The sequence below is a fragment of the Amblyomma americanum genome, chromosome 4, assembly GCF_052857255.1.
Source record: "Amblyomma americanum isolate KBUSLIRL-KWMA chromosome 4, ASM5285725v1, whole genome shotgun sequence".
Lineage (NCBI taxonomy): Eukaryota > Metazoa > Arthropoda > Arachnida > Ixodida > Ixodidae > Amblyomma > Amblyomma americanum.
In genome coordinates, this window is record NC_135500.1 from 81,150,983 (window position 1) to 81,211,930 (window position 60,948).

Below are 60,948 nucleotides of genomic sequence, written 5' to 3' on the forward strand. Positions count from 1 at the left end.
GCTCCCTCAAGTGCACATTAACCGCACCTGCATACTTAACCTTAGACGTGGCCAAATCCCCCACACAGAACGGCCTCACCAGAGATGAGCACGCAGACACCACCAGGAAGCCACAGGCACCACAGGAAACAGTTGTTGTTGTTGTTGTTGTTGTTGTTGTTGTTGTTGTTGTTGTTGTTGTTGTTGTTGTTGTTGTTGTTGTTGTTGTTGTTGTTGTTGTTGTTGTTGTTGTTGTTGTTGTTGTTGTTGTGGCAATTCGCTTCTTCTTCACCCCAGGTATATGGCACATACCCACGCGGGGGGATTGGCCAAGGTGTAGTTGAATAAACAAAGAAGTTTCCATGAAAGATGACGACAAAATTGTAGCACCAATCGTGAATTTTGAAAAATCAATGAATAAAAACAACAGAACAATATTGACAGTTAAATAACAGACAGCATTTTGGTGAAAAAAGAAGAGCTCGTAGAACTTTAAAAGAATTAGCACATCAACCTACCAGCTGCAATTATGTAATCGTGGAGAAACCCACAAATAGAACCCAGTGCAAATCCCTTGGTGTTCACACCAAATGATAATAATACTGACAAAGATAAAGGGAGCCCTAACCTGGAGAGAGGGACCTCCAGGTAAATCTTTCTCTGAAGTGCAAACTTCGGGCAGTAGAGGAGAAAATGGTCTAAAGATTCAACTTTCCCATATGCGTCAAATAGGTTCGTCGGTGTCAACCCACAGCTGCATAGATATAAATTCAAACTAGGAATCCTGCACCGCAACCGCGTCATTGTTACCTCACGCAGTCTGGATTTACACGAACGGACGTTCCAATTATATGCTAAGTGCTGACAGTCAGTGGTATTTAGTAAGGGATCTCGTAACCTGGCTGATATATGTAGGAACCGCTGAAACCTGGATATCGCCAGCAGGCTGAAATTCGGGACGGGATGTGTCACTGACCTGTCAAGAGCCGACCTTGCTAAATAATCAGCCACCTCATTTGAATGAATACCTGCATGGCCAGGGACCCAGACAAAACGGACCATCTTCAAAGTGCATGGGACAAGAAATCGCAGGATACGGCTCAAAAAATCTTGTGAAGTGTCAAGGGAGACTAACACTGACAAACAATCAGCGAGACTAATAACATGAGACACATGGCATGGAATTGTATGAAGGGCCATTCCAAGAGTCAAAAATTCCGCTTCTTCGCGGTGTCTTCTTCTTCTTCTGCAGTTCATAGGCGCGCAACTGCCTTCTTTTTTTTTTTGCGGAAGTTGTCCTGTTTCAGTTTGCGATTCAAAGTTTGTTAGCATGAGTTCGTCATCATTTTTTTGCTTTTCCTGTCCTGTGGTATGGCATGAGTTAGGTTGGCGAGCTGCTCTGCAGAGAATAGGCAGCACCGTACAATTCTGTTCAGGCGTTTTTCAGAGGCTTCACATGCTTTGCAGAGGGGCGAGAGGTTTCGCTCGGGCGGACTTCGACGGTGAGCCGATGTTAAAGATGCGCATTTCAACCTATGTGGCACTGTGGCCTAGTTGTTTTCGCAAGTGTAATTTTAAAAAGGTGGGCACGCGTTACAAATAATATAAAATATTAACAACCGAATATACAACAACGAAGCCACTTACTAATACATATAAATGAATACAACTCGTTTCGGTCGCGGCTTAATGATCAGTATTCCGTCGCGTGTCTCGTGTAAGATTCGTATGTTTGCTCATGATTGTGTTCTTTATCACAGCGTTAGTAACACGTGTGATCAATTGTCTCTCGAAAACATGAACGAAATTCAGAATTAGTAGCTGTCCAGATAGAAGTCACAAATAATCCCTTCGAGCTCTCTTGCCAGAATACCGGTTTTTCTTCTTGCATATAGATCGGATAGTGCATGTACTGTCGGGTGCAAAAGCGGTATGCAACAGTCGAGGTTGCATGGCTCGCTGCAGGCTTTTTGTGGCGGATTTCGGCATTTAGGCCACGCATCGAAACGAGCGAAATGGCATGCCTCGGGATCAAAACGGTCACCTTCGGTCACAGTACACCGCATACGTAATTATTAATGCACCCTTAAATGCCATAACTGAGCGTTACTAAGATGCTCTAATAATTTTAGCTTATTTCACTCGCAGGAGTCTCGGTGGATAAATTTTTATTTACCTACTCGAATTTCAGCTTTTTATTCTAATTTCTTTAAAGTTCACCATCCGACCTCAACCTCACCATATCAGATTGAATGAGGCCACGAAATATTTTACGTTGAAGTGAGTTCGAGGTATCTGAGGTGGAATACCAACCTGTGCCTTTGAGGAGTAGTGCCACTCGTTAGGGATTATGTCCTGTTGGTTTGTTGTTTTCTTTCCTTTGTTCTTTTTTTGCTGCTGTTTCCGCCCCCCTGTGCAGTCGCGTCCATTGTCCCGCTCCCATTTCCGCACCTCACTCTGCCAAATAAACCTTCAGTTGCAAATCAGCCCTCGCCCTTACGCCTGTCTCTGACTGGGACCCGTGATCTCACCGCTTTCCTTTCGAGATGCATTTTTCGCGTGTGTAATCACGTCCTCATCGTCCTTGTGCATCAGGGCGCGCACCCACTTCGTGCACCGCTACTCAACTCTTTATTCAACTCTGTTTCAAACTACTGGCTCGTTACACACATCGTTGCGTTCGCAAGTAGGTTTGGTTTGGTTTATGGGAGTTTAACGTCCCAAAGCGACTCAGGCTATGACAGACGCCGTAGTGAAGGGCTCCGGGAATTTCGACCACCTGGGGTTCTTTAACGTGCACTGACATCGCACAGTACACGGGCCTCTAGAATTTCGCCTCTATCGAAAATTCGACCGCCGCGGCCGGGATCGAACGCGCGTCTTTCGGGCCAGCAGCCGAGCGCCATAACCACTGAGCCAACGCGGCGGCCTTTTCGCAAGTAGGACCATCCGATGATTAGTAGAAGGCGAGAATCTGGAAAACTCTTGTTCTCCATGCAGCGGCAGGGATCGCAACTGTCGGAACACGCGCACCCCAAGAGGCGGCCGCACCAATAACGTGGAGAGAGCCCGCGAACACCTGTTTTCTTCGTGTCAGCGTCTGCAAGCTTGTCGGCCACACAGGATGTTGAAGCGGATTAACGGCTGGAGCTTTGCAAGAAACCCACCCTTTTCGGCCGATGGGGCTTCAACCCAAAGAAAGGCCCACATCCCGTCTGTGTCCCACCCATTCACAGCGAGGAGGAAACAATGCTTTCCACAGCTCTCTTCCACGTCCGTCGTGAGTCAAGGATGACGACCAGGAACCTTGCGTGGCACGCCTCACGAAACTGGGCGCCTTGCTTTCGCAGGTCTAAGCGCGTGCGGCGACGTCTTTGGCCCGACACTTTCCGTTCTTGGCCAGCGCGACCGAAGAATAGAGAGTTATAGCATAGCGGCATCCGCAACCGTGGTCCGCTTCGGCGAGGCACCACTGCGCATGCGCAGATCGCCCTAGAGAAGCCAGATGGCGCGATGTGCCCGTCAGCTGGCTTTAGTCAGCTGCGTTCGCGCAAGCCGCGTCGGGACCAATCAGCGTGTACCCAAGCGGTGCCCCGCCGTAGCGGATCACGGTAGCGGATCGCCCTATGCTATAACTCTCTAATGACACTGCAGGCGACGTAAGACGATCCCTGTTTCTGTAAGCGGTTGCTTCTTTGAGTGCGTGATAAGATGCAGGGCCGCTTTAGTCTTCTCATGCAGTCATGCGCAGCGATACAGCACTGCTGGCCAACAGCGAAAAGTAATAACCGTCGCCTGTCACTCCACTTTCTCGTCAGACGGAGCGTCAGCGCAACAGCTGCGTCACACCAAGCTTCAAGCCGAGTGTAGCGGTCTCGCGAGCGCAATTAAACGCATTGGGCTGAAATTTAGACATACATATCTGAAAACACAGGCGCGTTACTAAAATTCCACTGAATAGAATGCTCATCAAATGCCACTATCTCTAAGCTTTCAATATATATATATAAACATGCATTCCAACCGCAGTAAATAAAAAGTAAATTATTGCGCTTAGTTAATTACTGATATTACGATGAGAATTTTCTTCAGAGTTATCGTTCACCTGGGTCCGTATCCCATGCACAAAAACAAGTTTTGTGTGCTGCTTTTTGTATTTTTTAAATCCTGAAAGTAAGTTTGAACACTGTGTATATATTGCCTCGAATCTTCGCAGCGTTTCCTTGTTCATTCTTCAAAGCTGCCGGCACGCCACTTTATCGCTTTGTTTGCGATGCAAGACGCGACGAGATTTATCTCGATTGATCGCATCCAAGCAGAGCTGACTCTACGTTGTTCAAGTATGTTCTAGTAACTTTGCACACTTTATCTCGAATTTTCGCTATCAGCTTTAAATTGAGCACATCCGACAGCGGCGGCCATTCTGTTAGACGACCGCCGAAGCACGCTTGTTGCTACGCAGCCGCCGAGTGATTTAGTCCATTGTGGGCGCAAGTCACCCCCAATAGAGTTTTGTTTAGGGACCATTTTCGCAGCCTTTCTGCTCTCCGGACTGCAGTCACCACTTTGTGACAATATTACGGTTTCAACCAACACTTTCCGCAATTTTTAAAAATAGGCTCTTAGAATTTAATATAATAATTGGTTTTTTTTGGGGAAAGGAAATGGCGCAGTATCTGTCTCACACATCGTTGGACACCTGAACCGCGCCGTAAGGGAAGGGATAAGGGAGGGACTGAAAGAAGAAAGGAAGAGAGAGGTGCCGTAGTGGAGGGCTCCGGAATAATTTCGACCACCTGGGGATCTTTAACGTGCACTGACATCGCACAGCACACGGGCGCCTTAGCGTTTTTCCTCCATAAAAACGCAGCCGCCGCGGTCGGGTTCGAACCCGGGAACTTAGAATTTAGAAGAGCGCTTTTTTTTTCGAAATAGCAATGTCAGTGACGCAATACATCAGAAGACCGCTAAGACGTGCTATCTAGCAGGCTGGTTAACTAATATTGAATATTTACCTTTTAACTATAGCTATTTTTAACTATTAACGGCTTCAATTACTTCATGGACGTTTTTACACAACACATTGGCAGTGCAGATTTGCCTCGATAACGTTCTCGTATTTCGCGTGTTGTAGGGTTATGATCGTGCAAAATGCCAAAATCGGTAGATAAAATGTATCCTGCGCTGAAGAGAGAGAGAGAGAGAAATAACTTTAATTTGCATCCGTCAAAAATGAGGGGGGAGAAGGCTTTAGCCTAAACCCCATTCGTTCCGCTAACCGTCGGCCGGAATCCTTTGGGATTCGACGGCGGTCATGACGAGACCGAAGACATTGCGTTGTTCTTCTGCTTCGTGCTTGAGCAATAAGGTCTCTAAGGATTTTTTAGACGAAACACGAACTTCTTCAAATAAAATCCGTTTCGCAGAATGTGTTACTAAATACAGGGGAACCGTTCATGTCACTATCCCCACAAAGACGGTAAATTAGTGCAGAACTGATTCCACTCCGAAAAAGTGGTTTAGGCCGCCTAAGCATTGCCTAAATTGGATATATCTTTACTTTCGATACATAGGGTTATCGTGTATTTTCTCAGCTCTTTTTCGTCCCGTCCTTAAAGTCAGTAAGCTGACTATGCCGAAGGCCCTGAACGCAAATATCATTCAGCTTTCCTTTGAGCACGCCTACGAAGCCACTGGCTATTTCTATGCCCTCATTTCCAATCGAGATCAAGGTGTGTAGCGTAACGTCACCGTTGTACGCACTTTTGCCGTGCCCTGTGGCTTTAGACATGATATATTTTGATATCCCCTGTGTGTGCACTCATAAAACTAATATTTGTCCTTAAAGTAGCTGGGAGTCCTTTCAATGGCAAAAGTTGGCTCGGCATACAGATGGACACGTTGTGTTTATGCATGCGCTCCTTTGGTTTCGACGGAGTCAGCCATGCATGTGCCAGCTCGCCAGACATTTCGTCGAAAATAATGGCGAATCTCCGCGTGCAGTTTTTTCGAGCTGGAAACTCATAAAAAAATTGGGGGCGGTTTAGCTCTGGTTAAACCAGGAGTGACGCGATAGCTACAGCTGGCTGAGTGGAACTTGATCACGTGACCAACGATGTGCCGAACCACGTGATCAGCCACGGCGTCGCTAAAGTACACTTTAGCGTCGCGCCGCCGGCAGCTGCTCCGCACCACGTGACCAACCACGGGACAGCGTGGCGGCGCAGCCACAGGGTAGCGGCGCCGCCACGCTGAAGGCTCGAAATGGTACCGTAATGCAGCTATCGCTACAAAACGACGACTAAACTTTTTGTTGTTTTTGCTAATGGCACACTTTGACCGCATTTAGAAACCCAAATGTTTGGTACTAGACAAAGCGAAAATCCAAAACTACATTTTCTGCCTATAGCTAAGCCTTCCATCATGCACAAAATAATGCTCGAATAGATATGTACTTGTGGCCAGCAATTCGGTGCCCTTCCTTAAAAGTTACTTTATTAGCAGTAAAGAAGACTCAGCTATATAACCACCCCATTGGACACCAATGTTGCCGTTAGGTTTTTGTGCTCACAATTTTTTGTGTGTGTGTGTGCGTGTGTGGCGCAAGTTGCATCATTTCGGCAACACTTGCCCGTACCGAAAGCGAATGTGGCACTAGCTTGCAGACATAAGCCAAGAATCTTTGTTTCTTGGATGAAGAGGCTTTCCTGCCTCATTTTGAACTACAAGAAGCACTACACAATTTTTCGCACCTTTCGTTGAAGTATAATTAAATGAACTATCGTTGGTTTAAACTTAGTGAAAATTTGAGCTAAACATTTTAAAAATGTTATTCCAAGCAAAATTGACTTGAAATACTCTTGAAGTACGGCAACATTCTGAATCCCATTAGCCAGACTTATAAAGCCACGTGAAGAAGAAACCTTATTCTTGTTTTGACTCATTAATAAACGATTACAAGCAAACACATGCTTCCAATGTGTTTTCTGCGGTCTTGCCATAGTGGTAACTAAAACGCAACCACATACGCTTATTGCCAAGACGAATTCATAAGCGCTGCTCATTTTAGCAGACAATATCCAGTAACGGTAAACAAACTAAATATGGTCTCTGTTAGGCCTTTAATTTTATAATTGAAAACAATGTAAAGCAAAAATATACTTCTTTTTATCTAGAATTACCAGGTAATAAACGCCTTTCAGGGAAGTTTTAAACAAAATGGGATATGGTGTTTTTTTTTTTATTCTCCGTCAAAGCTCACCTTTTTTTTTGCGAATTTCTCGAATTCTAGATTATTTCAACGGTCAATTAAAAATCATCTACTCGTTCTAAAAGCACAACTTTTGTCTGGCAACAGTCAAATGGACGGATTAATACTGAGAAAAAATTTGAGCCTCAGATTCTTGTCCTGCCCTTGTCCTAAACACTGCCATTTTTGGAATGCGTTATTTTTCAACAATGTTGGCGACTTTTTCACTCCGAAATTATAGAAGCTAAAAATATTTTTGCATTGCTTCCAACAGAAATGTTTGCATACAATTCCTGAAAAAATAATCAGGTTCCGAAAATTTTTATTTTACTTTCTACGGGGATCCAAACTAGCAATTATGCGAAATCGCAAAAGCAACGTCTTCCGCCTTCTGTGATAAGCAATTTTTTTTCACACAGAAAAGAACGCAGTGTTTCTTGCAAAACTAAGCACTATTCCCTTGTGTCGACACAATTTCTCACCATATATAAAATTTTCATTCAAAATAAAAAAAAATGTTCATGGCACTACGATTACCGTTCTTATCTGAACACACCCAAATGGGGTTTACATGTTCGTTGTATTAGCTTTATGCATTTCCCATGCTACGAACAACAAAATCCGCCAGAAAGAACGCTTTCCAGAACCTTCAACTGCCACCTTACATTCCGGGCTGGCACAAACAATGAAACAAATAATAGTACCTAAAAAGGGTTTGGTGAAAGCAAAGACGCAATAACTGACTCACTTCTCGGCTGGCACCCGAAACATGCCGTGAAGGAAGGAATAAAGGAGGCAGTGGAAAAAAGAAGAGATAAAGAGGCGCCGTAGTGGAGGGCTCCGGAATAATTTCTACCACCTAGGAATCTTTGACGTGCACTGACACCGCGCAGCACACATGTGCCTTTTGCATTCCGCCTCTTTCGAAATGCGGATTCCGCGGACTGGACTGAATACTCGGCCCTCAGGTTCAGCATTAGAGTATAGACATTAAACTTTTGTGGCATGTTTTATTCTCTACAATGATGCGAAAGGCCCTACTACGCATGAATTACTATGTGGTTTTCGCCTACGACCACTAAATAATTTATTATCGATTTTTTTCTGTCATACTGTTTCTGTGTCGGTTTCAACAGACGAACGATGGCTGTGACGTCAGAGTGCTTTTTTGTCGCGTGAGGCATGGAAAACGGTTCATATAATCGCTGCCTCATCGTTTTAATTTCTTGCAAGGCTGAAGCCAGCCTTCCTCAAGAGCCGGAATGACAATGAACGTGGAAATAGCAATTATATTGCAGTTTTTTCATGTCTCGCGTGACATGTAAGTACACGTTGACAGCACAGTCCTCATTCGGCTGTTAAAACCAAAACCGAAACAGCACGATAAAGGAATGCGATCATATATTATTTAGCGGCCATAGAAGAATACCAGGTGGTATTCCATGTAAAATATTGCCTTATACACATCGCTACAAACAAGGAAACACGCACCCAAAAGCTAGGTGTCTATACACGTTTAATAATTGATCCACAGACGGTATTGCAAACATAATATGAGAGGAAATATCAAAAATATAATGAGAGGATAGGCAGCAAAGTTCTCAGGGTAGGCGTTCATCACTCTAAATTATGCATCGGGCAAGACACCGTAAACAAAAGCGACCACACGACGCAAGCGCTCACACAGAGCGCCGGCGCGGAGACAACAGCGATCCAGGCAGTCTGGACGAGGCAAAGCGCTACCATGCACCGCCGACGGCGCCGATCACTGCAGGCGTTCGCCCGGCAAGTCGTTTTCCACGCGGCGAACGGCACCGTTTTGAACAGCGCAGAACACGGCGACCTACATTACGAAGCCAGACGTTGCGAAATCAGCCGCCTCGCTGCAGCAGGACTTTTCGTCGGCGTCGGTGGTTCAGTGGTAGAATACTCGCCTGCCACGCGGGTGGCCCGGGTTCGATTCCCGGCCGACGCACGTTTTCTTTTTTTCCTCTCGCTTATCTTGCGCTCAGTAAGAGCAGCTCGCACATTTTTTTTTTCTATCGCTTATCTTGCGCTCAGTAAGAGCAGCTCGCACCTTTTTTTTCTCCTCATTCTACGTGTAAGATCGCTAACATCACAGTTAAATAAGAATTGGTTTTTGGGGAAAGGAAATGGCCTAGTATCGGTCTCACATATCGGCGGACACTAGCTGAACCGCGCCGTAAGGGAAGGGATAAACGAGGGACTGAGAGAAAAATATACGTTGAAGTAACGGGCGTTAGCTGCTTTACAATTAGGCTACTTTTCCATGCCTCACGGCGAGCGGGCGCCTACAGCCTTGAGGTCGGATATGTTTGACCAATGTAAAAAAAAATTGAAACTTGGTTGTTATGAGGAAAGGAAATAGCGCAGTATCCGTCTCGCATGTCGGCGGACGCCTGAACCGCGCCGTAAGGGAACGGGGTAAAGAAGGGACTGAGAGAAGGAAGAAAGAGGGGCCGTAGGGGATGTCTCCAGTATAATTTCGACCAGCTGGGGATCTTTAACGTGCACTGACATCGCACAGCACACGGGCGCCTTTGCGTTTCGCCCCCATCGAAACGCGGCCGCCGCGGTCGGGTTCGAACCCGGAATTTAGGCTGAAAAAGTTTTTCGGCTCTTTGGAGGGTTATTTTTCCTTACCTCAAGGCGGTAGGTGCCAGGTGCCATGAGGTATTAAATTGTGAGCTGCCGAGTGCTACCTTCACGGCCGCCATGTTACGCCTAACCATAACTAAATATTAACCTAATTATGCGATATTGATGTCTAAATGTTCTACTCATCGAGCCAGTTACGAACATGCCATTAGTTAAATAATGACGTCGTAGGTTAATTAATTAGAAGCAATTAAATTTAAACCTAGCCATAACTAAATATTAACTCAATTGGTTAATATTTGTGTCTAACGTGTTCTACTCATCTAGAGGATTCCAAATATATATTTTGTTTTATGATGATCTCATTAATTACTCGGTTATAAGCGATTAAATATAGTCCCGTGACCAGTTAATTATGTCGTCACAAAATCAGTGACCTCACCAATTCGATATTCTAATGACATCACCAATCAATCACCAAATGGTTTGCTATATCGATTTAATATGGGGGCCGCCATCTTGAATTCCTCGGAGAGAAAATTTCACGCCGAAGGGAGGTGGTAGGACCCAAAAAAATCGAGAAATGTGATGAATAAGATCTAACGCTCTTTTAAAAAGGAAGAAAGAGGTGCCATAGGGGAGGTTTCAAGAATAATTTCGACCACCTAGGGATATTTAACGTGCGCTGACATCGCACAGAACACGGGGCGCCTTTGCGTTTCGCCTCGCGAATCAGAACCTAACCCGGCTATCACTTACAAAGAAATTATTCAATTATATCAAACACAGCATAGCCGCTTTCATCCCCCTGCGAAAGGGCTAACCAGAAGCGAGGAGCGTTGGCTCTTTCGGTTACATACTAACAGGGTATTCAGGCCAGCAGCGCTGCAATATTTTAATCCGGCTTTTAACGGGGAGTGCCTGCCTTGGGGGTGCGCGTTCTCGGACTTGTACCCCATGGTGCGGTCATGCCCTTCTAAGCCTGCTTACCCCTTTCCCCTCATCTGCCCGAGAGAGCTGGGAGGCTGCCCTGCTGGCTGCTCTACGTTAGAGAGCCAAAGAGCCCTCGTCGCTAGGGCCCGAGCTGCCGCGGAAGCTACAGGGGTTCCGGACTAGGGACCCATCCTAGAATTTCTAAGGGGCTGCGCCTTAAGGCCAGACCCCACTTTCTCCTGTAAATAGCCTCCAATAAATGTTATCCACCACCACCACCACCATCGAAACGCGGCCGGCGTGGTCGGGTTCGAACCCGGGTACTCCGGATCAGTAGCCGAGCGCCTTAACCAGTGAGCCACTGCGGCTGGAACATGCCGTTGTAAAGCTTTCGCTTTAATAAAACTGAAGGAAAGCTAAACCGCGCCAAACCATGCTTAACAAGGCTTTCGCTCTGTATCATACATGGCAGTGATTAAATTACTGTTATGAAATTACAATAATTAAGTTACTTTTCTCGGTAATTTGTAATGTAATTCATTACTTTTCTGGATTGGTAATTTAGTAATGCAATGAATTACTTTGGAGCAGTAATTTCACGGGAAAATAATTAACTACTAGCGAAATTAGTTTTGCTGAATGATGAATCCGTGCTCCTCCTTGTATCGGTCATGCTTTGGCCTCGCGTTCGAGGGGTTGAGCGTCTGCAAAGCAAGGAAAACGCGCGGCTAGCAACAGCCAGCACTCCAGCGAAGCGGTGCACGCGGACATCAGCACCGCCTTGGTGAAAAACAGCGCCTCTTCCAGCACTGCTCACGGTCGCACACATAGACGCGTCGCAAGGCCATCACGAGAGTTCCATGAGCATGACATGCCGCATTGCATCTATACGCGCATGCGCACTGCGAGTGCTTGAGCGAGTACTTCCCTCTAGACTGCTTCATATATATTGTCACGATGCCACACTCAACTTTTTTAGATAAGGTCGGCCGCACTGACAAGAAGTCTCAACTGACATGTAACAAAGTTGGCTGAGAGTTTTCGGGAAAATTTCTGCGGCCAGATTTGAAGCCTTATACTTGGCTCAAGGGCAACATAGGCGACATGCAATCTATGTCCACCACCGTGCCTCCAGAAAACAGCACAACTGGCAGATTTGGGAGGGTGAGCGTGAACAAGAAGCGGATGAGAGAGTCACATATATTAAGGAGCCTGAATTAAATTTTAAAGGAAAGGTGTAAGAGTGGTTGGTGAGTCAGTAGAACGATATTTATTACAGATGAATCATACAGATTTTCACTGAATCGTTTCCAGTACCTTGATGTTATTTTTTGTGTAAGGCTACCAGACGGCGCATGCGTACTCAAGTTTCGGTCGGATAATGGACGTGTAGGCTAAAAGCTTTGCACTAGAAGGGGCACCTTTTAATCTATGCCTAAGGAAGTAAAGTTTCCAAATGGATGACGTACATATGTTATCTGCTTATATGCTTGGTTATATGCTTATTCCAGCTAAGATTATTGGTTATAGTAACACCTATGTATTTGTATTCGTTAACTTCCTCAAGCAGATGCTTTGAAGGGCATACGGAAATGACAGGCTGCTTTGCTTATTGGTCACCACCAAATTGGTCGCCACCAAATTGCAGCCAGCAGCGTGGCGCCCAAATCAACAGCCGCCAACATTCCGAACCGCGTAAAGAATTTTCAAACAACACATCGCAGCGAAGTGTTGCCATGAATCATCCTCGATGCAACCTCGCGGCAGCTAAGCGAAACGCACGTGTGTTCTTTTACTGAACACGACTGAGGTGTGCGCGCGCCGACTTGCATGCTAAGCGGTGTTTGCAAAAATGTGCATCATGCACTGCATGCACGTTTTTGCTTTTTAGTTAACATAACCGGCTTCGAGTACTAATACAACTTTATTAGTAGAAAGGAAAGTTACGGGTCCGTCGAGAGCACGATGGTCGAGAGATGCAAGGTGCCGGCGAGGGCCGCCGTCCCCACCTCCGTCGCCGCCTTCTCGGGTGGCCACTCACGTTCCATGACAGTCGGCGGGCCCGTGTGAGGCACTGTTATCATCGACGAGTGGATTAATTTGAGTATATCAGCAGTTTATAGCAAAGCGCAAGCCGTCGTCTGCTTCCATGGCGGCTGCAGCTGCACCATTTCGGCACCGACCACTGAGGAGGTGCACAGTTTTCCCGCACTTTCCTGAACTAGGCCTGCACAACGTCTGCACTTTTTTGAAACGAATGGCGAAGTGCAGCACCGCGAGAACCAGTTCACGAAGTGCAGGCGAATCGAACGGACCTATAGTAATGCCGCAGCAATGCGACAGGTAGAGATGCCTTCAAAGCCCGGCCGGCGGTCGTTCATTTCGCCTGCTGCAAAACTGCACCGTTGGACCTCCAGCAGTCACGGCGTGCACGTTAACAGAACGTGCCCCATTTTCAATCGGAGCAGTGTAAAAAAAATAAAAAAATTCCAACTACGAATACAATTTCTCACCAATCAATGCGTTTTGTTGCCGGCTACACAATGCCCTGAAATCCCTAACCACAGGTTGTTGCTAACAAAAATTCTATCAAGCTGTCAGCATCTCGTCAATGTGAAGTGCATTCTGCTGCCTCAAGGATCCCGAAACAAGCTGGAAGTACCGACAGCTCATCCCTTCTCCTGCTCCATGCGCTTGAATTGATTGATGTAACGCACTGACGGCGGCGCATTTACCCGGTGCCAGAACAGTGTGGTACATGCAATAAGTGCGGGAGGAGGCCATCTCCAGATTGCCGCAACTTTTCATTCCATGGCTTTAGCACCATAGTCAAGACAGGCGAGCTAGCTAGCTGGTGGCTTAGTACCACCGCCATCGCTTTCGATTGAAGGGTTACACACGGACTGCTACTAACAGTACAAAGCGCACTCCTACAGTCCTTAAACGTGCCATATATCCTTGCTAGTCTGAATACGAGCTGCTCGAATAAAAATTCTCTTCTAACTGTACAGTGGTCTACAAGCTACATAGCGTTACATGACAGCAGTAGGCACAGTGCCACATGGCCTTGAAGCCCAGCAATGCCAGATACTTGGTCTATATTTGAAAAGCAGCGAAGCACTGCCCAGAATTACAGGCCTCCACCAAAATCCATGCACTCGAATTTCCAGGATGGAAGTGACTCAGTCAGTTCGCAAGTGACTGTATGAGTGAGCTTCCTGCACTTTTTACAGGTGGCAAGGTAAGGCCGAAAGAGGCATATGCCTCTGTCCGCATTAATATGTACCGCAGGTCCTCTAATTAAAGCACAAAGTACAGCAGAAAATTTGTTAACGGGCAGAATAAACATATTTATTCAAAAAAAAAAAAAGGTGAAAGAAGCCATCCCGTCGGCCAAACGTCAATGTCCTCCCAGGGAGAGGTGTATCTACAGATTGGAGCAGAGGCCGCCGATCGGGGCCCCATGCCTCAGGGTCACCTGCGAGAAACGATGTTGACGGTAAGGCTCACTGCAATTGGTCCGCAAGGACTAGAAAACAAATTGATTTTCCCATACCCCATTCACATCAGACTGCTGCTCGAAGGAGCTGCAATGCGACCTCACAGCAGTGATGAGGTAAAACCTCAGAAAGAGTTCAGTCAGTGTCGAAGTCGCACAGTGACCACCAGCAGGGTGCAGCAGAAAATAAAATGAAAACAGGACTGTATCCGATATGGTTTTTGTGAAGAAGCGGCCAGGTTACAACGAGCTTGCCTTCAGAACCTAGATGCTGCAGCAAGGAGAGACTTGGTTCACTTGAAAGTGCACCTCTCTAGCAATGTGTGACGTGAACCGTACTTCAAGCACGCATGCGATAGAATGAGGCTGCCTTGTAAAAAAAAAAAAATACGATGCTTTTTATTCTAATTGTAAGTTTATTGTATACTAAGTTTTGCCACCATCTCCCTCCCTCCAAAAAACACATAAGCTCACGTTTATCACAAAGAAAACACTTTCCAGCACTTTGTCACAGAGTGCTGCAAATTTACGGAGACGCCCGTTTTGTGCAAAAAAAAACTGCCCTCTCTGTCGTATGTTTCGGCTCTCTTTAATTCTTGGTACACGTGCCAGATGCTAGGTGTCCTGCAAGTCGCATTAAGGGGGTGTTTATTGTGCTCATTGACATGACACCAAGTTGAACTGGCACTCCCCATCCCACTTGATCCGAGCTGAGCGACACTGAAAGATGACTTGCATGTTTGGTGGGCAGCTTCCCAAATTTCAATGCTTCTGAAGAAGGACAGCACAACTCCCGACCAGTTCACATTTTCAATGTAACTAAACAGCTAATAAAGGCCGCACCTGCTTGGTGCTTTTGTACATTTCTTTGGAGTAGCTTCTTTTGCCGAAAAACCAATTACTAGAGCATGCCCATGCAGCCATGCCTCTTGCAGCAAAACTATGCTGGTCATCAGAAAGGGAAGTGTCAACAAAAGTGCAAGCTACTTAATAAAGTTTATCTAGAGGTTTTAGGGGAAAAAAGATGGCTGTAAGCAGAGTTGCGCAACTCATGAGGAACATCGGCTTCACTGTTTGTACTGTAACTCAATCACCATGGTGACAAAACTGCAGCAAATATCAGGTGCCTTGCTTCCAGCCACGGCAGCACTGTGCACCGGTGCATCATTGGAAATTTCCAGTCTAGAAACATTTACTTTCAATACCTCAAATGCCCCCTGGAAGGGTTTTACATGCTTGCTTCGCAGGCTAGGCTAGCTGGTCTGCACTATAGTTTGCCCTATTCGCATAAGTCAGTTTCTCAGTCTTTTGTTTGCAAAATGCACGAAATATTTTGTCCATCCTTCTGCAGTGAAGAGTATATTTCTGCAGCTTCCAGGCCTTTTTGATTCTGAAGCAGCCTCCCAGTATCACACCACTTACATGCACCATATCTGTAACTGTTGATAAAAATTTTCCGACCGCAGTTCCAGCTGGTCCTAACACACCGTAAAAACCCACGTATTATACAGGCCCACATATAATACGAGGCGTAATATGGAGGTGGCAAAAAAATGGGGGAGAAAAAAGTTTTCATCAGCGCATAATGCGAGTAAGGCTGTCAGCTGGAAGATGTTCCATAAGTCACGATTGGTGTATGCCAGCCTACCGGATACGACGCATGTAGTGAGGGCGTCAAATAGCTAGCAGATGCAGACCGAGCGCCACACTTGCGCCTACTCGAGTCCTGCGTCGCGAGTGTGCGCAGAGCGGTTCCAGCATACGCGCGGGCGAGCAGGCACGCACACTTTGGAAATGTCCGTAGTCGGTGCCTTTCTCAGAAACACGTCTTCGGTACCTTCGAGCACGTTTGATATCCTGCATTTTTTGAAATTACAATCGGTGAGCTCCTTGGGTATGCTAGCCCAAGCGTCCACCATCCCACTGCACAGCATGGCTGGAGAGTCCCGCGTCCGGTGGCAATGACTGCAGGCTCTCCCTACCTCATCTAGACTATGTAGCAGTGCTTGATGCAGTACCAATGCTTTCGGCAGCTACGATTACTTTCCTTTTAAAAGCAGCCAGTACTGCTTTCGTGGTCCCGATACCATACGAGGTGCGACTGTCGTGGGAGTCCCGAGGTCAGGTCAGTGTGGTGAACTGGCGTCGAAACTACCGACCTACGCCACCGCTATATAGCGCTTCATCTCGCTCGGAGTGTGGTGGTAATGGCGCTTGGTAATAACGAAATCGTAACTGCGGATTTTGGCTGAAAATTGGTGGTGTCCAATCTGAATGAGTCGCAAGGCATGCTGGGTACTCCGACTTCCGGGTCTTTCGGCGAGATGCGTGCGTACAGCGCATTGCTTGAAATGTGGAATTGGCAAGCTTGTATTTGGCTCTTCATGTGTTAATACGCATGAATAAAGTTGTAAAAAAGGTGAGTATGCTGTGCATGCAATATTATGTCCGCGCTCGACGTTCCGTATTTGAATTAATTGCGAAAAAGCGTTGCAAGTGCTAACTATTTGACGTGCGTCGTTTGTTCGCGCAGAAGTTAAGGATGCTTCATTCACTCGCTAAAAAGCTCTCCTGTTGTTGCTCCGCTGCTACATTGATCTCTAATATATGTTAGGGCACATATTTCCGAGAGGTTTTGCGTTACGAGGCGCTGAATATATGGACTACCTGGAACTGCAGCCTAGCATTACGAGTGCACTGCTGCGCACATTGTAGCAGAGTGGCTGCGACGGCGAAGAGCTTGCATCATGCAAATCATCAGAGGACTTCAGGCACTTTTCTACACCAGCCGCGGTGGCCTAGTGGTTAGGGCACTCCGCTACCGAGTCGGAGGACCCGCGGGTTAAATCCAGGTCGCGGCGGCCGCGTTTCGGTGGCGGCGGAATGCGAAAGGCGTCCGTGTGCTGTTCTGTGCGATAGAACCCGTCTAAACTAATCTGGAGCCCCTCACTACAGCGTCCGTCATTGCCCATGTATCGCTTCTAGACGTGACACCATACAATTCGCAATATTTTATGATTTTCTAGTCTACAAAGCTTTCATGTGCACTGCATCGGAGCTGCAAGGGTTTTTTGCTACACGGTAGCACTGGAGCTGTCGTTACCTGCATGCAAGGAAGACCGCGTTTCAGTCGCTACGCTAAAATTGGCACATGCGGCACGTTGAACTCCTCCCAAAAATCTGTACGTAACAATGCTTCACACCCTTAGCAAAGGTGCACAATCTGTTTTACTGCCAGTTATGTTCTTGTCAGCTCAAGTGCTTTTGATGAATATTTGCTATGGCTTATGGAATAATTACTGCACTAGCTGGCATGCATAACAACTGGCTCAAGCAATTGAATTTCAGTTTGTCTGTAATGCAAAAATGAAACTGCATGACAAATGTGTTGCATTTTTAGCACTACTGTATTTTTTTTGCCAGTACGAATTGCACCGAGCATGCGCCAGACTTTGTGGCTGAAGACCTCTACTAATGTGCGTCAAGGGCATGGATAGGCAAGTGACATAGCAGCTATTCCGGCACTGAGAGAGGTGCGCCCAATTACTGAAGCCTTGGCACGTGCACAAGAACCTCACTCACACACAAAATTGACCACACAGTGCATTTCACAGCCTGCATATTGTGGTGCGGGACATTACATGCCATTTACATATAACTCGCAGCTCTGAATGTTAAGAATTCCTGAGCTTGGTTTCCCAATGCTGGTTGCTGCTTTATGTACATGAAAAAGGAGTACTAAAATAAATGCTTCGTTTTATGGCATCTCTTGAACGTTCACTAGCTTCAGAATGCAAATCAATGTGGCTTCCCATCAAGGCAGACACGAGCCTGTAGCCTTTTTGCTGTCGTGTACTCAGTGCTCAGAGCCTGGTCAAAGAAGAAGCCAATGTACGGACAGATGTTCCAATGGCTGGCACCTCAGCTGTTGATGCATATGTACAGAAATGTGGAAATATAAAACTTATTCATTGTATGCAAAGTGTTCAAGGTAATGTAGGTAAGTAATAACACAAGCAGCTGGGCAGAAGATTAGCTTGCCTTGTGTTTTTCTTAATGAAAACCCCAAGTTAAAACAAAGCACCAAGCCTGCTGCACAACTTTGCTACAGGCACCACAACACAAACAATGTCAGATGCAAAGACAAAACAGAAAGCAGACCGCAGCCAAAAGCAAAACTCTTTACATAGGCAGCTTTACTGTTTAACTGCAAAATGAGAAAGTTCATCAGCTGTTAATTGGAAACTCTTCTTGTCATATGGGTAATAACATCTGATATAACCTTTGTCTTGCAAAAACTCTTGCAGGCACAAATTATACAGCACAGCATGTAATAAATGATTTTAATGGACGAGATCTGAGTGACAAATAGTAAATTATAATAAATAGCATGCTAAAGCGTAAAAAAATCATGCTTCGGCTTTTTAAGCACACACAGAGGCTTGATCCGAGTTGTTTTCAGCATTTTCTACAAGTTCCTTTGACGAAGTCTCGTGCGATGTTGAACGAAAGGCAATCCCATCCAGTCTTAGTTCTGGTGTGCACACTGCAGCATAGCTTGAATTTTAACTGACTTTGGTAAACCGTCCCTAAGACACTGGTGATACCAAAAAATCTGGAATGTCTTTGAACACAGCCTGTTCCTTGGCATTTGAAAACTAGCAATTTTATAGCATGTTTATTACTCTTTACCCTCATGGGTAATTGACCCAACGACCACCAGACTGGCCTCTGCCAACCTTGCAGCATTTCGCACTTCTTGAAATCACTAACGTCCCTCTCAATAAGTCAGCCATTCAGTGCAATATTCCTATATGCAAGCATGCAGTGCATCACATGTAAGCTAGAGACACAAACATTTATCTACTTCACATGCATGTTCAGCACCTAGACAGTTTTCAAATGGTGCTTTGCTGTACAGCAGCAGTTCAGTATTATAACATTTGTCTCAGATGTAAGTTCTCCCACGTGCTGTGCAATGAAAGGTGAAAACAGCTAGACTACCGTAAAAACCGGAATATAGGTCGAACTTTTTTTCAAAAAGCCATGGTGAAAAGTCGACCCCCGTCTTATATACCGGTCATTGGCGGAAAAAATACGGAAGTCTAGCAACAATGGGTGGCTGAAGTCAACAGCCTCCATCGCCATCAGCAGCAGTGCCGCCATTTTGCGTTTCAGTAGATGCAAAGCGGAAGCTAACGGCAATTTACCGTCGCCTTCAAGAAAAGCACGATTGAGAACGAGGAAGCTCACGGGAACCTGGCGGCACAGCGCGAATTTGGAGTATCCGAAAAGAGCATTCAGTACCGGTGGAGGCAGAAGCTGCGTATTACAACTTGCAGCAACCAGAAGAAAACATCATTTCGTGGGCAGACCGTAGTGTATCGAGAATAGGAAGGAAACGTTGCGCTGCGAGCAAGATCGCTGCCTGTGACTGCCGAATGCATCCGCGTGGAAGCGGCAGAGTTTGCACGTGCCTCTAGACTCACGAGGGCGCAATTCAAAGGCTCGCCATCCTGGTTGCGGCGATTCATGAAGAGGAGGGCTTTGCTCTACGGCGCCGTACTTGCCTGTGCCAGAAACAAACACGCGGGCCGATTGGTGCGCGATATTGTTAAAAAATTTGCCGGGTGTACATACAAGCAGCATTTAAATGAAATTAAATACTGTCACCATTGTGCTACCTCTCGAGTCGCATTTGTTTCAAAGTAAGGATGTCTTTCGGTACTTTTCCCATTGAAAAAGATTTTTCATTTTTAGAATTGGTTAGTTAGGGGGTCGACCTATATTCCGGTCCGACCTATAGTCCGGTTTTCACGGTATGTTGACTGCTAAATTTTTTTTTTAAGTTCCTAAGTTCGGTTATCCTGAAGTGAAGCTTCTCATAACTTACTGCCTCAGAGTATGAAAAGAATAGTGGTGAATAATTCTTTGTAAAGTGATCAGCTTGTCTGTCACCCTCCCTCTCCACACACAGGAAACAGAGAAACAAACTACAACATGCAGGTCCACACAAACGGGTAACTTTCACGTAACAGCTCGCTTATAATTTCTCCACACCTGCTGTGTGCTCATGTCGATCGACTGGTCTGCTGGTGAAAACATGTATTTCACTTTCGGCATGAAGTTGGGAAATATGTTCTCATAAAACAATCTATAAATCCAAAAAGTGCTCGTAAACATATACTGCAACCAGCAATGTCAGGCAATGGGACCCCGCCGTGGCCGGTGTCGCTGTTTCGGCAGCTGACTGTTGCGATCGCGTAGGCCTAAAGTGTTAGCTCTGAATTCGAGCATCTCGCATGCAGCACAAATTCCTGAGCAATAAATCGTTCTGTCCTTTAGTATCTAGTCGAGCGCCGAACAGCACATGTCTGCACACCTATGACTGCGCGGTGCTACCGCAGTCATGCGAGAATGGCTGTGTCCGAAGTTCTCTGAGCGAGAAATCGGTGCTCCTTAAGGAGAAAAAACAGCCTACTTAACCAAATCTATAAACTTCCACAGCGCTCTAAAACATTTACCGCCAACAAAATGCTCGACGCAAAGCCAAGAGCTATCCGTGGAGCTCGTAGCAGGCAGTCTGCCACCGGATCGCAACGCATTTTCGCTGTTCACTACTTGATGGCACTCGGAACATGTTGCATTCTGTTGCTTTGAAGTTGCTGCAGTCTGAGGCAGCTGATAAAACCCTTTTTTCAGCGGTGCGAGTGCTAGTATTAACGGAAGAAAGGTCGAAACCGTGGTGGTGGAATTTGGGATGGCCGTTGTGGCAGCATTTGTGGTGGTTACTGCAACCTGGAAAAGCTTCTTCCATTCTTGCGAAACTGTACAGCAATCTTGGAGCTTTCTTGTTCAGGACACGATGACGGTCATGATGTACAATTCTCGATAATAAACACTTCTCTACCACCACGAATAATGCGATATCCTGTGCTTCTCAACATGAAGAGCTTGAAGACATTTCACCATCACAAGAATGTAGCAAAAGTCTCACATCCTCAGCAAAACTGGCTGGCTTTAATAAAAATGAGTGGGTCACAGTCATTTACAGGGGTTCCTTTGGTGTGAACCACTCCTTCAGCAAGTCGATGGAAGTCAAGTGGTGTCCACAGAATGAAAAGCTGCAAAAAATGTCCCCAACCCTGTCCAAGGTGCACTTTAATTTAAACAACAGCTCTAAATAAAAGGTACATGTTGGTACCTTACAGAGTCTAGCAATGAACAGATCTTTGGCAAAGCTTGGTCACAAGACCAGCATCTCCTGCTGCTTGTGTGCACAATTGCCTCCAGAATTTTTTAGTTGTCTGATGCTGCTCACAATATGAATGTCCTCTTTGTATCACCCGTCGCTATTCCTTGGTTATGTCCACTGATATTTGGCGACTTCCCCACTTCTAACCTGAAATGCCTACTTACCAGTTGTCATACTGCAATATCCACTAACATTGTTTGGTTCTCGAAGACGGTGTCATTGCCTTGCAACTTCAGCTTTAGTACCATACTTTCAGAAAGGACTGGGGCCAAAGACCAGCCTTAACATGAAGACTGCTGTTTGTACAAATGCAACAGCACATAGTGTATAAGGCACACTAACTGTGCTTGCCTTCTTGTTGACTACAGACCCAAACACCTCGCACAAATGTCCAAGCCTAGGGCTGACAAGCATTTCATGCAATTACCACTTGAGCTCTGATGCAGCACACATACATTCTAGATTTGCCCTTCTCTTTTCATATGTCTGAGGGACACATGCCTCAGTGGGCTCCTAAACACAAGGAAGTGGCTAATTGAGCGCCAAAAGCAGCAGGCAAAAGTGCAAAGGCACTCCCTGTGCAATAAGTTAGCCGATCACAGAGACAGAAACACAAATGTGCTAGAATGCAGTCACCTGCTAAGACTGTGGTCTCGTGCGTGCAGATGCAACTTGGCCTCCTCGGGCAGTGGCTCGAAGAAGGGGTGGTCGAGGGCCTCTCGCAACGTGATACGTTGTGAAGGTTCGTATGCCAGCATCTGAGAGATGAGGTGGAAGAGCTGCCGGCTGGCCTCGTCCTCCATGGACATGTATCGCTGCACATGCACAATCGACAGCGCCGTCAGCAAAACATGCACCAAGAGAACACCTGCTTCCCTAACTTGTGGGCCCAATGCCACTGCCCAGGCACTCACCTGAAGTGGTTTGCAATTCTCCTTCACGTAACGGCCCGCGGAACTCTTCTCGTCCCAGTCTAGGCGGCCATGGTAAAAGTACTTGGTCCTGCATCAAGACCACCACACCGAACATACAAGATTTCTGCCTTACAAGAACAATTCATCAGCTTCCATGGTAATAACAAAGGCCAGCAAAATCACAGTTCAGAAACCATAATGTTTTTACTACCAGAAACCAAAGACACACACACCAATAGGAGCTGCGTAGTAACCACAAATAAAAAAGCTTCTTGCCAAATGATGACCACATCTCACCAAAAAGAAAAGAAACGGGAGCTCAATACAGTGAAACACACATTTAACAAAAAGTGATCTGATATGACATCGAATATCATACATTACCACAATGAAATCAGCATTTTACCACTCAAAATCCACACCTAACACACAAAAAAAAAGATCTAGGGAGGGCACTTAAGACTGCTTACACGAATGTAAAAGTGTTCTCATTGTGAGCTCTGTTAGGTTCATTAGAGATTCTTTCCTTTGTAATGACACGCCTACTCAATGGCATACAGTCGTTCGAAAGGAAACGCATGCACTAGGTTCACCTCTACTCGCCAAGATGTAAAGCTGTTTTGTGGCCTGTCGATTGCGTGCCCGCCTCGCAATCTTGATGTCCCTGGTTCAATTCCCCGCACCTTCAGAAGCAATTTTATTTTATTTTTTTAATTTTTTTATTTTTTTGCTGTAGACGTCACTATCTTATGGTCTACTGCTGAAGTTATGCAAGAGCATGGCGACGTCACAGGAATTTCTTGCCACGGGCGCCGACAGAGAGTGGCTTTTGTGCTAATGGGACATACAGGGCTAGCGCCTTGATGAGTACTTCTCCAGACACTAAGAAACAAGAAATAACAGCAGGTCTGCCGAGATCTTTGCTTCACACAATTCTGACAGTCCAATGGCTCAACTATTATGCCTGCAACAGAAAGCTCTCAATATCTCAATATAAACCATAGACATAAGTATTCAATGCACCCATAATGACAGCCTAATTTTGGTGGCATGTTTTCTTTACAGTGAGGCACAAGACATTACTATATATGGATCACCACATGGTATTTGCCTGCAACTGCTCAGTAATTTATAATCAAATTGTTTTCATGCCGTTTCAGTTTTAACAACTCCTTGCCATCAAACTTTCGTTTAGATCACTTGAGGCATGCGAAAACTGCAATATAATAGCTGCTTCTTCATTTCCTGCCATCCCAGCTAATGAGCCAGGCTGGCTTTAGCGTCGCAGTGAATTAGAACGATGAAGGAGCGATTATGTCGCAGTATTTCATGCCTTGCGTGACCTATACGCAACATAGACGTCACAGCCACAATTTAGCTGTTTAAACATAAACTGAAACAGCATGAAACAAAAATTAATTATAAATTATTTAGTGGTCGTAGACAAATACCATGTTGTAATCCACCTTACAAAGAAAACCAAAACAAATTATCACAAGAGGCTCCTTCTGGAATCCTGGCATATCCAAACCACCCCAAACAATATGAACAATATCAACCCCACAAAAGGAAACCTGCCCCCAGTATATGCCCAGGGACTTCGCTCTTCAATGCAACAAAAAAAAAGTCCATTCAGCACCTCCCTCCTGCAGTGGCCAGCCTGGCTAACAGCCTAAACCCCGCGCCTTTCCCTACACAGCTGTCCTTCTTTTCGCCCACCTCCCCTCCATACTTAAAAGACGCTAGCTACTGCCCTCAGTCACCCCTGATGAAGGAGCCGAGTCAGCTTCGAAACGTTGGGTTAAAATTAACATTTTTGGTTGGAGATGTGCAGTTTATTATAAGTCTTCAAACCCAACCAGACAGGCAAATCTGTCAAAATGTTTAGTTTTCAAAGAAAACATACACCCAAAAATTATGTGTCTATACTCCTTCAACTACAGATGGGTGTTTTTGAAACAACTAGTTTTGGCAGGCTATCGCACAAGCTTCTGACCAAGGAAGCTGCATTTTCACTCAGTTTATTTAACAGAATTGCTAGCAAAGAAGGTGCAAAAGTATGAAAAAATTAGGTCCAATGAATGTTTCATTCTTAAAAGAACTGCTCAGTAACTGCGAATTCAGCAGCTGCTACAGGACCCTGCAACTAAACCCTCTAGCCGAGAACACCAGCACATCTGATTAATCAATGGAAGCCATGGCACTTGCGACTTAAAACAGATCCTCTTGGCAAGTTTTTGAAAATAAGCTTGCGAATGATACATTCATGAAATCAACCCCAATCTAACTACGGGCTGCAAGACTGAACAGTCACACAGAAACTGCATAAAAAAGAGAATGATGCTGGCACAACTATAACACACGTACTGCAACTATAAGCACTCTATAACTACAACCAATATGTTGGCACAACATACAATTTAGCAGAGCACTTCTGATTGCTTCCCCCTACCCCTTCCGAGTATGTTTGGTTACGGGGACAGTCTCGCAACACAAAATCCCAATTCGTCCCAAGTGTACGTGCACAGAATCCAAACAGCACTTTGGGCTCTAACACCAAACTCAAATTTGGGAAACAAGCGGCAGACATGCAGCCGATGCCATCAGGATCTGCTATGGCACCCGTAGAAGAAGCCCCTCCATTTCACTGTGAATTTACTGCTACTTCACAAGCCACGCTATTTGTAATTGGCAGACGATCGGGTGAACAAATCTCGTGCTCTCCCCCATTTCCTCACCACAAAGCTTGTGATCAGCTATCACGTTGTGTAACGCTGGATCTATACTTTTGAAGTTCGTAAGCCTAGATCAACAACCTCTTGCTAAGACAATATGGCATCAGAACAGGCAGCTGGTTTAAGCATGCAGACCCCCCTCTCTTCCTTTTTTTATTACAAAACAAAAACCCTCAAGAACATCAGGACCCTGTGAAAGGGAGCACGGTGTTTACCACTTAATTCCTTCCAGTGATTCAATTTAGGCTTATGCCAGAAGAAATCCATGGACTTCGTTTCTTCAGAGTTTATTCTCAGATGCCACTGACACTTCAGTTTCTGAGAACATCTTATGTGGCATTGTACTATAAAAATGCTGCCTAAAGCCCGTACAAAGTCATAACATGTCATATTAGCCATACTGTACCTGATGAGGAGAAAGACACTACAAATGACCAGTAACTCGCTACTTGCTTGGGCAATAATATGCCGTGAAAAAAAAAAAATGGCAGGTAGCAGACCTGGGATACAAATGTGTGGATAGAATCCATATTCCTGCACTGGACACAACAGTGCCGTTGATATGATGGTGGCTATGATGCAATGGCACGGGGTACATGCAAAAGAAGTGTGCTGAATGCATTTCATCTTCCAAGCTGCAAAAGCTACAGAAACACTTGGCTAATTACGTGAGAACTATAAAAAAAGAAAGCCATGCTACAAGTCTGCATTAGTAACATGTTATAATTTTCCAGGGCAAGGCGAAAAAAGAAAGTACTACTGCATATACCGGAAGCCAGCCTTGAGAGAAAAAAAAATTAAATGCTGCAAGTCCTAAGTACACCAAGCAACAAATGTAAAAGCCCATAAGCTGTTGTCACAGGCCCGCTCACAGCCAACCAATATCTATTATAACTCCACGGAGATCCAATTACACACCGGTGCATCGTCTTTGGTGGTATAGTGACAGTTCTGGCCAGAGCCTTTTGATCAGGCACAAAACGAGTTGCAAAGAGGACACTGTGATTGCTCTAACTCCATGTGTGGCATTTATCCACACTTACAACCTCAATTAGGATGATAAACTTCTCAAATTCAAAGCTGAAAATTTAAGCAACTAGGAGTGCGCAACTGCTTTAACACCCATGACACCAGAGTTAGGTAGAGCACTCTAGCACACAGCTAGAGCACTCCGAGGCAGATGCAGCCAGGCATGACCGGAAAGCCTCATTTTCACCAGCTGAATGCACAGCAGCTTTTCAAAGCCCTCCAATGAAAAGTGGCTAGAGGTACCATCACCCCCGATTCTTTTACCACTACAAACACTGGCCAAGTTGGCGCGCAACTTTAGCAAGATACAAGCAGGCTACTGACAAAACTACACACTGCTAGCAACAGGCTGCAGCAGTGCAGGCAGCCTTCACAGTAGCAAACACCAGAAGTTGCACTTCATCTCACAAGTTGTTTGCAGCACTGTGAAAGGCAGAGCTCTCTACTTCAATCAGGGCCAAAGAAGACAACAAATAGTCCCTCCAATATATGAGCAGTGTTGTGGCTATTTTTTAAATAGTTGTTGCCGTAATCGAAATGGTAGTTCAGGATGGTGTTTTGAAAGTACAGCTAGTGTTTCATTCGCTGGTTAACGGGAAAAGCTGGTCTTAGAAAAAAAAATCTTATTAATGAAGACACATTTCTGAAAACATAAGGGAATATGTATGTGTGACGATTCCAAATATGTAATTATGTAAAACAAGTCTTTGTGCCCTTATATAATTATGTTATGCAACTTTTTGCTGCCAGCTTTCAAGGAATTTTGCTGCCGGGAACTTGCAGGAGTGCATGCCATTGGCATCTCTTGATATCGAGCTATGCAGTAAGGGTAAATTTATTATCCTGCCTATGATAGAAGTTGAGTTACAGCATTCTGAAGTTGCCAGCTCACAAACGGGATGAAAAATTTGTATTCCTAATTCTGAAAAGGTTTAGGTTTATGGGGGTTTAACGTCCCAAAGCGACTCGGGCTATGAGGGACGCCGTAGTGAAGGTCTACGGAAATTTCGACCACCAGGAGTTCTTTAACGTGCACTGACATCGCACAGTACACGGGCCTCTAGAATTTCGCCTCCATCGAAATTCGACCGCCACGGCTGGGATTGAACCCGCGTCTTTCGGGCCAGCAGCCGAGTGCCGTAACCAATCAGCCACCACGGCGGATCTAATTCTGAAAAGACAACTTCAAAAAACCTATAACTCAAACTTATACGACAGGCAGGATGACGATTTTATTCTTATTGCACAGCCTTATATCAAGAGAAACCAATAGCATACAATCTACGAAGTTCCCTGCAGTAGAATTTCCTTAAAGCTCTCGGCAAAAGTTACATAACATATTGCATAAGTGCCTAAAGACTTGTTGTACATGAAACTAAAGACACATTTGGAATCAGCAAGCCAAAATGCATGTTCCCTGAAGATTTCATAATTGTGACTTCATTAATAAACACTGTTTTCTAAGATTCTCCTGCCTCCATAAATTAGCAGAGAAAGTCCACATGAACAAAGCCCTGCGGAGGCCTGCTGCGAAGTGGTGTACGACCATTCGCAAACATGGCATCTGTCAAATCAGCTGAGCCTCCAGTGCGTAGCAACTGGCCGCTGGTGCTCTTTCCTTCCCAGGGATGGAGTCACCAGTTGCGGGGTACTGGGCACAGAGGGATTTGTTTTGCAGCGCATGCCGTTCTGATTGGCTCATATTGCCACAGCCTTCACAGCACTGCAAACGACCTGTGAGGTAAAAGTATAGACAAGGCTTACTTGGTTTTACGGCACATGCGATAGGGAAGTGGCCCCAAGATGCGCTCCATCATGGCCAGGTGTTCGCGGTTGTCGTGCGTCTGGAACAACGTCACGCCCAAGTACAGCTCGAACAGGATGCAGCCCACACTCCAGACATCACAGCTCTGGCTCCAGCCCATCTCTAGGATCACCTCTGGTGCCCGGTAGTGTCGTGTCGACACAATGGTTGAGTGGTGCTCTTCGTCGAATGTGGCCGACCCAAAGTCAATGAGCCGGATGGTGGTGTCCTTGACACGCCGCACATCCCGTTTCTTCTTGGCATTGTAGCTGATGTCATAGTCCGAATTAACAAACAGGATGTTCTCGGGCTTGAGGTCGGTGTGTGTCAGCTGCTTCTCGTGCAGGAACATGACCGAGTAGCAGAGTTGGTAGCCTATGTGCCGCACCTGGTCGATCGGGTACGGCTGGTAGTGGTTGTCTTTCTGCACGCAGAAGACAGGGTGCACCCATTGCAGTCAGGCGGGGATGCATTGATCTCGTAGTATGCGCTTTTCCTGTTGCCAGCACTTCAGCAAAGCACGCGCGCAAGCACCAGCAGTACCAAAGAAGACTCAACTGAAAGCTCCCGAAGCTTAGTCAAGCCTCTTCATGAGCGGAATTGCACTCAAGGACAGATTTTTTTACATAATAAGAAAGCTACAGGGTCAGCTTCTCCACACATGTAACTCAACCAGTTATTTTGAGCAGTTCATGCTTTTTCTTCATGCACATGTCGTTTCAGTACAGCAGATTCCCATTAAGACGAACTCGGTTAAGATGAACAATGTGAGACCATTTGGTTGGTTTCCCCCAAGACTCAATGCAAAAAATCTGCTTAAGATGGAACTGTTTTGCGTGTGCTTGATTTAGACGAACCTTCGCAGCGACCACAAACCATGGTGACCCCGTGCAACGAAAAGTCACAGGGCATCCACGCGGCAGCGTCAAGGTAAGAAAACAACATAAAAATTTACCGCTTCTACTCAATAAAGCACACCCCCAAAAGATTGCTTCCGCACACTTTCAAAAAACTGTCATGAAGCTGCCTTGCGGGAGCGCACCTTCTTGGGACAAAGCTTTCTTGCCAGCACGGAAAAGGCCTGCGCTGGTGCAGAGAGCTGACTAAAAGGAGTGTATGCGCGAAGTGCACCCACTCGAGGACATGGGGCTTAAAAACATCGAGGCCACATTCTCAAATGAAACGACATCACACGCGTTATCCAGGCACAGAGAAGTCCATTGCCAGCAGTGCACGAAAAGGTGTGTGGTGTGCCTGCTCATGGGGTTGGTAACAGCTACCCTGCTGGGCATCTTTAAAGCGATTGGAGCAGGATGGAAAGCAAAAATCAGAAAAAAAACACATGCACACAAATGGCAGCCACTGTGGGATACACTAAGAAAATATGAGAGAGTGAAATAAAAAAAAAATAGACCAATGCTATTTGCTTGTAGGATAAATTGTGCATGTTCTACGCTCCAAGCCTTCAGCTCACTAGATGCAAAGTGTGAAAAATGCTCTATCTGCAATTACCCTCTCTTTAAAAAGCTATTTTACTCAAAGTTTTCAGATAACATATATAGCTGAACATGCCTAGCATGATCAGATATCTTTTATTAGGAGCAGTTCCGTTAGCATGAACAGATTTTCTAGTCCCTTCAAATTAATCTCAATGGGCATCTACTGCATTTCTTTGTTCCACACCAAGCAGCACAGGCAACTACAATTCACAGGAGCCTATGTTCTTGGAAGCGAGCAACCAGTCCTGCCATAAGTTTCGCATTAAACTGCAAAGTGCAACTGAAAACTGGAACCCCCCCGAAGAAGTAGGATAGCAAAAAAAAAAAAACAAAAATAAAGCTGCACAAATTTTATACAAAGCCACACACTTTATTTATTTTCAGTTATTTAAGTGTACAATATAGGTGCATACTGTGAAACAGAAAAGGTGCAGCCATCTAGTGTCTGCAACACCAAACAAAACGTAAATTCAATGATGAATATTACCTTGATGTTATATTAATGGTTTAAATTCCGTGCATATTCTATTGTCTTTACTCATTAGACTGCATCACGACATATTGGGAGTTCATTTTCGAACTGCGCAAAGAACGACGACAGAGCAAGGGACACAAAGGACACACAACACATCTGTGCTTGCGTTGTGTGTGTGTGTGTGTGTGTCCTTTGTTCTGTCGTTCTTTGCGCAGTTCGAAAATTAACTTCAATCACCAACTAGCTTGCCAGAAACAATTCTACAGTATTTGGATGTGTTAGCTGAACTGGACTCTGTATGCAATATTGATGCTCTATTTTGTTATGCATTTCCAGGAAGTGTCAAATTTTAAGGGTGGGACAGGAGATGGCACTTTGTCAAGCATTTCACTGCCTCTTCGCCTATCCCCTACACCCCTGTACTAGTCTCAATGATAATGCCTTGTCTTAGATACAATATGCAGTGTATGAACAAGAGGTGAGCCTCACCAGGAAGTCAAAGACGCTGAGACCAAGCATCTCAAAGGCCAGGCACATATGGCCGTGGTAGTCGAACCAGTCCAGCATCCGAACACACAAGCTGCAAGGAGTGGACCTGCATTAGTGTCATTAAGACCATGCCCAAACACTGGCCCAACTGCCCAAGACACTCACTGTTTGCCCGAAGGATCCCACTTGGCAAGCTTCTCAAGGACATTGATCTCCAGGCGTGCAGCTTCGCGGTACTTCTCCACATTCTTGATTATTTTCAATGCCATTGTCTGGTCCCTACAGCAAACACATGCACAAGCCGTGTTGGTGACACATTCCACTCATCATTTGTTCAGCGCACAAAAGCCGCAGGGGTTGGGTTGCACACAGCCCCACTGCATTAACATCCTCTATCAGCTGCATATACTTGCCCCTGATGAAGTAAAAACAAGATGGAACTCAAGACAGTGCTACAGTACAGGGATCAAAATAGACACACAGAGTGCACTGAGACCTTCTGTCCAAAGGATGCAGAAGATGCAAATGTGCTCATAAAACAAATTTAGCCCACCTAGAATCCCAAGCATCGAATTTCAAATGGTGCTAGGAACGTCTGGGTTTCCGTCCCACTTGGTTAAGGGCCCTGACCACACTCTCTGGTCTAAATTTGCTACTTCGAACAGTTTGTCAGGCAGCCTCGCTGTGATGCATAGGAGCAAAAATGTTTTGAAAAGACTCGTTTACCAGAAGAGTTACAGCTGCCATAATTAAACGACTTCAACATACGTCTCTCTGCTGAGCTCTCTCCGAATCGGTCTCTACCACCGGACCGCACAACAAACCTCGCAAGCGCAATTTCCCTTTCTCGTCCGCTTTTAGAGGGAGGCATGGGGTATGTCGGATTCCTACTTCATGACCTCACCTTGCCACGTATTTTATTCTTGGTTTTCGTTCCCTGGCTTAAGCGGAGCTTCTGTGTGCTTGTCTTGTGTGAATCTGTTCTCGCAAGAGAGCTGCTTCTCATGGTGTATCGCAGTATGTGCAAGACAAGATTCCTAATGCAGGAGGGCAGAGCACAGCAACATGCGAGCAACTTTCTAACAAGACGGTAAACCCGCAATGAGGTGAACAAACAAAGGGCACAGTAGTAGTCACATCACACAGAAATTAAAGAACCAGGGCATATAAGTAAGAAGTACGTTTTGTTTCGTTTCTTTTTTCACAACGAACGGTACAACTTGAAAGAGCAAGAGCAACTAGCAGATGACGAGATGTCATCCATCATTCACCCATAAACCAGAATGATGGACCGATGAATTGCAGTCCGCTGTGCCACCACAGAAAAGCCAGTGAAAAGGATGAAGAGGTTGGCTTTGTCCAATAAGAAGGAACGGCTTTTGATTTGAACTTTCAACGCCTTTCGAGGTGAGCATGGCCCAAATATTTTGCCGAGATAATCGTACCGCCTTGATCTATGCACTCGGCCAATTTATTTCCTATATCCAAATCCTAGCCAGGGGCACTTAACATGCACGCAAGAAACAGCATGCAGACTTGTGGCTCTTCAAAAATGACCCCAATTTAATAATTCCCAGCTTTAAGGTTTTGAGAGACAGCTAATTGCAACTACAGAATGACAAGTCCCAAAATAAAGTGGCTAAAGGTGAGGGCTGAACCACGCATGAAATGTTCAGGTGGCCCAAAAAGCACTCCAAAGGAACCCTTCAGTTCCACTGAATCCAGTTTAGAGAACCGTCGACTTAAGCAATGGCGAACTAGGAGAGGACAACCTGCAATCTAGACTTCTGTGCAAGCGAAATTACTTCACGAGAATGGAACAACTGCATTGAGAAATGTAAGAGCAGGAAGCAATGACTGCAAGGTAAAGAAGTTGCGGCCCAACAGTGCAACCAGGGCAGCCAGACACACAAGACCGGAAAACGGGTTCCTTTAACTTGGCAACACACGAGTCCAAAAGTTAAGACTGTGACCTGCGCCACTGGCAAGGGAAGGAAGCACAAAAGTTGCATCCAGTTGTCCCAACCGTGTCACGCAATGCAAATAAAAAGGCCGGCGTTCTCCCTCAAAAATGTGCAAGTGTTTCAAATAGGCCACCGCCAGGAGGCCGCGCCATCGTTCTGGCACCCGCGACCGCGCCTCCTTTTTTCAGCGCAGCACCACCGCTTTCACCCAGTGGCCCAGCACACGAACCGCAACGGCCAGAGCATGCCAAAATGCAAGCTGCCAGCGTCACGCGCTCAGTGACAGGAGCAAGCCAAGAAGATGCCGTCACATGCTGGCGCAAGGGAAGCTAAACAGATGTGAGCGCCGCACAGTGAGAGGGAGGGGCCAGGGAGTGAGGGAATCCGGCCATTTTTAGCACGCCCAGCACCCTCGCCACGCGGGTCAAAAACAACAGACGCTTGGCCTTGTGACACCTGCACACCAGCAGCCTGCCATTACCTTCCACGAAGGAAATCACACAAGCACTGAAGCAAATGAAGGGTCAGTAGACAACATGCCTCCTGCTCAATATTACCTGAAGTGCCTCAAGTCTCAGAGTAGCTTCAAAGGAACAAGGCTGCCAAAAAGCTCCCCTGGCATTAGTGAAGGGGGAAAGCAACGACAAGTACCAGGCTGAGCAGCGATGAGTCCTATACACCAAGCACCGCTGAAACACATCTTTAAATGGCACAAATTTTGCAGATACACAGCTCATTTCTTAGTCGGTACAGAAAAACATGCTGCAGCACAGTTTCTTTCTGAAGCAGTACAACTTCTGCTATGTCAAGCAGACACTGGTGAGCACAACACAGGTGCCACAAATGGCCTCAGGAGCCGAGCTCACTGCATTAGCAGCAGTGTAAGCATACACCTTCATGCTACTGCCAGCTAAAGAATGCCAAAACTTATGCAGACATGCTCAAAATAAGTGTGCAGCCACTACTCACGTGTGCATGTCGATCACCTTGACCACCTTGCCAAAGGTCCCCTCACCCAGGGTGGTGACAATCTTGTCTGCAAGAGGCACAGGAAAAAGCCCACGGGGGGCCCCCGGTCAGCGCCCCCAGATGACCCCACAAATCACGTGATTAAATACGTGCCCCCAGCCCGCCCCCTAGGAGTCAATTTACAGGGCCCCCGATAAGAGAAGGGATGTCCAATACATCTGTCCTGGAGCACGTCTCCCGGCCGGTACACCAGATGGCCCTCTTCGTCGTCCTCCACGCTTGGGGGCCTCCGCACGGGCGACTGCCGCCACCACCGCATCCGCCAGCATCAGCAGCCAAACAGCATCAGCAGCCACCAAACACCAGCGGGACCACCCCGAGCACAAACGGCAAGCCGGATATCGCCGCCGGTCACCCATCGGTCAGGAAGTGGGGGGGCGCAAGTCACGCAAACCCGCATGAAGAAGACAACAACAAGAGAGGAGGAGAGGCACCAGGGGGCCTTCCGTCAGCTGGCCCCTGTCTCACATCACACACAAGTGAGCCCAGCACCCCCCCAGCATGCCATCAAAAGCACCCATTTACATCCACGAGCTCCTCTTCGGCCGAGGTGCGCCTGCGGCGGCGAACCAGCCGAGCCAGCAGCCCCGGACAGAGCCCCCCCACGCGGGGGGGCGGAAAGACCCCCCAGCCCCACATCCTGCGGGCGGAGAGCCCACTGCTCCTCACCTGAGCAGCGTCGGCCGACATGCCCGCAGCAGCAGCCCCCGCGGCGCCAGAGGAGGAAGGACTGCGGCCTACCATTTGCCGAGACGCAAAAAGGGTACCCCCCGGAACACGACTGGCCGCCGACGACGGCGGGAGCGCGCGAACCGCGAGCCGCGAGGAGGCCCACCCCGAAAATAGCCGCGGTCCCCCCCTCCTCCCCCCAGGGTCTAAATACGCGGCGCCCGGGCCGCCACTCACCCGCGAGTGGTGTCCACGGTGGTCCCGGCGGCGCGTGCTGCGCCGGCTGCTGTGAGGGCTCGAGCGCCGCCGGCGGTGGTGCGAAGGCCGGCTTGAGGACTCCTCGTCCGAGTGGCGCCGGTGGCTGCTGCGAGGAGGAACCAGGTGTGACGACCTGCTGCCCGCACAGCCAGTTACATCACTTCTCTTTTGGGACCCCCCCCCCCCCCCCCCCCCCCCCCGGAGTGCCGTCCGCGACAGACATTCAATGTCCAACGCTTCTGCGCTGATCATGCGCGGAAGGGTGAACAGTCGGCGTTGACGGCCACGGAGCTTCCTTGCCGCTTCACTCGTTACGACGGCATCAAGGCCGCGAAAGTGAAAAAAAAAAAAGACGTTCGTGTAGCTAGAACGTGGGTCATAACGTGGTACGTATTGTGAAGAAAACTGAATCAGTTGGCGACTGACCAATCAATAAGCGTGAAAGTTCTAATTCGGAACACCCGACTTGTGAACCACGCAAGGTACTATGATCGCCACAAGTTCACAGGATGTATGATCACGCACCTCTAGCATGCGGCCCGGAATTGAGCGAGCCACTCTCGACTTCTTCGGCGCACGCCGTACACACGTAAATTCCGAAACGCGGCAAGTGGCACTTCCTACAAGGTCTGGCGCTCCGCAAACTTGTAGCGGAACGCACTTAGTAACACACCACTGATGAAATAATCAGCCGTCTCGTCCCCTTTTGCTAGTTGCTAGGCGTTCCCTGCCTGCTTGTATCCACCGACAAAGTTTATCCCCGTTTTCTACGTTTTACGAGCGATCTAATATGCCTCGACGAGCAGCGCGTCCAGGGCACCAGATGCACTGGGCTATCGAGTAAAAAATCGCGCCCAGGAGCGGACGCCTTTGGTCAGCCGCTGCCGACTATTCTCGTGGCACCAGGCTTGGATGAGTAGCCAGGCTGGTCGCCGTCCCCTCACCCGTGACTGCATTATGTAACACCACAGCGTGAGGTGCCACCAGCTAAGTTTCGGTGCCTACAGTCAGCAGCGCTAGGCGGCCCTGCGCCGCAGCAAGAAATCAGAATGACGGAAAGCTGGGCGTCAGGCTTTTGCGTCAGGCCGTGACGTCAAAGAGATGCGGCGGCGCTGGCATCAGCAGTGACTTTCATTGTGAGGGCAACAAGCGGGACCTTCCGCATTGGGTGCGCCACGCTTGCGTTTTTGGGCACAAATTACGGCGTGTCGACAAACTATGGGGCGGTTGGTTGAGCCGCAATGCAGAAGAAAGGAAGCGGCATAAGTTTCCACGAGATGACTGCAGTCAGGCGCGAAAGCGACGGGCAGAGGCGCGCCGAGGAGAAAGACAAGTTCGGCGACGGATCGGTTTCGCGGCTAATTATTACCGCCGAGCTTGTTTCGCCCCTTGGGTTATTACATTGCGGTTCTGCATTGAAACCAAATAAATTGGTTCCTGTATCTGACTTCGCATCGTTGCTGTTCGGTCGCGTGGTGAACAGTGCAAAAATGAAGTAACGCCTGCAACTCGTTCTCATTCTGTCGTGCTCTCAGAGAAGCGCTAACCGCGCGCGCATGAGGCGACAATTCGCGGCGACACGCCGCGCGATGGGCTGAGGGCCGCCGAAGCACTGTCGCTCATCGCGCCGCCCAGGTTCTGGGTTTGCAGAAAATTTCGCCCATCGCCCGTGCCGTGCCATGCGAGACTATCCAATGACGGTAGGCCCTGCGGGTGCGTAACTTCCGATCCGTTTAGCGCGCGTAAGTCGATTTTTTTTTGTTCAGCGGAGCAGCAGCCGGCGTATCCCTCACCATGGCTACTATGCAAAAATTCAATGAAAGGCTCATTAATGAAGTTCAAGAAGAAAGGGTGCTGTGGGATATGTCCTACACGCACTATAAGTCGCAGCAGCGCAGGAATGTCGCCTGGCGCCGCATCGCAGCGTCCCTCGGGCGCGCTTTTCTGCGTCACACGACTGTGTGTAGTAGACTAAACAAAATTATTACTTAAATATATTTTTCAATGTTTTTATTGTTTTGTCTTGTGTGAAGCCTTACGAGCGTTGTTCTGCTCGTTAATTAGCGCAAAATGACTGAACGCTGAAGCTGCCGCAATCGAGCAACACTGAAAACGTGCTGCTCCGACGCCGAGTCCCGTCGCTTCGTGCGGTTTGCGCCAGCGGCAGCGATGGGCGACGGCGGAGTCATCGGGCGACGTATCGCGAAGGAATATCGCCTCATGCGGTTACCGCTTAAAGCATGCGCTCCATGTGCGCGAAAGAGCGAGCGACGCGACAGGCGGCACGGCGACCCTCGCTCCGCCGCTTGTGGGCAACCTCCATGTAAGCGAAGGCGGCAGGCGACGCGCACCCGCGACGTGCGCAGCGGACTCCGTGCTTTGCGCACTCAAGCTTAGAAACACTGCCGTAACCTGTTCTCTCTTAAAATTTTGTGAGTGTGCCTCATAGTCAGGGCAAAAGAAATATTTCCTCTACGACAGCGCTGTAGCGGCAGTGGAGATAACCAACGGCGTGCTTGCGGAGAAGTCGCATCACGGATTCACGGGGGAGGTGTGCTTTCGTTCCTGTGCACTCCGGCTTAGTAAAAACACTCCCATGAACTGTCACCGCAATCTGATTGTAAGTGAGCAAACTATAATATACCAGTGAGAATGCGCGCCACGAGTGTTTCTGCACGTATATACAGTTGGAGCGCAGCGGCACGGTGGATCGAGCGCCGGTACCCGAGGCTCGACACACATCTCTCCCTGCAGTACGCCCGCTCGCGTAGCCCGCTCCAAATGGTGTTAGCCCTCCGCAACCAGCAAGTAGATTGTTTTAATTATTTAGATAATGCGGGTCTGCCTCTCAGCTACAAAACCAAATATTTTCTCGGTGGCGATGACCAAGACGGCGCGCTGGTAGGGTTTCATGAGATGTACCCGTGACAAACCATGGACAAACCGGAAACGGCTTTGTGGGGCTCTGATTGGCCAGTCGCGTGGGGAGCTTCCGGGCGACGAGCGATATTTTCTGTAGGTGCAGATCCAAGCGACACATGCATTTTGCTTCGCGCACATGCAATCCAGGCTTAAGTGTAGGCGCGATATTCCGTGTGCTTGGGATCGTAAGTTGAACAGGGGGGCCATTTTCAGATGCTTATCCATAACCCGGACAACGCCGCAAGCACCACTTCGCGCAAAAAAGAAGAAGAAAAAGACGAAGCTGCCGCCAGTCGCCTTCAGCGTTCACACCGTGCCGCGCTTAAAGAAGCACCGGACTCTGGTAGTAGCACGCACGAGGGTTTTTACAAGCAGAATGCGCACACATGAATAAACTCTAAAATAAGAAGCAAAATTTTATAGGTTAGCGGAGTGAGCGTAAATTTCGTTTGGAGCTCGAGGAAAGCGTCTATGCATGCGCTCGTGTAGCTCTCGGATCGCATTTGCCGTACACCCCCCGCCACACGGAAAATTTAACGTCATTCGATGCATCGAATGTCATCAGCGCGCATAAAAGATGTTTGAAATTGTTATGTCGTGTTTCAAAACGGGGTGAGAACATTTCTGTACAATAATATAAGCTTGAAAATATTTCCGGCAACTCTACAGCACTGTAGCCATAAAAATCCAAGCCAAGTACAAAGTCAACCACAAATCCGATACACGCAAACAAACAAAATGGCTGACGCGGCGGCGCGTCGAAGTGACTTCCAAAAGGTGAGGTGCTCAGTTACTACTTTAAGTACTTCCGAGCTAAACGAACATGAAACGCCAACCAAGAAGAAACACGCAACACAAAATGAACGGCGGTCGCGGGACAGGCCCTGCTTCGCGGTCGGCCGCTGCCGTTGGCTGCTGCTGGGACCGAGAGCAACAACTATCCACGACAGCCTCTGGTGTCAAGAGGTTCTTAACATTTCTTTAGCAGAACTAAATAAATACAATTTCTAACTTTGGCAGTGCGCATGCTATTCTTTTTGCGTCGCTTGTTTCTGCTGCTTACCTGGTGTCCAGAGTACATATTCGGTTCGAGATCGAATGCGAATGAGTTCCCCTAACTCGTTCGATGGCGAATGTCATTCCAACCTAATGACATTAAATATTGCCGTGCAGCAGCCGATTAATGGCAGTAAGTGCTAATGTCATTCGATGGGAATTACATTAAATTTGCAGTGTGGCAGGGGTATAAAAAGCAGCTATAGTGTTCATTAATTGCCAAGGTCTCCGAAGTGAAGCGGCACGGTGAAAATAGGGAGCACATTACAAGGTTCGTCGTGTGAGAAAGCCGATTCGCATCGTGCATCACGTCGTCCTACCTTGCACTAGCAATCGGATATGCTTTATCGGCCCATAAGTTAAGAAGTGTGGACGGTTAGTTCCTCCCCATACCTCGCGCTTGCACCCGCCGTATAACGCTGCGCTTTTACAATGTCGCGGAGAAGCACCCGATGCAGCGCTCCGCCTACTAATTCTGTCTGGCGAACAGGCTGAAAAAGTGCACAACTACACTCTGAGCATCAACAGCACGCTTTGAAATATTCGCATACACCAGTTGGTTTCGAAGGCAGCGTCGCTTAGCGCAGTGTAGGCGTGCTGAGTTTCTGCCTACACCCCGCGTCGCTGCCGACCGCAGCGCCACCTTTGATTACAAACATGACGCAGAAATACAACAAAAGAGGACATATACAGATATATTTGTCGCCCTTTCTCAACAGTAATTTCCTGCCCACCGCTATACTCATGGAGGAGGAAAAAAAGGAGCGAGCGCCCAGCTGCCAGCCTTCGCAACGCAAGCGCTCGCGAAGCCGCTCAGCTCACACATTTTTTTCGCTCTCCCAGTCAGTCCTTAGTATTTTTGGCGTTGGTATGTTTTAGTGCGCGCGTATGCGCAGCCCGTAGCGCGGCCGCCTACAGCAAGGAGGTTTATCTACAGTCAGTCTGCCGCGCTAGTCCGCGCTTGCGCGCGCCCAGCGGCGCTAGATATCACCGCACGCTATAACGTGACGTGGTCACGGGGGACCGACTCTTCTTTTTAATGCTTTTTTACTCTTTACGACTAGGCTTCAAGTCTCTCGCCGGATGCTCCCTCCTAAGTTTTTTTTTTTTCCTCCATGGCTATAATGACCACCAGTCTAAAAGCCGCTGAAAGGGACACTTGAGGACAACTCTGACCAACTTTTCTATTCTGTGACTCATTCTGGCTGCGTTCACGTTCGTCCGGCAGCAAAAGACGCAATTATTGACGAGAAAATTGGATCTAAAAAATTCTCCCCAGCCACTCGATTCTTAACCCGTAACGCCATCACCGTGATTACCGCGGGCCTGTAGCTTCGCTTCAGGGGGTCAGCGCTGGAACTGTCTCGGCATCAAGGTTTGCTTGCGAAAATGGCCAGTGGGGGCGACACGCCTGGCTTCCGAAGCAAGGTCAAGCCTCCGAGTTTACTGTTACACGCAGATGCACCGAATACCTTGCAATAGGCCTGCCGCAATTCCTCGTGCGTCCCTCTCTAGATCGATCGGAGGCGGTGCTCTCAGCCACGCTAACTTCAACGTTGCTTTCTCCATGCACCAATGGATACCATTATATTTGAGCCGCGCGGCATTGCCAAGATCATTGACGCTTTAAAAAATTCATCTGCCGGTGTTGACGGCATCAACGCTAAAATTTTAAAAAACACAAGGAACATTGTAGTGTCATGTTATCTCTCCTCTTTCAGCAGTCATATACTTCGTGCTCATTACCTCGTGACTGGCGGATTGGGAAGGTCATTCCAGTCTTCAAGAAAGGTAACCGATCTTCACCACGTAACTATAGGCCAATATCATTAACCAGTGTTTGTTGTAAAATTATGGAACATATAATATATTCACACACTGCCCAGTTTTTGTCATCGCACAACTTTTTTCATCCTAATCAGCATGGTTTCCGTAAAGGTTGTTCCTGCGAAACGCAACTTACTCTCTTTCTTCATGATATACATGCATGCCTCGATCGTAACATTCTTACTGATGCCATATTCCTAGATTTTGAAAAGGCATTTGACAAAGTCCCTCACGCGCGCCTAATTCTTAAGCTATCACGACTAAACCTGCATTCCTTAGTTCTGGGGTGGATTCGGGCTTTCCTAACTGATCGCTATCAATTCGTTCATGCTAGCTCTCACTCATCATCTCTCTCCCCTGTCTTGTCTGGCGTTCCCCAAGGTACTGTTTTAGGCCCTCTTCTATTTCTTATTTACATAAATGATTTACCCCTTAACATAATGTCTAACGTCCGCCTATTTGCAGATGATTGTGTTATCTACCGCCCAATAAATAATCCATCTGACATCACCACCCTTCAAGAAGATCTTGTACCCGTCGAAGAATGGTGCAGTACATGGCTGATGTCGCTTAATAGTACTAAAACGTCCCTTCTTTTCATCGCCGGCGAAACCACCAAGGTACCACTTATACTATTAACAATATTCCTGTTGCGTCAGTTTACTCGTACAAGTACCTTGGTATCCATTTAAGTAAAGATTTAACCTGGTCTTTACACATTCACAACGTCACTAATTCAGCTAATCAAATTCTAGGGTATTTACGTCGTAACCTTTCCTTAGCCCCCTGTTACATAAAACTTCTTTCTTACTTAACATTTGTACGTTCTAAACTAGAGTTCGCATCTGCCGCGTATGATCCCCACTATGCTAACCTTATCACCACGCTCGAAGCGGTCCAGAACCGCGCTGTCAGATTCATTTGCTCGGACTACTCTTATCACACTAGCGTATCAGCACTAAAATCACAGCTCCATCTTCCTACTCTGGCCTGTCGCCGTAAAATCGCCCGTCTTTCTTTATATCATAAATTTTATCACACTATCCACCACGACCCCCCCCCCCTGTCGCACGCGCCCATCGGATTTCTCGTCACAGTCATCCTAATGCCGTCTACCCTGAACAAGCCCGCACCGAAACATATCATCAATCTTTTTTCCTTAGAACAGCCAAAGACTGGAATGACCTTCCGTCCGAAGTGGCAACCATCATCAATCCAGTTCGCTTCAAATCCGCCATCGAAGACCATCTGTATTCATCCATTTAAAACCCTTTTGTTTGCCCACCCCTCATGTAATGTCCCTTTTGGACCGTTGAGGAAATAAATAAATAAATAAAATAAGACGGCGAACCCCTAGGGAGCCACACTCAATCTGAAGCAAATTAGAAGGCTCCTCCTCCCACAGATGGCGCCGTGCCTAGTTAATGTAAATAGAGAAACTAAATGTGAGGGACAAATCACGTAACAGGCAAACAACCACTGACTACTGCTTAAGGTCGCAAGGGATGTATGGCAAGCTCGCAATAATGGAAATAGACGAAGAGGGGAAATGATCATAAGCGTATTAGTCTACAGTTAGGAGCCCTGCTCAAAAGAGAAATGCAGGGAAGTAAAAATGAGTACACAAAATCAAATGACAAACAAATAGCGCTAATAGCCACCAGAATAGATGAAGCAATAGAGAAACATCCCACGGAAAAGTGGGATTATCATCAGTACTCATTAGTACAAAAATAAAAAGTAAACCGCTGGAGAGGAAAGAGGAAGCCACGAAGTTGGTGGAATAAGGAAATTAGGGAGGCCATCCAACAACGACGGTTGGCATCACGGGAACACACAGAAGAGGGCGCAGTTATCTAAAGAGGAAATAGGCCGAAAATGGGTATCTTATCGACAAAAGAAACAGCAAGTGCAGGTCCTCGTCCAGGCTAAAATAAAGCAGTCCTCTGATTGCTGCTGGCTGTCTGAAGTTCGCATGCAACTAAAGGCGGGCCAAGAAAATTCTGGAACTATATAAGCCGGCTGGGCAAAGCGAATCACAGAAAGCAGGAACAGATTCACGATGCCGAGGGAAAACATTTAGAGGGAGATGACGCTGTGAACTGCATTGGGTCAGTTATAGCGGACTCATTTAGGAAAAACGATAGGGTAAGCACCCCAAATGAGGGAGCAACACAGGATAGCACAATAAAGAACAGCTCCGAACTGACCAATATTAACTGGAAAAAGGCGGAAGCAAATATTCCAAAATGTACGTCCGCAAGGATAGGCAAAATTCCAATCAAGCTAATTAATGAACTCGGCCCAAGAGGCAAGGAAACGCTGATAAAAGCATTCGAGGCAGTCATAACAAATAAGCAAATTCCGCACAGCTGGAAACAGGGCAAAATTTGATTTATAAAAGGAAAGGTGACAAGAAAAACAAAATCCTTCAGACCGATAACGATAACATCAGTTATACACAGGTTTGCGATGCAGGCGGTGAAAATAAAAATGCAGTCATGGGTAGAAAGTAATAGAAAACTATGATAACTTCAGAACTGGTTCAGAAGAAGTGGTAGGCACTTAGATGATAGCTTGTTCGTGCTTAAGCAGTGCATAGAAATAGCTAAGGCGGAAAACAGACCTCTGTATTTAGTTTTCCTGGACATAAGCGGCGCATACGACAATGTGAACAGGGAACTCCTGTGGAACATATTAAAAGATGAAGGTGTCGGTCATGAGGTAATTAATTTTTTACAGGAAATATATCGAGAAAATGAAGTTGAAATAACATGGGAAGGAAATAAGAGTACAACTGTCGAGGTACACAAAGGATTAAGGCTAGGTTGTCCTATATCACCGCTGCTGTTCATGCTTTGTATAAGTATGGAAAGAAGGCTACAAGGAAACAATCTAGGTTATGATTTGTCGTACAGATTAGGCGGGAAGGTTGTTGAGCAACGACTACCGGCTTTAATGTATGCGGACGATATTGTACTGTTAGCAGACAGCCAGGAAGATTTGCTGTGGAGACAGTCTAGGTTTCAGTTTTAGCGCAACTAAGTCAGGTGTGATGATTTTCAACAATGCAACTGATCAGGAGCTTGCAGTACAAGGCCATGAATTACCCCAAGTGGCCGAATACAAATATCTCGGGGTATGGTTAAACAAAGGGCAGATGTACACAGAAAAGCACGAACAGTCTCTCATAGCAAAAGGGTGATGAGATGCCGGAATAATGAAACAGAGCATTGTAGGGGTACAACAGCTATGAAGTACTGAGAGGTATTTGGAAGGGAATAATGGTGGGGCTTACTTTCGGGAATTCGGTTCTATGCTTAAGGACAGAAGTTCAATTGAGATTAGAAGTAAATCAGAGCTGTTGGAAGATTAGCACTAGGTGCCCAAGGGAAAACTACAAAAGAGGCAGTACAGGGGGATATGGGCTGGGCAACGTTCGAAGCACGAGAAGCTCAGAGTAAAGTACTATACGAAGAACGCCCGAGGAAATTGGACGATAACAGGTGGGCAGCTAAGGTATTTAAATACCTATACAGAAAGAGCATTGACTCACAGTGACGGAAAAGAACTAGAAAGCTAACCAGTAAGTTTGCCAGAGACGAGGAAGGAGAAAGAAAGAGCGTTAAACGACAGGTTGAAAACGCAGAAGGTAAAAATTGGATAGATTCAATGGTAAAGAAGCATAGTGTAGAACTATATCGATACTGGAAAAGGCAGATCAGGAAGGAAGCATTTCATGATAACTCAAGAAGTGCCCTACTCTTTGAAGCTAGGTCAAGATGTCTTAGATCGCGCAGCTGTAAAAATAAATTAACGAAGATGATGACACGTGCTGTATGTGGTAAATCTAGAAACAATAGAACACCTCATACTAAAATGTGATGGTATCCATCCCGATGTCGATGCAGGCACAGTCACTCTTCCTGAGGCCCTAGGGTTTAGACATAGTAATAGTCATGTAAATAAATCTGTGGTGGAAATTAGCAAAAAGCGATTGGTGGCTCAAAAGCAGATAGGTGATATCAAGTTAAAAGTGTAGGAACACGTATTTAAAGAAAGTGGCGAATTTTAATAACTTGCAACATAAACAAAAAAAGCTGAGCATGGTGGCAAATGCCACTACCCCGTTTTTTGTCAAAAGGGACGCTCCTACCTTCCATTCATCCATCCAGCCTACGGTCGTGAGGACTGCGCGCTTCTGTCCTGACAAGTGTGCCACGTTCTATCCGTTGCGGATGCACGACCAAGGAGCACTTTGAAACCAGGCCACAGAAAATACACGCCGCATGGGCTCAAAATGGGGTCCTATGACAGAGCTGCGTCAGCTGTCGGTCTAACTTAAAACTGCCGCCGTCTCTGCTACTCCATCGCAGCATGCACTCTCCTTGGCTCAAACTGAAGGCACAGCGCACGAAGGACGGGACTAAGAAAGAGACAAACACCAGTCCTTCGTGCGCTGTGCCTTCAGTTAGTACAATGTACCGACTAGCCCAGACAAATGCCCTATTGCAATACTCCCCTTGGCATCGTCGCTTGGTGCAAGGAAAATTATAGCCATTGCCAACGAAGCACCAGTCATTTTCGGGACAGACGAAGCAAAAGAAAATGCATGCCGCGGTACAACAGCGCAGGAGTTTGAATTGGCCGCCGTAGGCATTACCATGCGTCACCGGGGACATTGCGTTTGCATTCAACTTCCTGGGCGCCTCATGCGCCGTTTCGGTTTCGTGCAGGAAAATGCGCCGGGTTTCCTCGCGCAGCAGGGCCTTAAAGAACTACTTTCCTAGAGCGTTAGCTCTACTGGTCCCATTTCGAGCCCCCGAGTTATGCCGATTCCAATTTCAGAATCCAAGATGGCGACCTCCAAGTGGTTGCCATGGTAACCGAGGTGGTTACGTAATGGAATATAAACAGGCGGCAGCGTGCTGCCAGAGCACCATAACTTGAAACTATGACCATCCGATTTATATATCCCTATCTGGAAGGCATCAAAGTATTGTGCAGCATAAACTTACTATTTAAGAGCCTAGCTCACGACGGATTCGCACCGGATACTTATGTGCCCCAATTCCTTGTCTTTATTATGACTTCATATGAACACTGCGGCTCAACCGTGTTGTCGCAGAGTGCTCGGGGTGGTGGTGTACGATTTCGCACTTTGTGCTGCATAAACTTCCTAGTTAAGTTAGTCTAGCTCGCAGCAGGGATTCAAACCAGCAACCTATGTTCAGTGTGTTAACGCTTGATATTCGATTGCTGCCTCAGCATTGGCTTTTTTTTCCTTTATCTTGAAAGTGCTAGCCAACACTTTTCACAAAGCCATTCAAATTCTCGCTGTTCCCCACAATGAAACACTGCGCCAGGGAAGCTTAGTCATACTTCAATAACTTGAGCCTTATAGAGCACAAGCACTGCTATGATTGCTGCATACGACACCTAGAGTCTGGCGAAGCAGAAATTGGTGACAAACCACAGTGGCGCTTCACAAGCTTCGAGTCTGCATGGTCTTGCCAAAATGCAGTACCTTGTGGCGCTTCCCAAAACGGTGATCCAGAGCAGCTCTCAGAGTCCGTGAAGGTGCAAGGTTCCTAGGGAGTCTAGGGATCATACCATTGCGTTTCTATCAGAACTCATTATCTAAATCCAAACTGCCCACTAAAACACGCTCGAGTATCGCGGAACATGACAGCATGTTCCGGATTGGCAACTGGAATATGCCATTATACATGTAAAGTGAACAGGCGTGTTCAGGAAATGCTGCTGCCAACGAGCTTTTTCTCTCTCCAAATTTAGGGAACACTCCAGCGCTGGAAAACCATGGGATGGTTTGGGCCTTAATGTGTTAAAAAGGTTTTCTGGGTCACCTACAAAACCTTCTACATCCGCAACTTCATGCATGGCAAGAAAAAAACGGTACGCAACTGAACAGTATGTGCTGCGCAAGAGGATGGATGTGGCGCAAAATGATGCCACCACGAATAGTGCACGCATTCTTTCACCTCCTGCTCTAGCAATAGCTGAATTGTTACATGATTGGTTCCCCACCCCCAGAAGTTTCATGGTTCGATTCGTAACTCTGATGGAACAACTTTTTCCGAACATCTGTAGGAACTGCACCAAAATAGGGACACCCACCACAGTATTGCAAAGGGTAGGTTATAAGAATGCCAACCATTTAAAGTACAGTAGCTGACCAACTGATAATTCGGACCTGTGCGATATTTCGTGCCATATCACGACAGCGGACGCCAACCTTAGAACAGGGAACAGACAAAGTGGGAGTCGTTGGAGCCGACTGCTTCCTGCATGTTTCTCATCTCAATCCACCCTGTCATCAGAGACTGTTCACACAGAGCCGCTGGATCTACTGCGATCCTCATTTCCCCATCACCAGATTCATGGCTGGCCCTGCACTACAATCACATCCATGGATACCCGTGTAGCCACCTTCGCAACATCGTTATTATAAGTGACATACTAATCTTTTGCGCAGTTGGCATAACAAACATTGGAGATAATGTGAAGCAATAATTTCTATAGCTCGTTGAAGCAACATCTGAGGCATATATACGGATCCTAGAGGAAAGCCCAGAGGCTTTGGAAGCCCACTGCTCTAAGGGAAGTCCCTCCTCCTCCTGCAAATCATGGAGTTCACTGTTTTAGAAACATTAGGAACAGCCATGATTCCTTCAAGATCCAGTGGCACAGGGAAAAGAAACACGGTATTCCAAAAACATTTCCAGCGACTATTTTCGCATAGCGCGTACTGCCATCGCTACCGCATGCCATCACTGCGCATGTGCAGTTCACCCTGAGGGAGCGCTACGTGCCTGCCAGCAGTGAACACACACGTGCACCAATCGGTGCATGTGCACAACCGCGTGCAGCAGCAGTACGCACAATGCTAAAGGTCCAGTCTGCGACTCGTGTGGCATGCGTCTATGGAAATCTTGCACTGAGCGTGCTCTGCAGCGCAGTGGAAAATTGCTTATCTGTTCATGACGTGGCTTGCGGCACCCGTGCACAAACGGTATCGGTAGCGTGCAATGTGCAGCAGAAACGACGGAAGCACGACTCCGACTGAAATACGTCCTAATATTACCACTTGTGGGCGGGAATGACATAGAGCAAAATTTGTAATACTCTTAAGCCGATTCCATCTCAGTAAAGTGACTTTTTAAGTTCAGACATTTTTCAGGCCCCATTTCGGGACTCACAGAGTTCAAAATATAGCTCGACGATTGTTTTTCAACAACTCTTCCCCATACCCTACAATACCTGGCCCCACTACTGCTCATTGCAGGATGCCGACAAAAGCATGAGCACATGCCGCTTTCAGCCTACTAAGCCGGGCTCACCATGCAACTAAGCTAGCCCATGAAATGCTGAACCCCCATTTCAGGTGCACTGCATGTCTGGAGAGCGTTTTGTTCCTCGAAGATTAGGCAAATGCAGCAACACCACTGTATAGTCCAGTATCACTCGTTCCCCTGGTGGCACTGCACAGCTAAGCAGTTTCTTGAGGCAGCTTTGCAGCAAATCACAAATGCCATTAAGCAGTTGCTTATATCTGTACGCATCCAAATAATATGCCTTCAGTATGCGTTGCACCGGATAAACGCGCAAAAAAGGCATACACCTAAAGGCAGCAGCATGTCAATATATATACACATCTATTTATGGTACATTCGAATATCACTGAAAAGGCTACATACGCAAGCACCAGGTAAATGCTTGGTGTTGGCATTTAAAAACACATTACTCAAGAGTATTTGGAACATGGCGAATCAGTGCTCATTAGTTTTACTCTGCACCCTGTCTACCAGTTGCACTCACCACACCCACAGTGCTTTTTAGCCACTCTGAAGGCAGATGACAAACCCCTAGCAGTTTGTCTTTTAGCTACTGCAAAAGAATGCCCAAATGACAGTGTGGTTAATGTTTAGAAGAGTTCGTGATAGGTTAATTTTTGAAACACCACCATTCTAGAGAAACAAATTGAGCAGCTTGCAGTACACCTATTTCAATTGTCAGCAAAAAAAATATGGTTTGATAAAAATTGGACCGCTATTTTCCTAATGCGCCAATAGATCAATATCATCATAACCAGCCCAGCAACGCCCACTACAAGACAAAGGCCTCTTGCATATCTCCCCAAATAACTGTCATGTGCCAACTTCGTCTTTCTTCCCTTTATTTTGTCTACGCACTTTCTGCTGTCCCCTGCTACGATTGCCTGCTCTCCGAATCCAGTCTGTTACCCTTAACAACTACCGGTTATCTCAGGCCTTTGCATTACATGCCCTGCCCAAGACCATTTGTTTTTGATTGAGACTAGGATGTCATTATACTGCATTTGTTTCCTGGCCCACTCTGCTCTCTTCCTGTCCTTTAATGTTGCAGCCAGTAGATCATGGCAAACCAAATTTCATAACACTGTATCAATGGAACTCAAGTGTGTTCCATGTAAACTGAATGAGGGACTGAATGCCATTCTTTTCACACACAGTTCTTTAACAGTCGTAACTAATCAATACTGGGCCACACTTTGCTTTTCAAATCATATCAGGATTCAAGCCACAGTGACCACTGTTTATGAACATATGCAAATGGGCAAGATGGTATAACTACTCTAGCAAAGAAAAGGGGAGACAAGGCGGAGTGCTGCTTCCAAAAAACATTTATTGAAAAACAAAACACTCGTGATGAGGTGCTGCGTTCTCTGCCCTGAGACACAGGTCCTCCTTAACGAGACGTGGATTGAAAGAATCATTGCAAAAGCACACACATAAGTCCAGCTGCGGCCCGGTTCATCATCAAGAATGTACACAAGCTGGTTAGACCAAAAGCTGAGGCAGGACAGAAAAGATTTAGTCCGCTGACTGCGGAAGAAAGGGCACCCAACTAGGGTGTGGTAGTTATTTCACATGCAGGGAAGAAAACGGGAAACGTTATTTCCTTCCTTAAGGGAAGACGCGGCTCTTTGCGACCGAAAAATCGAGAAAAAAATTGGTTTTCTGAAATATTTTTTTTTCTCACAATCTTCAGGATCCGAACAACCTGTTTCTGAAATATTATGGTCCTCTGACAAGTATTTACCGCGTTATTAGATTTTAAAGCCAGTACAACGACAGTTTTCGCTCATAAAAAGCCCTCAAGATTGGATAAATTCAAACTCGCGCGCCGTTGCAACGGGGCGCGGCCATTTTGGTATCGTTTGAAAGCTGTGCTTTCTTCTGCTTTCCATTTTTTGCCGGGAAACACTTCTCTGTCTGGCAACAATAAAGCTAACCCACCGCAAAAAAATACAAAATAAGTGAGCGCCATTGGTGTTTTTGCATCACATGTGGCAAATCCTGCCTCCCGATTGGATGCCGGGAAACGTCGTCTGCTGGACAAAGGGACCTCGCCTGGCATTTTGAGCGGAGTACCGCGCTACTGCCTCTCTCCGTCACGATGGCTGGAGGAAAATGGAAGTTTCGGACAGCTCATGCCTTCGGTAAAAAGCGCTAACGGCGGCTGCAGACACGCGAGGAGCCATCAGACCCGACGGCAGCGGCGGCGATCCCCACGAGCCAGTGCAATGCACCTACGGAGGAAGCGGTAGCACATGCGGCACCGGCGCCCATTGCGGTGCCAAAAACAGTGCGCGTCGACACGCCACTTCTTTCCGAAACCGAAAAAATGGCAATCGATCTCCACGCAGAGGAAGATGAGCGACGGCTTTCTTTGATGTCCGCTACCCGCCGCAAGCAATCTCTTTTGGGAGACTTCGACAAGGCGCCAGGAAGCGAGACGGCGTTCCCTGTTGCAAGCCTGAGCTGCTCAAATGCGTGCAGTGCAGAGTGCTGTAGTCCTGTGTCACTGTCAAAGATGGGCCATGAGTACGGAATTGCAGTCAAGCTCGTTGTGAACTGCGATTCTTGTGGAGAACTCAAGGACTAGTGGAGCTCGCCGAGGGCAGGTGGGAACGCAACGTGCAACTCGTTTAAAGTGAACGTGCTCGCGAATCATGCTGTTACGAGCACAAGAAACGGTTAAACCATCCTCAACGACATTTTTTCGGCTCTCAACATTTCGCGACGTGGTTTGCACCAAAAAACGTACCAAAAATATGTGAAGAGGAAGCTGAACCCTGCCCACCTGAATGCTGCCACGCATGTGATGGGCGAATGTGCGGATGCCGTGAAATCCTTGTACGGTCAGCTAAATGAGAACCCCGGCAATATTGCAGTCTCCTATGATGGAACATGGCTAACAAAAGGCCATCCCTCGCACACCTGTGTGGGAACAGTCATTGAACTGTTTACCGGGTATGTGCTCGATTTTGTATTTCTCTCCAACTTTTGTTTAGGATGCCAACTGGGCCGAAAGAAGGTGACCCTCACTATGAAGAATAGCAAGCTGACCACCTGTGTCAAAAAAAGAAACAGCTCGAGCAAGCCCGGCCAAATGGAAGTGGAAGCTGCAAAAGTACTGTTTGGCCGATCACTGAACAAGCATGGACTGCGGTACACAACCATGTTCTGCGACGGTGATAGTCGTGGATTCAACACCCTGCACGAAGAAAAAATTAATGGCTTTGTGGAAATCGAGAAAAAAGATTGCATTAATCATATCCATAAACGCACGGGTGCTGCCCCAAGAAGCCTGCAGTAAAAAAGCAAGGGAAACGGCAAGAGGAGCCTTGGTGGAAAGGGCAAGCTCACAGGTGAGCTTATCACAGAACTGTCCCCCTACAATGGACAAGCATTAAAAGCAAACCAGGGCAACACTGATGCAATGAAAAATGCTGTCCTCGTGACCTATTATCACATAACCTCCACGGACGCAAGGCCAAATCATTCGCTGTGCCCAAAAGGTGAAGCCGGCGTACTTACAACATGGCCGTGGCCAAAGAAGGAACCTCCACCTAGGCACCGATACAGCCTGCCAGACTATGTTGCAGAGGCACTGCTGCCTATATACACGCGCCTCTCAAACGGAAATTTGCTTGAACGCTGTTAGAGAGGCAAAACGCAAAATTCAAACGAGTGCCTACACTCGGTGATATGGTCACTCGTACCAAAAAACAGGCACGCCTCTCTTTATACTGTTGAGAGTGCGGAGGCAGAAGTGGTCGCAAGGCTGAACGCTGGCACAGTGTGTGCCAGTGAGGCCATCCTCAGGGCGCTGCATGTCAACAAAAGCAGTGTGACGCTGCAAATTTGCACCGAGAAGGACCAGCGTCTGCTGGTCTTTCCTTGTTTTCTCAAAACTGATTTCTTTACCACTGCACATACTGTTGCCCAAAATATCTCCAGATGTGGTGGTCAGATTTGGACAATTCTTGTTGCATTTTAAAGCTCCTGAATTGCTCTGTGCAATAAAATCAAAACAATGCAACATTTCTCTTTCCAATTTTTTCATCAATGTATGATAAAAACTGTCAGTCAGTTTAAAGAGCAGTGTCTCCCCTTAAAAGCCAGCTTCCTACTCCCTAATCTCCCCTTATCGAGGCCACTTGTAGTAGAAACGTGTTGCTCACACACATAGTAAAGAGAAGTCCATGCCGAGAACAAAACCCCTGCTCTTTGAATTACCTGTTCTGGCACGTCACATGATGGGTTCTCTCACAGGATCAAGGCTGCCCTAAGCTTTCACTGTAAAAAAAACAAAAGTATGTTCCAAAAATGCTAGTGAACAGGACCGATCCTCAACAGAAAAGATGCGCCCCTAACAGCTCTCACGGGCCGAAATATTTATGGTACCTTTCTCTTCACAATATGGATGCAATGCTAAGTACGCCTGGCCTTTCCTTTCAACCCACCAATACCATTCTTGTGCGCTGAACCAGGGTCACAGCTGCTTTTGCAATGGTTTCTCTGGGCACCTGCTGTATATGCACCAGAACCATGCTCCAAGCAAGGCTTAACCTCGAAGTATAAGCACTTAAATCATCGCATGCATGCAACACACACAAGTCTCGGGAAGGAACAGCACTGCTGAAACATGCCTGATATGAAATCCTTGTGCCACGGGCCCGCAACAGTATCCCCAACTCACCAATATGTAAATCCTGATGCCTCATTTATTTGACTGCTTTCCTCAGTTCAACTCGTGCCCTAATCCAAGTATGAAAGGGCAGACAAAGGAGGTGTGCACTTCCCACCTTCAACCCACTAATGAAAGCTGGTGCCAGTAGTGACAAAGCTTTGTCAGCTGCACTTAACCCAAATGAAATGAACTTGACAACCTGCTAGCAAAAACACTCGCAACCACACATATGTAACAAGCCCCCTTATGTTATATTCCCCATTCCTAAGAACTTCTCCCAGAGCAATCCCAAATACACCAAGGGCACTGCTGACAACAGAAATTTGCGCTGCTGTCTAGCCGCTGCACAACTGAAGTACTGGACAAGTGCCATGAAAACCTTTGGAAGTGTTGCGACCCCATCCAAGCCAGAAGAACTCACGCTTTAGCAAGCCGCTTGCGCTTGTGCCGGTAGCTGCTCTCCGACGAGCTGTAGGAGTCGCAACTCTCTGACCGGTGTCTCCTTCGAGGCATGGCTGCTACCTGCAGGAATGAGCAGAAACTTCACATTAGCCCATATGCCAGGCAATAGTAAGACTGTATCATGTGCAGTCTTGCTGTTAACACTAACGGTAAAGCCAGTGAAGACACCATCATCAGGGTCTTACTCATAATTTGAAATTTGATGGAATTCTGCAGATTGCAACGACACTTAGAAAAGTCTATTCTCCTGTCCTCACCAGGATTTTTTTTTTTCATTATGTCAGAATTGATGGTTCTAGGAGACATATCCAGATACAGATTAATGTTGACTCAAATGTATTTGCAAGTTCATCTGCATCAAACAAGCAAGCGCGTGCGCGCACACACACACACACACACAGTTGATACAAATGACAGAATAGAGGTCTTATATGCCCAAGCTTTGACTAACCTGCATGAGCTATTGGGTAACCTATAATCACATTCTCCATTTATGCTCAGAAGCATTTTCAGCCAGAGCTGGTTTAATCATTGTTGCTGTCTGACAGGAAACAGAACGATCTACTCTGCCAATGGTTCCATCTTTCCCGCAAGATGGTGGAAACGTTGCATTTGGCAAGCTAAAGCACAGAGCTAGAATTGCAGCACACAGCACCTTTCCTTATGCACTAATAATGGGCAAATGTTAAGAGCCAAGTGCATTACTATGCATACTACTGTGCCCGTGCAAAATTTGTAAGTTCACAAACCAGTGGTATGGGAGAATGCTGACTCATTTAGTGTCCAGAGAAACCCGTTGGTTAGTCTTTACAACTGCCAGTGATTATAAACTGATATCCAGACGGCACATTTGGGTAGCAAATATTTGGCCGAGATATTTATGACTATGTCGCCTGTATGTACACTGGGCTTGTTCCTTGAGAGCGACTCTTGGGCTAGTTCAAGTTCCATTCTTCTGGATCACCAACAACGTGGCGTGTGTTTGTGATGCCTTGTGCTGTATCTGTCCTAGTTAGTGCACTAGTGATCTCCAGGAACGATCAGTTGCATACGGCCGGACATGTTTCACGACCTTCGAACTTCGTAATGCCGCGCTTGCTTTTTCCACGATCAATGCAGCCAGCATGTTGGGGTAGCAAAAGCGGGCCCCCGAACGAGTCATTTGCATGCCCTCCAAATGAACGTTCTCTCGCGCCCACTTATTTCGCCCGAGCACAAGAGGCCTTGCGTCACTCGCATCTGACAGCAGCGGGTCCTTTATCAGTCATCAACGAAGTGTGACGCTTGCTAGACGCAACAGCAACGGTCAGGATACGCAGCCGCGATGCTTTCACAACTATGGCCGCCTGGTCGCGAAACGCCATTTTGTCTCCATCCTCGCCATCTCGCACACATTAAAAACGAAAAGCCAATCGCTATTAATATATCTTGCCACAGGCGCCCGTGCTTGTCAGAGATATTAGTGAAACGGGCAACGGCCCAACCGACGCCGGAGCGGTGAGCAAAATGCTCGAGAAACCAACGACGCGTATCGAACGCCCCGAGGACTTTCCGATGCCATAGAAAAAACTCCAGACACGCGAAGCCTAACACGCGGTATCCAAGCAGAGTTTTTTGGCCGTCTAGGGCACCAAGAGTGCCTACACGTGGAAGCTCCGCGACGAGAGCGGCTCCTGACACGATGCTGCTAAATCTGGCCAGGTGGAAGGCGCAGTAAACGTGGACGCTGCATGAGGGGGGGGGGGGGCTCCGTTGGGCTCCGTCCCAGGCAAGTGGTTGCGCATACATTCGAGTAGACCTCACCTTTGTGACGCTTCGACGACACCAAGGAAGTTCAGTTACTGGGCTATGTTCTTCCGTCTTGCCCCCTGCGCCTTCTAGGAGCTCAAGGATCGCCCGCAAATCTGCTTAGCGCGCTGGTCTTTTGCTTAGCGATCAATTCGGCTCAAGACTAAAATGGCGCAGTTAGCAACTGGGCTGACTGGGCTGAGGAACGAATCCGGAACGAATTAACAAACATTCAAAACAAAACGCAGTCACTTTTTATATCTTGTTTTACACAAAATAAAAAATAAGTTTGATATTTTTTTTAGAAATAAGCTAAACAATTCATGTCAGGATATTAAATGTTACAAAAGCGAACAAATGCGCCTCTTTATTAGTGTCAAAAGTGTCGGACAGATGGCAGATGGCTCGATCACCGTTTTTGTGCAGTGTGGTGAAGCTGTTTCAATTTGTGCAGGCGCCTTTACGGCAGAGGTATACACGTGTGTGCTCTTTCGGCTCTTTGCAGCCCTTCAGTGCTAACTGCGTCCACGTTTTTTAAAGGTAATTACAAGAGCTTCGCGATATCAGCAATTTTTTTGTTGGTTTGTTTTTCTTTCCCCCAGCCGTCCATGCCGTTCCCATCATGTCTGCTACTGTGAAGGCTCTCCGAACGGCCATCGGTCAAGCAGTAAAAGCGTTGCATCTGGAACCTTTCAAGCGAGTCACGGTCAAATTCGACCCCTTCCACAGCAATGCGACGCCCGTGAGGTGGGTCACACTGTGGGGAGAGGGCAGGAACCTGGCGAGCGGCTGTGCGGCACGCGCTGGCCAGCCACGGTCACAACAGTCCGTGCGCTCTCGAGTGTAGCCTTTTGTGATCATACGACGGCTTAAGAGTGCAGTCGACTGGTTCTGCAGTTTTCCGACAATTTAAATGCCTCGTGCACAATGTTAAACGCGTTGTTGAGCAGTCTTCGTTTTGTAACACAGCACACTTCCGAACCGCCACCGACTGGAACGGCCTTCCCCACGAAATCGTTGCTACTACCTGCCCATCTTCGTTTTTGCAACTTTTGTACGACCATTTTTGTCAATAATTATTTATCATGTGTATTACTGTATGTATAAAACCCACCCCTTATGTAATGCCCCTCCGGGGGACTTTTAAGGTAATAAACTGAACTGAACAAACTCACAATAAGGGGGACATTCTCTTCCAGTCACATTTCTTTTAAGGTTCCATATGTTTATTTCTGTTCCTGCTAGAATGTCGTTTACACTGTGGTCCCAAAATCGCACTGGTGCTCTTGTATCCCGTCTGCATTAGATGCCTGTCATCTCTTTTTCCATGGGGCTAGTAAGTGGGCCATGTTGGGAACGCGTTGACGTCCAGATAGGGTCATTCACTCAAACACCAGTATTTGTCATACTTGTTTTAGTCAAGCTCTAATTACCACCTGCATATGTCACACGTGAAACTATCAAGTGCAGGTGACAGCATCATTGTTTAAAATAATTTAAATAACACATGACTTCTCGGATATTTCATGCTCACCAGCTGTTTGCAGTGTAGCATAATATCTGCATCAGTAGAAGAAACATGGCATACGTAGTGTTCATCTGCTGAAATTTTAATGCATATCATTGCATCTCTCTCATTTTTTATTTTACTTCTTTCACAAAGCACTTCAGAGTTGTGCTGGCTGAGCTGACCTGCCAACAGTTGCAGCATGCTTAGTCATTCTGTGCATTTTTGGCTGCACATTTTTCACAGCCGCAAGACTGAAGACACAAAGTTTTGCAACAATTGTAAAAGGTACTTCCCAGGTTTAAGCGTTGTTTCAGCTGGGCTGAGTCTGGGGTGAATGGCACCTGAAAACTTCTATTTCATGTGCTTTTCCTAGTTGCACTGAAGAGCTGCTAAAGCATGAACAAGAAACAATATGGTTTCGTTCTGCAGCATTAGCTTGTGGAAATGCTGTCTTTTTTTTAGGGTGCCATCATGGACACCTTGCATGGCTGAACCAAGACAGATTGCTTTTTTTTTTTTTTACCTTCACTGCTTCCAGAAAAATTGTTTGTTTGTTTGTGGGCTACTGTTATGAGGCAAGCAAGGTCGCATACATGATGCATGACAGGTCATGCAATTGTGATAATGGTGTGCAAAGGGAGAAGTAATAATCTTGTGTTTTATGAAGCCCATGAATGTGAATACCTTATTCTCAAAGGTGTGTTGCAGAATGGGTGAGTGCTGGCCAATCCAGTTTTAGATTTTTGAAGAATTGAAGCTTGCACTGTCTGGTTGGTCCATTTGCTAGCATGGCAGCATTTTTGGTGTCAATGGAGAGATCTTTACAGCTGTTGTCAGTTCATGTTCAGCAGCAGAGGAGCATTACAGTTTCGGTTGTCGTGCGTCTCTGGTCTTGGCTATGTGCCCTTTTTTTGCTGCAACGTCCAACCTTGAAGGTTGCCACTCCCGCTTTCACATTAGCTATTTGTTTGCTGCCACTGCAGCTGCGAATAGTTCATGGGTGATTCGCGATTGACCTCAACACTTTTAGCGGAAGAGCGAAGTTGATGTGGTGGCGACTGGAAGAGAAAGTACTTCCTTTGCAGGGACTTCCTGCACTTTCTGAGTGCAAAACAGGTGCGGCTAACCAACCCCGACTGTGCCCTCAAGACAGAGGTGGTGTGTGACCGCTCGGAACCCACTATCGAGATCACGTACTGTAAGTAGCCACTGTGATCATGGCATTTCTGCTGATTTTTCTTCTTCTTTTTTTTGACATTGAAAACTGGAAGCAACTGGTATTTTTTTTTTTCAATTTCCTCAGGAGCCTCAGCATGCCAGAGCAAATGATCAATTTTCACCTGTTTTCAGGTGACTGCAGTATCCAAATGCAAGAAAACATCAGCCACTAACTCAGCAGATATTCCTTCTGCTTCCACAGTAGAACATTTATATAGCAAAGTCGTCAGGAAAACAAAGATTGTTTGTAATGTCAGTAGCTGTCGTATCTTGAACTTACAGACTCTGCGGTCACCTGAAAGCATGGAAGGCCGCCGCGGTGGCTCTGGCACTTGGCTGCTTACCCGAAAGATGCGGGTTCGATCCCGGCTGCAGCGTTCGCATTTCGATGAAGGCAGAATGCTAGAGGCATGTGCGCTGTGCGATGTTAGTGCCCGTTAAAGAACTCCAGGCGGTTGAAATTTCCGGAGTTGTTCACCACAGCGTCCCTCATAGCCCGAGTTGCTTTGTGACGTGAAACCCCTATAAAACCACACAAAAACCATAAACCTGAAAGCATGGAATATTTATTTTCGTTGGTGTAGACTGTGCCACTGATTTCCTTGAGGCGAGAATTATGAAACCACACGGCAGCTCCAGCTGAAACTGCCACTTTACTAATAATATTACATGACCATCGTGGAGAGAACTCCGGCTCCTGAACAACAAGTGGCCTTGTCTCTAAAACAGCAGCCAGGAGTTCTGCAGCGCTTTTGCATCAATTTTGAATGGTTCACTGGGATCCTCTTTGTGGGCTCCTTGCAGGGTTTTCTTCGACACTGGTCTTTTAACAACCAGATCTTGTTTTAATGAGTAGTTTAAGCTTGCTTCATATGTCTGGATGAAGAAATAAAGGCTGGACATTTCCGAAGGCTGTTTGAGAGCACTCTGATTTGGTAGTTAGTGTTTTTCCTTTTGGTTCCATGCTTGCTTTTGCAGGAACCTAAGAAATGCCACAAGGATCTTAGTTGTCATCCATGTCTTTGAGATTCTCGTCGTTACCTGCTCATGAAAAAAATGCTTGCTGCTACTGCTGTCAAAATGAGTTTTAAGCACCTTCACTATAAAAGTAGCATTTTTTGTGATTGGAGCAGGAAGTTTACTAAAAGACGTGTGGTGCCAGTTTAAAGAAACGTAAACATCATTGGGAAATGCTACAAATTGAGCGTATATACTTTCTTTCAGATGTGCTGTCCTGTTGCTGTGAAAGTGAAATGCTTGTTACTCTTGTCTCACTCGTTCTATGAAGTGGTGCCAGCCAATGTGTTGTAGAGTCGTATAGCCGTTGCAATTGCTTTCACTTACTCTGTGAAATGCCACCGCAAGTTTCTTTCACGTTTGTTAACAAGAAATTTCATTGGTCAAATGTTTTAGGAGAATCCCCCAAGGTGGAGTAGGTTTGTAACAAGGGAGTAGCTACTCATTGATATCCACCCAAGCACAGCCATACCACTACAAAGGAAAGCTATACAGCTTTCTCAGAAACTTCATAGTTAAAGAAAAATTTGTAGTGGTCCGGGGTTCGAACCCGGGACCATGTCTTCACCGGAGCAGTCGCTCTGCCAACTGAGCTAACTGGGATGGCTAGCATATGGTAGGGTGAGAGCGATTGATCAATAACTCGAAGTGGGAACATTGTTGATCAAATGTTTGAGGGGAATACCCCAATGTGGCATATATTTGTAGTAAGGGAGTAACCGGTGGTCCCGGGTTCGAACCTCGGACCAGCACGAATTTTTAACTACGAAGTTTCTGTGGAAGTTGTATAGCTTCCCTTTGTGTCGGTATGGCTGGGCTTGGGTGGATGTCAATGAGTAATTACTCCCTTATTAAGGAATTCCATTGGTCGCAACAGCTGTGCCACTCTACTAGAGATTTGCCGAGACCAGTTCATAAAGTGACTGTGACAAGAGCGACAATCATTTTGCTGAAGATCGCATGTGATACAGTCTTGGGCGAGGAAGGCAGATAGGTGGGCTGGCTGGCAAAGGTTCACAGTTGCAGCTGGAGCACAGAAGAATGAAAAACATGGAGTGGGCGTTTACCAACACCAGAGTTTTTTTTTTCACGTGCTGAAGATAAACGTGTTTAATGGCATATACTAATGTGCTGCAAATCTCTTGATTGGAATGCGCCATAAAAAAATGCAAGAAAAAATACAAATGAAAAGATGGAGAACAGTGACTAGGTGGCCCTTTCTAAACAATACAATTCTTTTCTTGAAATCGAGATGGATACCTTGCTTGCTTGGCTGTCCCCTGACCGCATTTAAGCAGGTCTTTCGGATAGCATTTGTTCTCTGATCACATAGTGGAATATGACAGAAATGGCCTCCAATTCCTTGCTATTTGTGAGTGCATGTCCTGTGTCGCCTCCTCTACATCTTTTATTCTTTAGAGCTTTTAGTCTTGGTGGGGATATCAGCACATTTGCAACATAATTTCTGTACCATGTGGTCGATATGCAGTGGACGGACGACGTGCACTGATTCGCTGTGGCCACCTGACCGGCCTGGAGGTGCTGCAGACGGCAGTACGACTGGCGGGTGAGCGGCAGAGTCATGACCAAATCAGCTGAAAAGCTGACGCCCCAGGCGGAGCTGTTCATGCGCGTGTATGGACAAGTGCCTGCCTTCCGCGACATATTTGACGAGGAAACCTTCTACATCTTTGCCACCTGCTTCGTCCTGGCCACCTGCCTCGTCGCCTTCCTGCTGTCACGGTTCATCACTCTGCGGCCAGTCGAGTAGGCTGCATGTTGAGCCCCCACATGGCATCACACATGCCGATTGTCCACACTCTTGTGTTGGCACCACTCTGGTCAAGTCAAGCATCGGTGTCATACATTTGCGTGGAATTTGTGCGCTTCACGTTATTCTTGCCTAGCAAGGGATGTCAGTTCACGTCATAGTAAACTTACTTGCATCTGAACCTGCCTGTTGTCTCATTTGTGTCATGGGCTGTCCTAGTGCCCGTTGGTCATGGGCACAGCCTTGTATGAGTTTGAAGACACAAGTTTCATTATGTACCACCCAGAGCATGGTGTTGTGGGCACTCTGCATGTGGCTAAGTTTTTGAAATGAATTTGATCTTCACTAGCACATGAACCTACAAGTCCTTCAAACATGTTTGATATTCACATGCATGCTAAGTTGATGCAGTTGGGTGTAATGATGGAGGAACAGCAGTGGCCGCAACTGAAACATTTACGCTCATCGCACAGCACGACTCTTAGAAGTAATGCATTCCTCAGTAGTTTCTAGTTCATTGTCATTATGACTGAGCACTTGCAAGGCTGTGGTGGTCACGTCTTCGTCTTTATTATGTTATTAATGTTAAACAAATTGTACCAGATGCTCATGTAAGACGCAGAACATCTCCCAGCCAGCTGCAGGTCTGAAAGCATCAATGAAAGCCGCTGTGATGGCTGAGTGGTTATGGTTCTTGGCTACTGGCCCAAATGACGCGGGTTCGATCCTGGCTGCAGCAGTTGCATTTTGATAGAGGCGAAATGCTACAGGCTTATGTAGTGTACAATGTCTGTGCACATTAAAGAACCTTAAGTGGTCGAACTTATCCGGAGCCCTCCAATAACGCTGACCCTTATTGCCCCGAGTCGCTTTGAGACGTTAAGCCCCATAAAACCAAACCAATCTTATCTGGTTCCTCAGTCATATCCTGGCTAGTGT

The 60,948-nt window shown here is 46.8% G+C and overlaps 2 protein-coding genes and 1 non-coding gene across 8 annotated transcripts; 2 read left to right on the forward strand and 1 right to left on the reverse strand.

The window, feature by feature from the left end:
* The first annotated feature begins 9,132 nt into the window (after positions 1–9,132).
* TRNAG-GCC (transfer RNA glycine (anticodon GCC)) lies at positions 9,133–9,203 on the forward strand. Its single transcript has one exon. It is a non-coding gene; the product is annotated as a tRNA-Gly (tRNA).
* Positions 9,204–14,105: 4,902 nt separating this feature from the next.
* Doa (CDC like kinase darkener of apricot) lies at positions 14,106–54,711 on the reverse strand. Of its 4 annotated transcripts, none has more exons than XM_077661125.1 (11): positions 54,509–54,711; positions 52,665–52,765; positions 34,379–34,502; positions 33,629–33,713; positions 33,413–33,479; positions 30,645–30,758; positions 30,480–30,585; positions 27,977–28,440; positions 22,449–22,536; positions 22,171–22,349; positions 14,106–14,258 (listed from the first exon to the last, which is right to left on the reverse strand). In XM_077661125.1, exons 2-11 carry the CDS (start codon positions 52,754–52,756, stop codon positions 14,255–14,257), a joined length of 1,323 nt encoding a protein of 440 aa, XP_077517251.1. In that variant the 5' UTR covers positions 52,757–52,765; positions 54,509–54,711; the 3' UTR covers positions 14,106–14,254. The 4 variants fall into 4 exon arrangements, with proteins under 4 accessions (XP_077517251.1, XP_077517252.1, XP_077517250.1 ...); XM_077661126.1 differs by having other exon boundaries at positions 30,480–30,570; positions 34,379–34,505; XM_077661124.1 differs by having other exon boundaries at positions 34,379–34,505.
* A 168-nt stretch (positions 54,712–54,879) lies between these two features.
* Positions 54,880–60,190, forward strand: mRpL53 (mitochondrial ribosomal protein L53). 3 transcript variants are annotated; one of them, XM_077661130.1, is made up of 4 exons: positions 54,880–54,964; positions 55,096–55,240; positions 57,089–57,201; positions 59,728–60,190. In XM_077661130.1, exons 2-4 carry the CDS (start codon positions 55,116–55,118, stop codon positions 59,835–59,837), a joined length of 348 nt encoding a protein of 115 aa, XP_077517256.1. In that variant the 5' UTR covers positions 54,880–54,964; positions 55,096–55,115; the 3' UTR covers positions 59,838–60,190. The 3 variants fall into 3 exon arrangements, with proteins under 3 accessions (XP_077517256.1, XP_077517254.1, XP_077517257.1); XM_077661128.1 differs by having other exon boundaries at positions 54,911–55,033; XM_077661131.1 differs by having other exon boundaries at positions 54,947–54,972.
* The last annotated feature ends 758 nt before the right edge of the window (positions 60,191–60,948 follow it).

Coding starts and splice junctions, on each gene's coding strand:
- Doa (XM_077661124.1), bottom strand. CDS start 52,756: ATGCCTCGAAGGAGACACCGGTCAGAGAGTTGCGACTCCTACAGCTCG. Junction 30,759..33,412: donor AAGGTGATCGACATGCACAC/GTGAGTAGTGGC, acceptor TGTTTGCTGTAG/GGACCAGACAATGGCATTGA. Junction 22,537..27,976: donor CGCATGTGCCGTAAAACCAA/GTAAGCCTTGTC, acceptor GTCTTGATGCAG/GACCAAGTACTTTTACCATG.
- mRpL53 (XM_077661130.1), top strand. CDS start 55,116: ATGTCTGCTACTGTGAAGGCTCTCCGAACGGCCATCGGTCAAGCAGTA. Junction 55,241..57,088: donor AGCAATGCGACGCCCGTGAG/GTGGGTCACACT, acceptor CTTCCTTTGCAG/GGACTTCCTGCACTTTCTGA. Junction 57,202..59,727: donor CACTATCGAGATCACGTACT/GTAAGTAGCCAC, acceptor GTCGATATGCAG/TGGACGGACGACGTGCACTG.